The sequence below is a fragment of the Pteronotus mesoamericanus genome, unplaced genomic scaffold, assembly GCF_021234165.1.
Source record: "Pteronotus mesoamericanus isolate MK-2021 breed Mesoamerican mustached bat unplaced genomic scaffold, CSHL_Meso_final scaffold_507, whole genome shotgun sequence".
In the NCBI taxonomy this organism is placed as follows: Eukaryota; Metazoa; Chordata; class Mammalia; order Chiroptera; family Mormoopidae; genus Pteronotus; species Pteronotus mesoamericanus.
Genome location: NW_026555319.1, coordinates 9,423,400 through 9,495,488, shown reverse-complemented (window position 1 = coordinate 9,495,488; position 72,089 = coordinate 9,423,400). Strand labels below are relative to the sequence as shown.

The 72,089-nt window shown below is 42.4% G+C and overlaps 1 protein-coding gene across 2 annotated transcripts; it reads right to left on the bottom strand.

Moving 5' to 3' along the window:
- Positions 1–36,780: 36,780 nt before the first annotated feature.
- SUDS3 (SDS3 homolog, SIN3A corepressor complex component) lies at positions 36,781–71,521 on the bottom strand. 2 transcript variants are annotated; one of them, XM_054594420.1, is made up of 12 exons: positions 71,236–71,521; positions 69,305–69,374; positions 65,907–65,962; positions 64,099–64,170; positions 61,062–61,081; positions 59,724–59,880; positions 51,825–51,920; positions 50,785–50,846; positions 50,607–50,628; positions 49,315–49,420; positions 43,231–43,315; positions 36,781–40,226 (listed from the first exon to the last, which is right to left on the bottom strand). In XM_054594420.1, exons 1-12 carry the CDS (start codon positions 71,375–71,377, stop codon positions 40,128–40,130), a joined length of 987 nt encoding a protein of 328 aa, XP_054450395.1. In that variant the 5' UTR covers positions 71,378–71,521; the 3' UTR covers positions 36,781–40,127. The 2 variants fall into 2 exon arrangements, with proteins under 2 accessions (XP_054450395.1, XP_054450396.1); XM_054594421.1 differs by lacking the exons at positions 36,781–40,226; positions 43,231–43,315 and adding an exon at positions 46,141–46,226.
- Positions 71,522–72,089: the final 568 nt, after the last annotated feature.

The following is a 72,089-nucleotide window of genomic DNA, read 5'->3' as shown; positions in this document are numbered from 1 at the left end:
CTCTCTCTGTGGCCATGTGGCCCTAGCAGCCGTATGGCCCATGACCATGTGGGCTCCACACGCAGGCCCCAGGAGGGAGTGTGAATAGCACAGCGCAGCAAGGAACTGCAGCTGGAAACACACTCTAAGCTAGCTGGATGGTAGACTGGACTGGAGCTTAACATGGAGCAGAAACTCTGGCTTTTGCTTTGGCCTTGCTGAGGACAAGGCTGGGCTTTTTCCATCGTGGCGTGAACAGAGATGGGAAATTGAAAACACGGGGGCAGCTTCTGTTTCCACCCAAATGCCACACCACAGTCTCCCGTGCACGGGTCCTTGGAATGCTTTCCTCATGATCCTGTGGAAGAGTCTAATTTCTGCTGGCAACACTACTACCACCCAAAAAAAAAAAAAAAAAATCAAAATTTTCCCCATTCAATTCCTACCACAGAGACAGAAATAATCATCACAGAGCTGTGAGTTCTAAGTCCACAAAAAACTCAAGAGTCGGCCCTGATGCAGGCTCTGTAGCAGGCCAAAGGCACTGAAATCAAGAAAGAGAAAAACACAGGAATATTTTAGAATACTCCTAGCACAGGAAGTTATGCTGCAGAGAGAATCATGGGACAGCTCAGAGAAGCATCTCCAGAAAAAAATGGGCATTTTTTGAACAACAATCCCTTATGCTCTGCAGTCCTATGAGATTTCATAAGGGTCAGTTCAATAAATTCTTTTCCCACAACAAGTCTAAGTGGGTTTCTGGCCCTCAGAACCGAAAGATTCTGAGGAAGATGAGCCGCTCTGCTCCAGTCACTGGACACCTTTCCGGGCCCCTCCCCTCGCTGCCTCTAGGGCAGAGTAAATGTTTGCCCAGGGGGTTGATTCCCTCCTCTTCTCCTTCAGTCCCAGGCGCCCAGAGATGCCTGGCCCGCTTACCAGGAAGCTGACAGAACATTGAAGACTTAAAAACTAGGAAACCCAGGAGGGAAAATGGTGCCTAACATATTCTAGTTATTTAAAAATTTCTTTTATTAGCAACTATAAATGGTTACAGGACTTATCAAACATAAGTCAGTCAGTATCAACTCTTAAAATGAACTAAGAAGTGAAAAAACTTTTTTAAGTGGGAAAAAAAATCCATGGCCATTTCTTTCCCGTGTGTGATAATAATGCTGCTTTGATCTTGCTGCTCACTCAGTCTAGTCTTCACCAGAAGCCCACCGCTAAGCGCCCTATTCCTATTGCTTCCCTGTTTGATACTTTAATTGAACGAGAGCCGTCATATCCTGGCCAACATTCATTCCCCATCTGCTGCTTCTCTGGTTTTTTGGGGAAGCGTCTGGGGCAACACTCCTCTAAGGAACAAAATCCACTCTCTCTGACTTCTTCTGGAATAGATTCTCTTTCCTGAAGCCAGAGCCATTTGCCTCCAGGAGGCGAATCTGTCCTGGAGGTGTCCCTCTGGGGGTCACCATCTGGGTTTCCGAGCAGCCCTTGTGGAGTGGGGGACAGTGGAGCTAAGTTTTTTGTCTCCCTATTCCCAACCCACTCCCTTCAGACTAAGGTTTTAGAAAAGGAGCCCCTCCGTTTGAAACACCACCAAGGCAAGTGCAATCGATTGCCGATTCTGAGTTAAGCCCATTGTTGCCCAGCAAGATCCCCGAGACAGCAAGCACTTCCTGTGAACATAGGCAGTGCAGGCATCCTGCCTGCTGTATCCTACAGATGGAGACCAGGAAGAACACAGACCACACCCTCCAAGAAGCCAGGCTTGGACAACCCTGTCCAGCACCACAACCCACATTCGTGATGTAAAAGTTTCTAGTGGCCACCTTAAAATAAGAACATGGAAGCAGGTACTGCTGGGCACTTCACATACATTACTTCCTAATTTAATCCTTGCAACAAGCATATGAACCAAGAACTTTTATTTCCTCATTTTACAGATGGTAACACTGAGGACCAGAGAGTTTAAAACTGTGCTGCAGGTCTCACTCTGCTGAGTGGCATAAGGAAATTCAAACCAGAAGAATAATTCCAAAGTCTATGCTCTTGGCATGCGTGATTGGTGTAAAGAAGTTGTTCTTTAGAAAGGTCAGGTAGATGGGTCCCTTTCAAAACAAGCCACCTTTATTTCTTTGAATCTTTCTTCTATTTCTGGCTTCTAATTTCAGATTCTGAAAAGTTTGTGGGGTTTTTGTGTGTGTTTTCTTTCCCCCCTGTGGCAAACATGTCACATCCAGACATTAAATTCAGACCTAACCAAATATGCTTTTATCAGTGTTACAAACCGGCTCTCTGTTAGCCCTTGTTGGTCTGCAAAATACTTTCCTACCAACCTCGTACCTGGCCTATCTAGCAGAGGCACAGGGAGGAAATAGCTAAGGATCACACAGCCCATGTCAGGTCACAGTTAGAACCCCTTTCTGGGATTCTTAATCTGCACTGGGTCCCAAAGAGAGTCCTCTCTGACCTACACAACCTCCCAGAGAAGAAGCCTTTGCCCTAGAGAGAAACAAAGGATCAAAATAGAACATCTTCAGACATTCATTTATTGAGCACCTGTTATCTGTCCAGCACCGGACTGGATGCTGAGGTTTAAGAGAAAAAAGCTAAGATCCCCACATTCGGAGAACTCACGTTCTCTCAGAGGCAGCAGACACAGAGTGGACAATAACCGCACCAACATGATGAAAACCATGACAGGGGAACGGGTGGGGGCCCAGGGGCAACGTGACATCTGACCTGAGTCTTGATGAATGAGAGTAAACGGCAGGAGACTGAAGGCCAGCAGAGCACGATGCTGGAGATGCAGGCAGGGTCGGGTTACAAAAGGCCTTGAGCACCTGAGCAAGGAGTCTGGACGTTTCCTTGAAGACAACGACAGACGGTGCCTCAGTTTCCACCTCTAGAATGGGAAACAATCATACCTACCTCATAGGGTTGTTTTAAGATTAAAGTGCTTAGCACAATTGCTGGTGCATCTTAGTGCTCAATAATTATAATTATTGAAAAGTTTTAGAGAAACTGAAATTATAATCCTAATTATTGTTCACATGACAGCTACCATTAATTTAACATCTCATGCACTTCAAGTACATCACTACTTTACTTCTTGGCATTTGTCACTCCCTGAAATTGGTGCCATGTGTTTCTTGAATGATGCATTCAATAAATGAATAAATAAATGCATTTTTGTTTACTGCCTGTCTCTCTCTCCAGCATGAGGGCTCTGTAAGGGCAGGGTCCTCCTACTTGCCTTGTTAGCTGCTGTACCCCTAGTGCCTACAAGGGAGACTGAGACATAAAGCAGGAGTCCCACAAACTGTCGTTGAATGAATGATGATCCCATTCACAACAGTCCAGAAAAATAACTATTACCTTGATTCTGCAAATGAGGAAACTAAAGTGTAGAAAGATCAGTCAGGCTTCCTTATGGACAAAAGATGCAAAGTGGCAATGGCTGGAGGCAGGGAATACGGTTAAGAGTTATTACAGACACAAAGGGAAAAAAGCTGGGTTGGGTTGGACAGAAATTACTCAATGAGAAAGATGTTAAAAGGTGGGTGGATAAGTGGGTATGTGGGTGAATGGATGGGTGGGTAAATTGATAGATGAGTGGATGGATACATGGGTGGGTTGGTTATGGATGCGTAAATAAATAGATCTTCAGAGGCCCCTAATGCCCTTACATGAGGAATTTTATACACAGAATAAAAAATTTTTACTAACAGTAGCCAGAATGGATATCAAAACATTATCCAGATGATGAGGGAAGAGTACGTATGAGATTCAGGAAATAAAACAATCCTCTCCAATACACCTTCATACCAATTTTATCCAAGACTCATGTGGCTCAATTATTCTTCCCTTTACCCCTCCAAGACAAATAAGGCATAAGTCAGCCCTTAACTGTCATTTCTTTAGCTGATTTCCAAACCCAGAGTGCCAAGGCTTTAAATTATTCTATACCTAACTTGGTTAAGCAGTACCTGGGTCCTGATAGGAGGATCTTATTGTCAAGGGAAAAAGAGTTGGTCTGACCTACAAAACTCCTACTGATGATGTTGCTATTCCAGGGAGAGTGTTAAAGGCAACTCAGAATGTCTTTGAAGGATGATTCCTGTCCAGTCAAGTTCAAACAGACATCCAGTCATGAGAAGTCTCAGTTGGGTCACTCTTCCTTATTAAAGGCAACATATATGGACAGAAGGGAGTCTGATCTGTTCTCCCCCCCACCCAGTCCCCTCCATCCCACCCTTTCCCTGTGTCTTGAAAACACACACAGTCAATCACTGTCACGTTCAGGACTAGTGTACGTGAAATATATTAATACAACTTAAGGGAAAGCCCCACCCCAAAGCAGCACCTTTCCCGTGAGCAATACATTCTTTTGTGATAAACATTACTCTCTTCTGACCTGATTATCTCTTTTTAAATAACACTCAATAATTCCACAGCCTGGACCAGCCGGAGTCAACATATCCCCATGGGAACTTTCCCTGGTCTGCAGTTGTTCAAATTACCCAGTGTATTAGTTTGCTAAAGTTGCTGTAACAAAGTACCACAGACCAGGAGGCTTAAACAACTGAAATGTATTTTTTCATAGAACAATGGGAAGCCTTTGGCAGGTATTAATGAGGAGAGCTCTTCGATTTGTTCTGGAGAAAAAAAAAATTCCACTCTGGTTGTTGTCTAGAGAATTGGTTGGAGGAAGGCAAGAGTGAAATCAGAGGGATCTGGTAGGAGGGGGCTCTAGAAACCCAGGCTGGTGGCTTAAACCAGGTCAACGTCTACCCAATGCCAACAACCGAATGTCAGTTCCAAAATGGCAATCGCCAAATTTATCAAAATTCCCATTCCATCTCTGACTCTCTGCCATGTTTTTCACATAAATGAATTTTGTATTTAAATAAATTCTGCCTCATCCTAAGCAATAACATCCATGAAATCTCAAGGTTGATTTGATAGACAGTAGATATATCATAGATATTCCATGTCATACATATATAACATGTCATAGGTTTTAATCCACATTATAATAAGTGCATAACTATTAATTTTTAAATGTTTATGTACAAATTACTGAAACTCAACTCAAATGCTACCAGTAGGAACAATAAGCCAGGACTGTGGGTGGCACAGGGACAGAAAGAAGTATTTCTTCGTGTTATTCAGAGTAAAAGTGTTCATTGTCATCAGGTAAGGCAGTTTAAGAAGGCTAGCAGGCAAATTCTTACTTGTAGATGGGCCTTACTTTAAGAAAGAATCCAATTAAAGAAAAAAAAAACCCTCAGTCAGCAGAGAAAATTAGAGGGTATTTGAATGACATTCTTCCCTTTTACAAAACGGCTCACCACAGAGACCCTTTAGATTGAGCGCTCCCCTATTGAATAAGTGCCCAGTGCAGTCATTAACTGTTTGACAGAGAACCCAGGGGCAGCTGGGAGTAAGTACCCGACATAACACCTGGGGGCCGCCAGGAGGGGAAGGAGGAGAAGGAGGGGAGGAATCTTAAAGCCAAGCCCTGGCCCATTTAAGACCAATTTGAAATCAAGATTTCAGAAAGTCCGAAAGTATAATTTAAGTGAATGGGCTAAGTAGGCTTCTGTGAATAACTCTCCCACTTAGACAATGCTCCTCAAGAACACCCTACTCTGCAGCCATTAAAATGTGTGTTTCGGAAGAATATTTAATGACATTGGAAACATCTCAAAAGCAGTTGGCAAATCAGCATGTGCAGCATGATTCCAATTTCCGATTTTAAAAAAGAAATTCTATACATGGGTAAAAAAGAAAAAATAGGACTGGGAGTCTACATTAAAATCTTAACAGTGCTGGGTTAGACAGATGATTTTTATTTTCTTCCTTATTCTTGCCTGTATTTACCCAAGTTTCTGAGGATTTTTAAGCAATGAAGGACAACTAAAGTGTGTTTTTATAGTAAGAATTCATTGAGATTCCACTGCAAATTGTACCAATTACTTATTGACTAAAAACATAAAGTAGGAAATCTCTTACTAGAGGGGCCAAATCTCTTATTTGGAAAATGATGATATAATGATAGTTAACATCTGTAACCACTTACTGTGTGTCAGGCACTGAGCTCAGCACTTCATAAAGCCATGTCATTGACACTGACTCCTCATAACCACTCTGTGAGATGGATATTTTTATGCCCCTACTCAATTATCCAAATGAAGAAACTGGGGTGCAGAGCAATGACATAGCCTCTTCAAGGTCACTAGCCGGCAGGCAGCCGAGAATCCAGGTCTCCTGATTTCTAACTCAGGGATCTTTCTTCTCCATAGCATTGGGCTTCCATGGATGCCCTAGTTTACGGGCTAAAAACATCCCATAATTACCCCATAAATAAGCCATCGAACTTATGTATTCCTTGCATTTAACTTATTATTTAGCATTTAAAGGACACATTACATTGAGCAAGCGCCATCAATCTTTCACAGAGCACTCCAGTTATTAACTTGGTAATTATAATCCACAGTCGCAAAGCTGATCATGCTTGTCATTTCCATGGTGCCAGATCCCCTTTTAGAGAAGAAAACTCATCAATTATCTCTGACCTGCTCACTCTGTAAATTCACACCCAAAGTACCAGCACTTACCCTGGTGGTCAGGAGGTTTAATAGTAATTGCAGAGCTCCTAAACCTAAGGAACAGAAAGGTGTCTGTCTATAATTCCCTTTAACATGGTATCAGACTATCATTTAGCCATTCATTAATGCTAATAGAACTCCTACTTAAAAAGCATTGACTCTGTGTCTGCCAAAACCTGAGCTAACAGGAGGAATGAATGGAAGAACACAGAGGTTATCAATCTTATCAAATCCAACGCCTCCTTCTATCAGTCAGTTGCTGGTACATAACAATCTCAAAAACCTCAATGATTTACAAGGAAAAAATACTTATTTTTTAACTCATGAGTCCACATATGGCTGTGGTTCTGTGGACCTAACCTGGGACTCCGTTAGCGTGGCTCCAGGCTTCAGGCTGGGCTCAGCTCTGTTTCAAGGGTCTCCCCCTTCTCCTCAGACCAACGGCCACCTGAGGCATGTTTTCTCATAGCGAAAGGAAGAAGCACCAGACGACTAGTCAGAACACATGTCTTTTGAGAGCCAAGTTCGGAACTGGCATATTTCCACTTTCGTTGACATTTCATTGGCCAAAGCAAGTCTCATGGCCACGCCCCACTCCAGTGAGAGGTACTGCAAAGTCACCTGGCAAACGTGTTGATGTGTAATTCCATTAAGGGAGAGAATGAAAAATTGAGAGCAATGATCCAGTCTACCCATACTTTTATAACAAATATACTATAATGTGCTCTTTGCTCTCATGAAATGAAATTCAGAGATAGTATAACCTATATACATATATACTTTCCAAAAATCAATTTCATGGAGATTGGGGAGAAGTAGAAGAAGGTAAAGTGGGGATAAATAGTGATGGAAGGAGACTTGACTTGGGGTAGTAAACAAACAATATACAGATGATGTATTCTAGAATGTATACCTGGAACCCATATGATTGGATTAACCAATGTCACCCCAATAAATTCAACTTTTAAAAATATCAATCTCATACGTAAATGCTAGAAGACATAGTGAGGTAGTTGGATACTGGCACACAAAGAACCACTGTGTGTATAACCTCTACAAGTGAAGCTGATTCGGGGGTGAGGTGTTGGCCCCTCAAATACCCTGAACAGCACTGCCACTGGTGATGTGATTTTCTGAAACGGTATGCAAGTATGAATAAAAGTTTTGAGCAAAATAGGCTACAACCAACCCTTCAGGAATACTGCAACTTGCATTCCTAGAAAAATCAGATCATGCTAAAACCATGCAAAATATACTCTGTTTACATGTAAACCTGTCTCTGATTATTTAAAAAATGGGTTTTTCACCTACATGAAGGTCTGGCAAGGCACAGGACAGGTCTTCCCCACACATTGCTGAGTGTCTACTCTGCCTAGTCCCCTAAAGAAAATCATGCCAATGTCATAATTTTTTTAACTCCCCACTGTCCCCATAAATTTCTGGAAGGAATCCTTCAGGGCAGTATTGCCCCCATGAGAACCACTGGTATTGTATTAGAGTGAAATATCTGATGTTCTACAGCCTGACTTTGAATCCATGCTCTGCCTCCTACTCACTAGTTGTGTGACTTCAGACAAGTTACTGAACTGCTCTGAGCCTGCCTCACTCATGATGCTGCCGTATGAGTCAAACGAGAGCACGCAGAGGGCAAAGCACTGATTGAACACAATGACTGTGCTCAATGAAAGGCAGCACCTAAGTTTACACTGTATATTTAACTTATTCCCATTTTGCAGATGAGGAAACAGGCTTGATGTCTTTCCTCCTCCTCTCCCTGCTTTTCTAGTCTGAAAATGGGCAATAACTGATGTTCTGCTCAGGGTTGGCATCAAAAGAAAGAGGAGACTAGAAAGGTTTGGGGTTTAGAGGTGAGTCCATGAGTGGGGGCAGAAGTGGATTCAAATTCTAGGCTGGGATATGTAGTGGTTTTACCCTGAAGAAATCACTACCTTTCACATCTGCATCAGCGTGGCCACTCGGCACACTCCCGCGTGGTAGCAGTGCAGACGCACCAACGGCGGTCCCAGGCAGGATACGTCCTTCCACGGGGATGTCAGGGGAGGTCTGAGGGTCAGAATGGAAGACGGATTCTGGATCCAGATGCCAGAGTTCAAATCTCAGCTCCTGCACCATTCATGTATCCATGTGACCTTGGGAAAATTATTTAACTCCCCTGTGCCTCAGTTTCCTCATCTGTAAAAGGGGGTAAGACTAGTACCTACTGCACAGAGTTGTTGTGAAGACTAAATGAGTGACTATATATGTAAAGCACTTAGGGCAGTGTTGACATATAATAAGCTCTAAATAATTGTGTACTATTGTCATTATTATTAGGACAGAATAGTTGGTGTCCACCCACAGGTTCAGTGAAGCCACACAGAGCCTGGCCCACAGTGGATGATAAAAAGCGACCAAAGGAACAGATGAATGGATGGACAAGAGTTGGAAATAACTATGAATTTTGGAAGCACAGAGTTTTCAGCTTCCAATTTGGGCACCTGGAAAGCTGCTATGGAGTTTTTAGGCTTATCAGCATGCGCTCATCCACTATACTGGATGGCCTTTCAAAAATGCACAACAAAACAAAACTGAGACGTGTGAGGGTGTGCTCACAGCAGTTAACATTCTAAATGAACTGCGGCCATCAGCATCAATCTTACAGGGGCCTTCCCTGACAGGCAGAGTTTTTGTTCCTACCTATTCTTGTCAACATTTACAGAGCAAAATGAAAGAGACGTCATTGATGAGAAAAAGAATGGAATAACAGGAGAAAGAAAGCAGACAGAAGCAGAATGCCCAATACAGTGCCTGATGCATAGTGGAGCAATCATTTATTCAATACGCGGGTAACTGAATTAATGTGTGAATGTATGAGTGAATGAATGAGTGCCTAATCTCCCTTTCTGCAGCCATTTCAAACTTCAAATCAAGTCAGATTATTTCCAGAGATGAAGTGATCATCTCTGTTCATGTTTAAAGTCAATAGCTTCCTGAGGAAGAGTTTTGAAAATACCATGTTTCCCCATGTAAGAAAAATCATAAATATCTCAAATCTGGGGAACACTCTGCCACTTACTAGCTGTGTGACCCAGAGTGAGTTAGGTTGATTCTCTGAACCTCATTTTTCTAATCAGTGGTCCCTAAGGATCCACACAGAGTAGGTATCATATATAATACTATGAGTGGTTTATGTGCATGAATGTAGGCTCGTATTTATAGAATATAGCCAGTGCCCAATCTGTTAGTTTTGTTCATTCCAACCTTCTTATTATTATTACATAGCATGTTACTGTATATTGGCTACTATTTCTAAACAGTACTCACTATTTCTAAACATTGTAATACCAGGACTACAATTCACTGAACACTTAATGCCCTCTCATAGGTCCTCACACCCTATGTTACTAACCTGTATCAGTCATATATTCCCCCCTATAGAGCTGTGTAACAAACCACCACAAAAACCCAGGGCACAGAGCAATAAACAAATACATGGGGTTCAGCTCACTTGGATTTAGCTCATCTCATTTTTGCCACCGTGCTCACATGTCTGTGGTTAACTGCAGGCCATCTAGGCAGTCCTACTGACCGCGGCCAGGCTCACTCACATGCCCGGGGTTTGGCTGCCTGCTGGCTGACCTAGGGTGGCCTTAGCTGGGACTCCTGGGTGACCTGGCTCCACAAACGGGCTTCTCATCCTCCAGTAGGCAGCTGGGAATTTTCCCATGGCAACTGCCAAGAGAAACTAGAGTGAAAGTGGAAATGCACACTTTTGCACACTTCTGCTTGCATCACCTCTGCTAATATCACATTGGCCAAAGTGAGTCACAAGGCCAGCACAGATTCAAAGGATGGGTAAAAATACCCCATCTCTTTCATGAGAGGAACTGCAAAGTCTGTGGGTACAGGAGGGGTGTTATGAGTTGAACTGTGTCTCTCCAAAATCTGGATGCTGAAGTTTTAACCCTCAGTATCTCAGAATGTGACATTATTTTGAGATAGAACTTCATAGAGGTAACAGTTAAAATAAGGTCATTAGAGTGGGCCCTAATCCTGTATGACTAGTGTCCTTATAAGAAGAGAAAATTTGGACACAGACTTGCACAGAAGAAAGATTATGTGAAGACACAGGGAGGAGAAGGCCATCTACAAGCCAAGGAGAGGGGCGCATAGAACAGATTCTCCCTTACAAGCCTCAGAAGGAACTCACTTTACAAACACCTTGATACAGAAATTTTAGCCCCCAGAACTGTAAGACAGTAAGTTTTTGTTGTTTAAGATACCCATTTTGTGACACTGTTAAGGCAGCCATTGCAAACTAATACAAGGGGTAAAGAATTAAGCATTAATGCAATCAATCCTCAATACCTTGACTGACAGTAGGGAAACTGCGGCTCCAAGAGTCCAGTCAATGTCTTGCTCAAGAGACATCAGAGTTGTGAGTAGAATGCAGATCTTTTTAATCAGATTTCCTCATACCTGCCCCTAAGGCATTTCAGTTCACAGTCCCTTGTCTTTTCCTAGGTGGCTTCCAACAGGGAGGCATTGGTACGTGCAAGACGCTGTTCATGCCCAACTAGGCAACTGTGCATGTTGCTTCAAAGCCTCTGTTTTACAGTCCTTAATGATCTAGTAATTGTGTTTATGGCTTTCCAATGAAGTGTGCAGAGCTCTGATAGCCGTCACTGGTTTCTTGAGGGCCTTTATTTGATCTGAGACTGTGCAGAGCTTCAGATAGTTTTCAAAAAAAAAAAAAAATGGTGTGTGAGGCAAGGAGGAGAAAATTCAGGTCAAATACTTGGAAAATAGTTTTCAGTTAACCACTCTACACACTTGAGCCACCAATTATATTTGCATTGAACATAATTATTTGGTATAACTTTGAAGCCACTGAAATGACTTCTTGGACAGAATAAAATGAGTGGAAAAGAATTAGGTCACTGACTCATGTATTACTGAAAGTTCTCCAGACAAATATAACCAATAGGAGATAGATGGATAGATGGATAAATAGATAGACAGACAGACAGATAAAGAGATTTATTATAGGTACTGGCTCACATGATTATGGAGGCTGAGAAGTCCCACGATTGGTCATTTAGAAGCTGGACACCCAGGAAAGCCAATGGTGTAGTCAAAGGCCCCAGGGCCACACAGCTGATGGAACAGATTCCAGTCCAGGTCCAAAGGCCTCATAACGCGAAGTGAAATCAATGTCCCAGCTCAAATGATCAGAGTTAATTCAATCATTCTCTACCTTTCTATCCTATATAGGCCCTCAACAGATTGGGTAATGCCCACTCACATTGGCAAGGGCCAGCTGCTTTATTCAGTTCACTCATTCAAATGCTAATCTCTTCCAGAAACATCCCCCCCAAATAGTACTTAACCAGCTACTTGAGCATCCCATGGCCCAGTCAAGCTGACACATAAAATTAATCATTACAACCTATTACACAAATATTTATTGAGAACATACTATGTGCCAAGCACTGTTATAGGCCCTGGAATACAGATATGAGTGAGGCACTACCCACATACACAAGAATCTCACTGTCTCATGTTCATTCAGTGCTTGTCAAATTCTAATTTTGAGCACTTACTAAGTGTTCATTGCTGTGTGAGTCACTGAGGATACCGCAATGAACAAGACAAACATTGTCCCTGACCTCATAGAGTTTACAGGTGAGCCAGTGACACAGGTATTGGATAATTCATGGTGCAATGAAGCAATCACAATTGCAAAGGAAAAGGAGAAATTGTTAAGGACTATGTAACAGAAAGACCTGACCTATTTATTTTGGGGGAGTGAATTAGGAAAGACCATCTTTAGGAAACGAGGTTTAAGGTGAGAACTGAAGGATCAGTAGGGATTTGCCAGGAAAAGGTGGTGGAAACTTCCTTCTGAGAAAGAGAAAAGAAGCCATCCTGACATTTACGAGCTGGCCTAGTACCTACTCTCAGGTTGGCACTGATGTGGCAGTGAGCTGATTTGCTGGTACTCACAGGTAGGGCTTGACACTCTCCTACGAGGGGGAAAAGACTGCATCATCAGACAAGGCCACTCTGAGAACACAGTGGAGCAAGGCAAAAGCAAGCATGTCTGAACACAGGCAAACTATGAACACTGTCCAAACCACACAAATGACCCAAATTCCTCCATCCTGTCTGATACGAGGGGCTGCTGCTACTTTATCAATTACAACTTGAGCCTCACTCTAGTCTTTTCTCCTCCCACAGGAGATTTATCAAGATGCCCAATCACAGAAGTATTCCCACGTCCTGCCAGAATCCAACCCAGAGCAAAGACCCAGTTCCTTAAACCCTTCCCCAAGTCACCAAAGCTAAGCCCAAATCCTATATTAAGTCCTTTCTAACACCCTCTTACTAAGATGCCCCATAATTCCTTTCTGTATTTCCCCCCTCACTGCAATGAATAATAACCCCAACTTGTTCCACTGCAAGTGTGTTCCTAATGGTCTTTAGCTGAAGGGCACTGACCTTAGTAAATGCTATTAAGAGATCGAAGCAATCTAAATCATCCTCCAAAAGCACTTCTAAATTGAAAGAGGCAAGAAATATTATTTGGATATTTAATTAATATTATAGCTAATGTGTTAGTTTTATGGTGAATTTAAGACAGAATCGCGTTTTTATGAGCTTTCGTAATACAGGGAGAACTTTTTATAATTAATGTATGTTGTATATCTTTATTTTGATTGGAGGCATAGTTGATCATCCTAGATCATTATGAAGGCTTAGAATTCTCACAGTTCTGCTTTTGGCACATCTCTAGTTGCAGCTTTTCTTCACAGTTCTAACCTGTGCTACTAATTGATTTTTTTTTGGTAGGGGGGGCATTCGGAGTGACCTTTGGCTTTTGGCACCTTGACTTTAACTTGACCAGAGGAGAAGTCAATAACCTCTCCTAAAACCCTAGTTATCTGGCAATTTGAACCGATTAAAATTTTAAATGTGCTTAAACTTTGACCCAGCAATTCTACCCTGAAAATTTTACCCTATAAACTCACTAGCACAAAAATCCAAAGATATACAAAAATTTCTTTGTTGATAATAACAAAGAAAAAACCCCCCACAAAAACTAGAAACAACCTAAATTCCCATCAACAGTGAGCTGGCTAAATGAATCTTAATATATCTATATAGTAGAATACTATGCAGCCATTAAGAATGATGTTGTAAATATAAATGAATTGATTTGGAGAAATGCACATCATATATTCTAGAGAAAATTTGCAGAATAAACTCCATATATTACACAAACTTTTTTTTAAAAAATATTTTTATACCATAAATAAAAGTGGGCTCCTTCTGGTGATAGGGATTAGAAAATTTTACTCCATCTGCCGTGCTCAAAAATCATGTTGTATTGCTCTGGCTTTTAAAAAATATTTTAAAAATTTGTCCCATTTTCCGTACCTCTTTCCAACATTCGCCTACTACCAAATCCACTCCCTGGATCTTACCTGCATTTTCCCCTCCTCTCTCTCCCATGTCCCTAAATCCAGCCATATGCTGAGCCAAACCTTAGTGTCTCTAAAACAGTTGGCACTTCAGTTCTGAGTGAAACTGGGAGCCATTGGAGGGTTTGAAGCAGGAGGGTGATATGATCCGATTTACATTTGTTCCATGGGGACATTCACAACACTTAGCAGGCTGGAAGCCTTGGCGCTGACCCATCAGAATGGATTCACAGAGCCCTGGCGCCACCTGCTCTGCTAGGCAGTTGGTCGCGTATTGGCTGTTGGAGGTCTGCAGCGTCCTGGGGAAGAGGCTGGTGCTGTCTGGGCACAGGAGGCTCGAGACGGTGGCTTTTTATCACTGTATAGTATTAATTTGCCACTGCATTAATTATATTCATAAATATCTAAAGACATATAGATATATATATCTATATAGACATATAGATATGAAAGATGAAGAAAACATACACCAGCAAAAGTTGTCTTTTCAGATGACAGGATTAATTGTCTAGTTCAGAAGAACTTTAAGGTTTTAACAGTCAGTATGGCCATCCTGGGGACTAACAGCTAAATATATGTGCTAATGTCTGCACACAACAAGGAAGCCAGGATAATATTAGCGGAGATTAACTGATGTCCTTTTCTCCCACCACCAGTATGTCCTGTTCTCCCAAGACTATTCTCTATTTAAGGGGTCAGGCCATGGTCAGACCATGAAAGCAGAAAAAAAGGCTTTTAAGTTTCAAAAGCCCGAATGTTGAAGGGACTTGAGCCAGAGGAAAATAATCACAAAGAGGCAGATCAGGGCTTTCTGCTTTCAAGATGAGATAAAATAAGAGGGGAAGAGGACACAGGTTGGTCACTGGGGAGTATCTGCCCCACCCCACAAGGGGGCGCTTTTAACGGAACCCTCAGTTGGAAACCCAAGTGCCAGGGGTCTGCTCAGTGCTTCACCCGAGAAGGCTGCCGTCAGCCCCATCAAGGCCCCTGGAAACCCAGAGGGGCGCCTGCCACGTCCAGAATACCATTTCCAGGTCTCACACATGTGCATCTGACTGGCCAAGCCTAGGTCACACGCTCACACCTGGACTGAAAAGGATTCAGAAAAGATAACCACCTCATCTTTGGAGCTCCCATCATAGGAGGGGAGACCCTCCCCACCTCAAGACGCAAATAATAGGAAACTTCCCAAAGACTGAATGGGGATTGTAATACTGGGCATCACAAAATGACAAATGTCACTCCACAGTTGCTCTTGCCACAACAATTGGGCCAAGCACAGTACAGAGAACAGGACCAAGACCTGGCCTTTGCCCTCGAGGAGTGACTTTGAGAGAGGACACTGTATCTTACTCTTCTTTGTTACCTCAGGGTGCTTGTCAGAGAGTCAACACTCAATAAATATTTGCTAAATAAATAAACATAAATGAATGGTCTGCCCTGGACAAATCCAATGACCCTTTTGCAGATAGGGGACTGGGTAAAATATCTGTCCAGAACCTTCTGGCAAGAGGATCCTTGGAATTTATGATCTTGCCTGAGAATAGCTGAGCAGAGATCTTCCAGAGACTGCCTATGAGCCAGACACTAGAGGAAAGCTTTGTACCAGTGCATTAGTGTTAAACCTTCCCAAAACCCAAAATCTAATTTTGAAAATGGATCCACCTGGAAAACCAATTCAAATCAAGCCTAAATTCAAACATCTAAAACAATTGGACAAGAATGAAATTTGTTCTGAGTCCCCGCTTAACGTTGACAATGTCCTTATCTTTTAAGCAAAAAGCCCTATGTCATTAGTTTTGGTCATACACTGGCCCATGGTGCCATGCTGGGCTGTGTCACAGTACACATCAGCAATAATTTTATAAATGGGTTCTCCCCAGCTGCGTACCTTTGAGCTCAAATTGATTTCCAGTCACAGTTTGCACATTTCATGCCAAAAGGCTGCAGAGGGGATACTAAGGGTTAGTGTGAAATCACTTGTTCTGAAGATTTTTAAACAAAGGTAAGAATCATCTCCCCTTTCAGTGGTTCTGATCTCAATTTAACTAGATGCAAAGTTGCTACATTCTGTGCAGTTTTTGGACTTTTGATTCATTCATGCATTCAACAAATTTGCACTAGCTGCTTACTCTGGGCCAGGAACTGTACGAGATGCTGGGGATATAGCAGTGACCAGAAAATATACGGTCCTTGAATTTATGGCACTTAAATTCTAGGTAGAGACCCATAATTGCATAAGCAATTACCAAGATTGCTAGAGGGAAGGGCCGAACCAGGTACAGTGGGCAAAGGAGGAAAAACTGGGACAACTGCAATGGCATAATCAATAAAATACACTTAAAAAAAAAAGAAATGCCTGACACTTGAAAATGGTAGCTTTTCCTAATAAGACTTGCAATCTTCTTCTCTCTAAGGTAGAATTATAATAGATAATTCACAGGACTTGAGTGAAGAGCAAATGAGATCATATACGAGTAAGTCCTTTATAAACTTAACGTTTGTGCCCCTGGCCACTCAAAATGTCCACACATCAGCAGCAGCATCGGCTAGAAGCTGGTTGGAAATGTGCATTTCAGGCTCTGCTTCAGACTCTACCCACAGGATGAGTCAGAATCTTCATTTTAGTAAGAGTCCTAGGTGATTTGTTTATGCGGTAAAACGTCAGAAGGGCTGCTCAATCCCAAGTGAATTACAGACACGCCCATCCACATGTTACCGGTCCCATTTGTTAACATTCGGTCCTTGGTCCTTCTCTCACAAGAAGTCTTTCCTGATCAAAAGATAACACACAAGATCCCCGTGAAAGACACAGCATCATGGAACAGCGGGCTTTCCAATCCTGACTCTTGATGCCTGCTGTCTATCTGACCTTGGGCCAATTGCTTCATCTCTGTAAACCTCAGTTTCTTTTTCTCTAACATGGGTTTGAAAATACCAACCTCTCCAATTGCTGTGATGACTGATGGAGATAACACTCAGGAAAGTGTTTGTTTTTTAAGTTAAGAAGCTCACAGGCAGATGGCTTCCCATTTGCCATGAATGTGTAATCTCAGAGCCCCTCTCTGGGTCCTGCCAGGTGATAGGAGAAGAATGGGAATCGCTCCTTAGTCTGTGTCTAGAACAAATTCCCATTTTCACAGAGAGCTGGATGGGTGTGCTGTTCTTAACCTACCATTTATTGATTCCTACCATGTGCCAGGAGCAAGTTAAATAAAGTGGAAGTATCTGGTCTTTACAGTCCCTGTGTTGGTCCCAGGCCTTGGGCACATAAGGTGGGAAGGGGGTAGAACAGAACTGGAGGAAGAGAAGGGGCCGGAAGGAGAGGGGGCAGCTGAAGGAGCAGACTGGCATGCTCAGACTCATTTTGCCAAAGTTTACTTCCATCTGGATGGGTTTCTTCAAGCTTCAAACTGAACAAGCTCAAAATAATAACAATTCCCATGGCTGCTCTCTGTGCTCAGCCCCTTTACCTAAATGAAGGTGTTTCTAAAACTTCAAGCACTTCTCATCCCTAAGATGATTGTGACTCTTCAGAGATAGACGTGCCAGGGAACAGGCATCCCGCAATTACAGACTGACATTCTCCAAAATCCCTTTGAAATTCTGGTGAACATTAGGTTGTGTTCCCTCCAAAAATAAAAAATAATTAACGATAATCATGCCACAGACACAAAGCCTTGCATACAATTTCAGTCAGGTGGGGACTGCATTCCCTTAAAGGAGACTCAAGAAACTTCCATTGAAAATCCCTAGATTTAAGGCCCGTTGGCTTGCTTCCACACGGATCCTTGGGTACCAGCACACACACCACACCCCCACCCTACAGCATCATCAGTCATTCATTCTCTCTAGATCCAGAAGCAGAATAAATTAACATTTTCCTGGCAGCGAAGTTGAGACATGTTTTGTCTAGAGATTACACAGATTAAATCATCAAGTGCCATAATCCACCTCCCCATAAGGCAGACAGACGAGAAAATCTGATCATAGCTGTTGAAGCCCAGCAGGAAACTACAAACTCACATCTCAGAAGCACTCTCACCCACTGCAAAGCCCATGTGCTCCAGCCTTCCTCCTGGGAAAAGCGCTCCTCTGACCTAATTGGCATTGTCCAGAGGAAAACATATCTTCTGTAGACTGTGATGTCTTTTTTTTCTTTTTTTAAACTGTGCAGTCAGAAAAACCAGAGTTATTTGGGAGCCATGGACAACTTTATATCTCCTTCATTACTGTTTAAGGGAATGCTCAAAATGGGACTTTTTAATCCTAAATTAAGCGTTTTGGCTTCAAACCTCAGCAAAAAACAGAGTCCAATGGTTAGAAGCATGGGATCCATATGGAATTTGAGTGCCTGGGTTTGGTTGAATAACTGGTTCTACCTCTTTCTCTGAGCCTCAGTTTATTCACATATATGAACCAAACCCAGTAGGGCAATATGAGCACCTACTTCGCAGGGTGGTTGTGAGGGTTGAATGAGATGATTTCTGTAAAGACCTTAGCACAGAACCTGGTACATGGCAAGCACCTGATGGAACCTATACCTCTAACATGCATGCCTTAGGACTCCGCAGACTCTAACCTCAATGACCAGGACCCAGAGTGCCAGCGTCCCATCTACTCCTCCCCGCCGATGCCTGTCATATGCCGCAGCATCTGGGAAATGCATATATGCACTGCACCAAATGCTACCGGGCTTGGCAAAAGTTTATAGCTTTAACTCCTGTGGTAAAAAATAATAAAATGTGTTATTTTAGCCAGATTTAAGCATACAATTTGATGGCATTAATGACACTCAAAATGTTGTAAAACCATCACCTTTATTTCCAAAATCTGTCATCACCCCAAATTGAAACCCCTATACCCATTAAACAGTAACTTTACCTTCTCCCTTCTCCTGGGCCCTGGTAACTTCTACTCTCTGTCTCTATGAATTTTCCTAATCTAGATATTTTCTGTAAGTGGAATCGTATAATACTTGGCCTTTTGTGTCTGGTTTATTTCACTTAGCATAATGTTTTCAAGGTTACTCTGTATTGCAGCATGTATTGGAACTTCATTTCTTTTTAAAGCTGAACAATATTCCATAGTATGTGGGGACCACATTTTACTTATCCCTTCGTCTGCCAGTGGACACAGGGGTTGCCTCCACCTTTTGGTTACTGTAAATAATGCTGCTATGAACATTAATGTACAAATATCTGTTTGAGTCCTGCTTTCAATTCTTTGGTGTATAGACCCAGGAATGGAGTTACTGGATCATATGGTGATTCTATGTTTGACTTTTTAAAGAAATACCAAACTGCTTTCCACAGAGTCTGTACCATTTTACATTCCAAGCAGCAGGGTACAGAGTTCCAATTTCTCCACATCCTCTCCGTCTCTCATATCCTGTAACTCATTTGTTTTACCAATCTTTTAACACTGTCCCAACAATGTAGCAAACTTATTGTTCTCAAATAGTTGAGAAGTGAGTAATTCTGATTTAGTGGTTCTCAACTAGAGATTATTTTGCACCCCTAAAGAACATTTAATGTCTGGAAACACTTTTAGTTGTCATGGTTGGGGACAGGGTGCTGCTGGCATCGAGTGGGTAGAGTCCAAGGATGCTGCTCAGCATCTTACACTGCACAGGATGACCCCCGCATCAAGAATTATGTCCCAAAATATCAATAATGCAAAGGCGGAGAACCTTTGTTCTAGTTCAAAAGTTAGCCCTGAGGCCAGTCTTCAAACAAGGGTGTGCGGAGCCACAGGATTCCAGAGGAAGCGTGGGGCTGTCGTAAGGGAAAACACTGAGGTCCAAGTGGGCAAGATTCCAGCGTCCCATCTCCGCTTCTACTTAGGCAATTGCTCATTCAATTATTTTACCAATTGAGCTTCCCGGCAATATTTCATTCCAAGTTCTTTTCATTTTTTACTTAGAAATACATTTCAAAGCAGTTGTTCTAATCAAGATGCTTTTGGTTACAAATAACAGAATGCCTGGAAAGGGAATGCCTTCCCTGAGCCCATGGGAGGGTGACCATCCAAACAATAGATGTTGAAGGTACTAACTAATCCAGTGGTTGTTCCATTGGTGCTGATGTCATTTAGTTTAGAATGCAAGTGATAAAAACCTAACTGGTTGTTTAAAAAGAAGAGCTCATCAGCTTACATAATAGAAAAATCCAGGGATAGACACTAGCTTCAGATACATGCGGATACTGGCGGTCAAAGGCCATCAAGGAAACTTGACCTTGCTGTCTCCAGCCCAGTTCACCTTTCCTCTGTACTGGCTTCATTCTCAGGCTGGCCCTCTCCTGTTGGTGAGAGCATGACTGAAAAGAAGTCTCAAAGCTGAGTTCTCATCATTGGTCTGGCGAGGGTTGATGTGTCTATTGTTGAACAAATAAATCACTGGGGCTAGGGGAACGAAATGCTCAGATGGGCCACACTTGGATCACATGACCTCACCTCACCCCCATAGAGGGGAAGGATCAATATAGGCTGGAAGGGTAATGGATGCTGGATTTGAAAAATCAACAAATGCACACCACATAGATACATGGAAAAAAAGTATGTATTTTTGGCCTCTCAGTTAACTGGATATTATAAAAGTGCATCAATCCATTCCACCAACATGTTTTTAATACAAACACTGTATCAGGCACAATGCACTGGGGAGGTAAATAAGACTTGTCTCTTCTACAAAAGCAGCTGATCCTCTGCCACTAACCTGCTGCGTGACCCTGAACAAGCACCTCAGCTCCCCAGATTCTCCTGCTCATCATCTATAACAGGAAATGGATGGAGTGCTTGATTTTTGAGTTGCTTTCCAATTCAATCCATGACTTCCTTTCTGCAAACTGCTTTGAATATTTTTTTCTAGATGCTACCAATCAGACCAACTTGATTCTACTTGTGTGGTTTGTTGCCCACCAGAGGAACAAATGAAGAAGAAACAAAATTAACTCCGAGCCCCTCTGTGACTGAGCAACAGAGCTTATGCATCCAGAGTTCACTGACTCTTACAGCCAGACACCTTGTGGGTGACTGAGGTGAGGAAGACTAGCAGAGAGGGAAGGGGGAGCGAGGCAGCCGACCACCGTAGGGGAAGCCCTGGGCCACAGACATTGCTCTTTCCCAGCTCCCAGCTCCAGCCCGGGCGAGCCACTTCCACGTCGGCAAGGGTGCTCAGCAAAAACTCCTTGGTACCCTCCGCAGACTGCGAGCTAAAATTATCAGTGGGTGTGAAGCCAGCTCCTTCAGAGTGATTGCAGGGCCCTGGAGGTGCTGGCTTCGGCTGTTACGACGCTGGCTTGCTAGTGAATGGTGTCAGGCACTCAAAATGTTCAGTAACCCTTAAAGGACAGAACATTGTAGACAAGCCCAAGCAAATATGTCTGCTCTAATAATCCTTTATTCTTTCCCCAAAGTGATGAACATAGTAATAATCAAGAGGTAAGAGGCCGACAGCCATCGCACGAGGAGCTGTGCAGGCCCAGCACTGCGCAGCTTCAGGGCACCATGCTTATTGCAGCGCGTGGAAGCCCAGGTAAGCAGTGCCCTCTGCAGCATGCGGTGCTCAGCCTGTGCAAGCGAACCTCGGGGGAAAGGCCGCGGTGACGGCAGTGCAGAGATTTTCAGTCAACTAACACATGCTCTTTGTGCTGATTACACACTGACATGGTATTTTGGATAGAGAGTTAAATGAAATATGCTTTTCATGTCATCTGTTTCTCTTTCCTTTTTTTAATGTGACTACTAGAAAATTTAAAATTACACATGTGGCTTGCATTATATTTCTACTGGGCCATACTATCTTAAAAGGTCCCCAGCAAGATTGTTCCCAGTTACTCACAGCTGTAACCCATTCTCTATCACATCATCCTTTTCTGTCTTTCTTCCCTGTCCAGCTTTCCTACTCCCTCACTGAGTTACATGGGATCAACCTTCCAAATAAATCAACTGCACCCAAATCTTACCTGAAAGCATGCTTTGGGGATAAGCTGAAAAACAGACTTACTTATACAGGGAACCATGCTAATAACTACCTTTCCTTATTGCTTATATGCTCAACTTGCCTATGACCCAGTGGAAAAATAAAGAAACCAACACATGAAAGGTTAAATACCAGATTTAAGTAACAAAACAAGAGATGTACATGACTACCTGCCAAGTCATTAGTACAGAGAGTTAAGTGCTAAGAGCCTCACGGAGAAATGATACTAACATGGAGTGGCATGGCTGGGGGAGATTTCTGTTTATGAGATCCAATGGCTCTGTTTGCTGCCAAGGAAGGGGCTGTGAAATGCGAAGTGTGAGCAAGGACCTAGACTCAAGGAATGACTTTGGTGCTGATGACATGTGCTGTATATTTTGTGGGAGTACATTTTTAAAAATTTATTGATCTAAGGGGGCGGATGGAGAGAGAGAGAAAGAGAGAGACATCGATCTGTTGTTCCATTTATTTGTGTATTCACTGGCTGATTTCCAAATGTGCCCTGACCAGGGATCGAACCCACAACCTTGGGGTATCGAGAAAATGCTCTAACCAACTGAGCTACCCGACCAGGGCCAACACTTTGAATTGCATTGTGTGTATATATATATTGGGAGTGGGGAGGTGGTGGTGGGCGGGGTGGGGTAGGGTGCTGGATCTGAGCCTCTTCTTTCACTCATTTCCCCCTGTGAACAAAGCTGGTGGGGGAGGTAATGCAGCCTATTTCAGAAAGCCCAAACAAAGCACACTTTCCAGAAAGGGATCAAATGCTCTCCTTTCCCATTAGCATCATGCTTTTTGTTGACTGAGATGAGCAATTGTACTGTCGCCATAGGAGGGGCAAGCATTCATTCTGCGAGCATTCCTGACCACTCACTAGGTACCAGGCCCCACTGAAACGGCAGTGCAGAAGGTAAAGAGCAAATGCTTTCTTTGTAGCTTTCAAGAAGAAGAAATACCCCCTGCCACCATTCAGTCCTTCAAAATGAGCAGCAAACAAGCCCAAAAACTACATAAAGGAAATAATTAAATGTCCTGAAGAAGAGACATTTTGGTAGAGTTAACTCTTCCCTTTATATTATGGAAAGAAATGACATCTATTTAAAAATAAGAGCCCAAAGTTAGTTTAAATTTAGCAGGGTGTACTAAATACAGCATTTCCCCTGCAGTAAAACAAACCCACGCTAAAGAATGGGGGTGGGACGGTGGTGCCCCAGACACCGCCAGTCGGCTTCTCAGTGAGCCTGAGCTGGGCTCTGGACGTAAATAGAGGCCCCCTCTAGCTTTACAGAGGTTAACACTTCGCCCTCAACATGTGGGTGGGAGTTACAGTCTATACTTACATGAGTGTGTATTAAAAATAGCTTTTCTTCCATTTATTCTTATTTCAAATGACCTGTTCTGATTGAAAGGTAAGTTCCTTGACAATACATAGAATCAGAGAGCTAAGGTTTTCCATCCGCTCAGTTCAAATCGTTGTTAAAGCACATTTCATCTCATAGTGATGTTCTTTCTTATGCCCTGCTTGAATGTGGAAGGCACAAATTCAATCATCTACAAAGATCAGAGAGCAAAGTAAATGACTAAAATGGGATGTTTTAAATAGCAAGCTATATGGCTTCAGTGCTGGGGAAAGGACAGACACCCTAGGGACTCTGTCTACAGGGAGAAACTTGTACTCAGCTCCAGCCATATGTCCATGTAGGACAACAAAGTCAGCCTTACAAAGTTATCTGATTACTTAGGAGAAGCTCAAAAATCTCTCAGTTTAAAATTTTTTAATTAATTCAATTTCTTACAATTCACTGTTTAAGCCAAAGAGAACATCTGTGGATTCAATCCTACCACACAAACTTCTTGTTTGTAATCTCATAAGCTTAGAAAATTGAAAGATGTAAAAACAGGTATTTTCTTTAACATTTCACAGATGGGGAAATTGAGGTAGAAAATACCACCTTAAATTTCAATTTAGGGGGAAGAGAATGCAATCCTAAACATGTTACCAAGTATACTAAATTAAAAACAAACATTAGATATTTGTCAGTTTGTGAGCACTTAGAAAAGGAATTCACTATATAAAAAATATATCACAGATTGAGCACAGTACCTGATATGGGGGGGGCGGTGCTTTGTAAATGTGTACTGTAGCAACTGCTCAATGTGTAGCACAGCAGTGCAGAATAGTTTTTTTTAATCATGCCAACTTAGAATTGTGCCAACAAACAGCTTACTGTCTACTGTCTGGATAACATTCTCTTGGCCTCAGTTCCTTCATCTGTAAAATGGGAACAGTATTTAACCTGCATGTTAGAAGGATCTGAGACAACACATTATACCATACACAAATACACCTTAAAAATATATATTATGTATCATATATAATGCCCATTATCCTAATTACATACAGATGACTAGCCTGGTAAATCAGTTAAATGTGGCAGAAACAGAAATGGTTTAATGGAAAGGCCACAAGTTTTAGAAGTAGCCCAAACTGAGTTAGAATCCAGCTCTGCCACTTACCAGCTTGGCTACCCTGAGTAAGTTACTTACACTCTTTCATGACACCTTCTCCTTCATAGGGTTGCTGTAAAAATTAAAAATAATGGAGCACCTACTCTCTGCCAGGCACTAAGCCAAGACATTTGCTTACTTTTGTTCACTTACTCTATGTAGAGTGACTATAGTAAGTGCTCAACAAATAGTAGGGAGTGTTACTATCAGCGTATCTGAATGGCAATGGGACGCTTACCATTGCTCAGGAGAGCATTGTGAGTGTAACAGAGAAATGTGGGTTGGATACAAATATAATTAAATGGGTTAGTAAAAGAGTTGAATATACATACCATTGAGAAAATGTTGGATAACGGCTGAGAGCTAAAGAGGCTTGAATGATCATTTAGAACTGGGTCAGGAAACTTTTTTTGTAAAGAGCAAATAGTGAATATTTTTGTCTTTGGGGACCAGTCTCTGCCACAACCACTCAACTCTGCCCTTTTAGTATGAAAGCAGTTATAGACAATACATAAACCCATGGGTGTGGCTGTGTTCCAATAAAACTTTATTTACACAAAGAGGCAGCAGGGTGGATTTGGCCTGTGAGCCATGGTTTGCTGAGTCCTGGTTTAGAATAAAAAGATGATGACATGAAATAAGACACAGTGTGCTGTAAGTTCAAGAAACCAACTGCACAAGCATTGAAACCCTGGGAATTTATACCAAAACTCAGGAAAATCTTGGCAGGTAAGTTAAAAACAAAATTGCTATGTGATTTTAGGCCACAGAAGCCAAAATTCTACCCTAGTTGATTCTGGATGGACCATGCCTATGTCAGTTCTGGGTAAAGAAAAGTGAACTGAAGCATGTTCAGCTGCGAATGGCGATAAAACATACAAGCAAAGGTGGCTTCTATGTCTCAGGTGGTGCATCTGCCAACCCTCCACACCCTACCCCCAATCAATTGCTAGTGGCTGCAAGCAGCACTGTGGGGAAAAGGATTTTGAGGCCTCCCATCAGGGTCTAGAGAGTGAGGGCCATGACTGATTAGTAATGTCTGCCATAGGCAAAAGTGGGGACAGAACTTATGAGTATGCCACATAATCGCCACCTCTAAAACCGTTACCACATAAATAAGGATGGGTAGTAAATAAATTAAATGTATTATCCCCCCAAAAGCAATATAACCCCAAATATCATTATCTTCAAGCTGGTAAGATAGTACTAAACTTTCTAAATATTAAATCTCATCTTGCTAATAATGGACATGACATATCCAAAACAGTTTTTATTATAGTGGGCAGCAGGGAGCTGAACACCTCTGAATATTCTTCCCAGCCCTGCATGAGTCTCTGATTTTTAAGATGCCTCATTGTACTATCACAGCTGTGTTCCAGGTGGTTTCAACTTCCCAACAGCTTTGCTTTGAAGACATCATGAATATTTAAACATACTTTAGGCTAAACATTTTTCATGCTTCTCAATTCAACCGTGGTCCAAAGGTGGGTTTTGTTTCGCAAGAAGGCTCATTTTTGAGATGTGAGTATGTGCCCATATGCATATAAACCCACAGGCATTATGTTTCATACACACATTCAGACCTTCAAGGTGCATGTATGTAAATTCCTCCTCTTAAATACTGACACTCAGCTCTGAAGCCCAAGTGTGCAGTTAAAGGCCACTGACATGTCTTCGGGCACAAACCAGCAGCTTTGCAGTAAGTAAGGACGTATTGACTTTGGAACTGACCTGCTAATGTTCCCACTGCAGTTATTTGTAGACTATGACCTCAGCACCACAGTGACTATGAGTCAGCCAATGTCCCCTTCATTGTCTTGATGAGGAAGAGGCTGAATAGAGTCACAGAAAGTCCAAGAGAGAGGTGGGGGCAGGCAAAGCACAAAGGATTGAAGTAAAAAGGGCTGGTAAAATATACATATCCATTTTTCTCTTTTCCATGAAATCCCAGTAAAACAACTATGAAGTTATTTGTTTTGTTTTTTGTTTTAGAATGTAAGCCCACCAGAATGGACAAAATAGGTACGGAAAATCTAAATTGTGGAAGCTGAATGCACAGGGAAAAAATACAACAAAATCTTCAGCCAAGCTAAGAATTATGGGTTAGCAGCACATAGTTAGAAGTGAAGGTACCTCTAAAATGAAGGCGAAGGCAGTGCAACTGGTGGAAACCCAGTTTAAGAAGCCGTCACTTCCCCAGACCTGCTTCCCTACTTCATGCCACATGACCACCCGGATCTCAACCTGTCAAAAGAGTGGAGAGTTCTTCTCCAGAGAAGTTAAAGCAAAGGATCTCTGAATTAAAGGACCACAGAACCAGATATCACTTTTTTTTTTTAAAGAAAGAGGAAATGAAAAATAAAAAAATACCTCTTTAAAAAATTCCTTTTTAATGAAAGAGCAAAAGTGAAACTCAATAGAAAGATTAGAAAATAAAGTTAAGAAAATCTCCCAGAACAGAAAGGAAAAGGAGATAGGAAATACAAGAAATTTCAGACTTACAGAAAGTTGTCTATTTAAGTTAACAGGAATCCCTGACTGAAGGATCAGAGAAAATGGAGCAGACGGCATCATCCATTGTATTAGTTACCTCCTGCTACGTAACAAATTGTCCCAGCAGCTCAACCAACATTTATTCTCTTGCCCAGTTTCTGAGGGTCAGGCATCCATAAGCAGCTTAGCTACCTAGTTCTGGCTCAGTGTCTCCCATGACGCAGTCAAGCCATCAGCAGGGGCTGCAGTTTCATCTGAAGGCTCAATTGGGGCTGAAGAATTTGCTTCCAAGGTGACAAAGTCTCATGTTTATTGGCAGTAGCTTCAGTGGCTATCTGGCTGTTGGCAGGAAGTCTGTTTCTTGCTATACGGGCTTCCTCAGAGGATGCTTTCACATGGTAGCTAGCTTACCCCCAAAGGAAGTGATGCAAGAGGGGGAGCAAGACCAAGACAGAAGTCACAATGTCTTTAACCCCCCAATCTCAGAAGTGAATTTACCATTAGCTTTGCTGTATGCTATTGGTCAGAGACCAACTCTGGTCCCATAGCAACAGCAGAATGCATAAGGATATGACTGTAAGGAGGCACGGATCATTAGGGCCATCTTGGAGGCTAGTTATTGCATCCATGAAACATGTATACGCACTGATGTATATTTTAATTCTCAGAATGTAAGGGCCTAAGTTTCCAGAACTGAAGAAGTCCACTAACTGCTTAGCACAGTGGGTCCACACCAAGGTCTATCATCATAAACCTACAAAACACCAAGGGTCCTACAAGCTCCCAGAGATGTTAAAGTCAGATTGCCAAAGAAGATACACAAGTGACCAATAAATACATGAAAAGGTGCTCAACATCACTAATTATCACGGAAATGCAAATCAAACCACAATGAGAGAGAACCTCACACCTGTTAGAATGGCCATTATCAAAAATACAAGAGATAAATGTTCGTGAGGATGTGGAGAAAAAGGAACCCTTGGGCACTGTTGGTGGGAATGTAAGTTGGAACAGCCACTATAAATAACAGTATGGAAAGGCCTCAAAATACTAAAAATAGAACTACCATAGGATCTAGCAATCTGGGTATATATCCAAAGGAGATGAAATCACCATCTCAAAGAGATAGCTGTACCCCCTTGTTCCTAGCAGCATTATTTACAATAGCTGAGACATGGGAACAACCTAAGCATCCACTGATGGATGAATGGATTTTAAAAAGTGCAGTGTACACACACACACACACACACACACACACACACACACACACACACACAGAGCGGAATATTATTCAGCCACAAAAAAGAACAAAATCCTACTATTTGCAACAATATAAATCAACCAATAGGGCATTAAGCTAAGTGGAATAAGAGAGAAACAAATACTATATGATCTCACCTATATATGGAATCTTAAAAAAAAATCTCATAGAAAGAGTAGATTAGTGGTTGCCAAGGGCAGACGAATGGGGGTAATGAGTAAAGGTCAGAGTGTTCAAACTTCCGGTTATAAGATAAATAAATGCTGGGGATGTAATGGGCACTGAGGTGACTATAGTTAACAATACTATAGCATATACTAAAAAGTTACTAAGCAAGATCTTAAATACTCTCACCACACACATAAAACATTAATTGTTGAGGTGATGGATATGGTTACTAACCTTATTGTGGTAATCACTTAGCCATACATACATATATCAAATCATGTTGTGCACCTTAAACTTATACAATATTATATGTCAATTATATCTCAATAAAGCCAGGGAAAAACTTTTTAATTCAAATCAAAGAAGCAATCATCAGAATGGCTTCAGACTTCTCAAGGGCAACACTAGAAGCTACAAAGCAATAAACAATGTCTTCAGAATTTTGAAGGAAAATTATTTCCAAGTTAGAATTAAACCCACCATAATGGAGAGCACTGCAGAGGAAACAATCAACTTTTAGAAGCTAGACAGTAAAGTTTAAAAAAAAAAATCCCAAATCTTAAAATTGGCAGTGGAGAGAGCTGAGGATAATAAATTAGCAACACAAGGAACCTCTAGATGTGGAGGTGAAGGAAGGGCTCGTTGAACTATACTTTAGGTGCTAAATACTTAGTAATAAGCCTTTTCAATTCTGGAAATGAATGAACCTAAATTCTGGGGATTAAAGATATAGTTATATTAGCCAAACTAGCAATGAAATAAGTGAACAGAATAAAAGTATTTTCAGTCCCACTGGGTAAGTTACTGTAAGTGTTTTACCAAAATGGGGGAGTAGAGAAACAGAAAGAGAAAGATGAAATGACCCAAACCCAAGGAGGGGTAAACGGGAACACCAGAATGGTGGTAAAGGGAGGTGCAGGAGGCGCAGCTTTGTGCCAGGCTCGGGGGCAGGGAGGTGGGTGGGCAGCAGCCAAGGCCCAGGGGAAGAGGTAAGAGGTCCACAGGGAGGAGGCTTTCTTGGAGGGCTGAAATCAATAGAATGCCTGTGCACTTGAATGTCTTAGGGAGGATTTAGACATTTGGTGCAGAGTTTGAGGTCAAATTCATAAGTACACAGAAAACCAAACAAACAAAAATGAGAAAAAATACAAGATAATTATTAATTCCTGGGGAACGCTGTCAAGGAAAGAAAAAGCAATCATAGTTTACATCATGGTTCAGTTGAGATGAGTATTTACATAGTCATAATAATGTAAACACTCAATACTAACCTACTCAAAATTATGAAATAAGAATATTGAGGGAGTGGGCAATGACTTCCACAGTGGGATTTAATAGAGATGCCTAGAACTGGGCTGCCTAGCACTAGTAATGTGTAGCTACAGATAGAGTTAAATACCAAAATAATCAGCTTAAAGGGTGAAATGGTTACTTCTGGGAGAAGAAATGAAAAAGAAAGGAACTCCTATAATTTGCAGCCACTTTGTAGAATCTTTTGACTTTCCGAATTACACATGTATGACTTTGATCTTAGAAAGAGACTGATGCGCTGCAATGAGAAATGATGAGGCAATAGCCATTCCCTCAGTAGATAAGCATTTAATGTTATAGAATACCACTCCCTGAGGGTTTGGGGGAGGGGCAGATCCACTCCCTTTCCTCCCTGGCGAGTTTCAGTGGGTTTCTTAAGACAGTTGGGGAGGGAAAAGGGGGGGGCGGGACGTAGCAATTCAAATTCTTCCCTAGCAAGGTATTAATAACGACAGATGCCTGGACATCTACCTGTTGTGAATTTCAAGTGGCTCCTGTTGGCTTGCCCTGGGCAGAGGTAGCCTTGGAACATTGCTATGGGCTTAGCCTCAAGGCATGATGGGAACTGAGCAGGTGGGGCAGACAACACCTGAAATAACAATGGGCAACCCTTTGGTTTTTCTAAAGCACCTCAGTGACTTAAGGCTTGTTTCAAGCAGGAGGGTCACTGTTCTGACTGCTTTGTTTGCATGACCTTATTTAATCCTCACAATAAACCTCTGAGGTGGCTACTATTATTATCCCCACTTTCTAGATGAGGGAACTGGAGCCCAGAGAGGTTATTGACTTGCTTAAGGTCACACAGCTTAGAAGCTGCAGAATTTAAATTCAAACCCCATGCCCTTCAGCTTCAAAACTGGAATTCTCAATCATTGGATTAATAGTTGCAAGACCTGGATACTAGCTCTTGTTCCACCATTAATCAGCTGTGCTTAATGGCAAGTCCCTTCCCTTCTCGGTGTCTGTTTCATATGTGAAAAATGGAGGGGGCTGGCTTGGCTGACAACTAAGCATCCTTTATACTTCAACAGTCTATGTTAGGATGGGGGAAGCCAACGGGAAAAGGAAATATATGAATGTGGTACAGAGATGAACACGCTTCCCTCCTGAGAGGCTCAGTGTACTCATCTGTGAAATGTAAATCATTAAAACACACATCACAAAGTTGTTAAGCATATCAAGTAAGGCAAGGTATGTAAAGTACTTAGCACTCACCCAGGCACATGGTACACACTCAATAACATCAGCCCTTATTTATTCCTATTATCAATACGCTTAGAGAGCCCCCCCCCCCCCCCCCAGCCCCCGTGCACGGATTCCTGAAAGCTTGCACTTCTGGTAAGGTCAGAGCACCGTGTTTGCAGGAAGAAGAACGATCAAAGCAGAAGGGAGTCAAACAAAATTACTAACAGGAATGTGTGCTGTTGCCCTTTATTGGTTTTACATACGAGTTAGTTTACGAATACTTTCAGGAGCATGTAAGTGTGAAATTGGAAAGCGTCACTGCGCGACTGCCACGAGCTACCACACTGGCGAAGTAAAAGCGAGAGGCGCAGGGAACGGGGTGGGCCAGGAAAAGGGAGAGAAAGGAGAAAGGAAAGGAAGGTGAGCCCGACGTGTGCAAGGACAAAAGACACCAGGCTGGGGAACAAACTGATTTTAAAGTTCAAAGCTCACTCGTCCAGACTGATTGTTGAGCACACTCTTGTTTGACTTTGTAAACATGCCCTCCATTCCCCCCGCCTCTGTGCTTTTGCTCAAGCCATTTCTTCTGTGTGAAATTCCCAATCCTAGTAGGGACACTACTCAAGGCCCGCCTAGCTTTCAGGCCAAGCTTGAATTTTATTTCCTTTCAGAAGAAATTGTAAAGCATGCATAGTTAATAAGAATACAGACTTTGGGTCAGCAAGACCTGCCTGGGCGAACTTGAGGCAAGTTTCTTAACATCTCTAAACCTCAGTTTCCCAGTCTGTAAAATGCAGATATGTAATCACAACCTCCAAGGTTACAATAATAAATAAGATTATGCACATGCAGTGTTTAACCATCTGCTCCATAAATGTCAGTTGCTATTACTTTCTCAATCACCCCCATTATGGTCCCATTTCCTCCGCGCCTCGAGCGTAGATTCTGTGACACTGAACAACAATTATTACTGATAACCATGACTGCCCATTCCCATAGCCCCAGAGGGAAGGAAACATGCTTTTATTTATCTCTGAATCCCCGAAAAGATCCCAGAACACTACCTAACACGCAATAGGTGCTCAATAAATGTTATCTGAATAGAATGCAATGACGACAGCATCTCATCTCATCATTATCTCTAGTAGAAGAAAAAACATCCCCACCCCAGGCTACAGGTGATCAGAAGATCGTGGCAGGGTCCCCTGTCCTGCTTGGGATGAGAGTGAGGCTCTCCATGGTGGGGAGGGGGCCCTTTTACTCCAATAATAACGAAAACAAAAACAAAAAATGACTAACATGTACTGAGGACGTGCTACGTTCCAAACACTTCTTCTACGTGTTTTATCCGTAATAAATCAGTTAAATCTTCAAAGCAATTCTATGGAAAAGGGGCAACTCTCAACCCCATTTTATAGAGGAAGAAGCTGAGTAGGGTAACCAACTGTCCCAGTTTGCCTGGCTCTGGGGGGATCCCAGGAGGCAAGACTTTCGGTGCTAAAACCAGGCACACCGGGCTGACTGTTACCTTACCACTGAAGCACACAGATGTTAAGTAACTGTCCCAAGGTTAACCGGTGGCAGAACCAGGATTATGAACTCATGACCCCGATCACCTGCACTGCAGGCACAGACAGAGGCAAAGACGAACCAAGAACAGAGGACAAGTTATAAAGCAGTTACAAAGTGAGCTGTCCACTACACTTTTCAGCACAGGGTCTAATTCAAGTCGGGACTCAAACAATGGCCCCAACCGTGTTCTAGCCATGCACTGCCTGTACCTGACAACATGACCTTGAGCAAGTCATTTCGTATCTCTGGGCCTCAGTTGTTTTCATTTTCAAAATAAAGGCTCAAATTAAAGCAAGGATGGCAAATAAATGGGTTCCCTTGCCCATGGAAGACAAAGGTAATTAAGCCACTCCTTCCAACTCTATCTGAACTTGGGCCTCAGAATCTTTCTCAACCTACCACACTGGGCACTCCCAATGCATTTGTAGGAGTTGATGCTTAAGCATGATCTCCTAAGCCAGAACCTTCACCTTCATTGTCCATTTGCACTAAACTAGCTTCACAACACTGTCCTGTTCTCCAGATTTAACACTCAGACTAATGTCCAAGGACAGGAAGCAGACAGATGGCAGCAGCAATGTCAATAGAAGGGCCAGTCTCTAAAGACTGGGCACTCCCTGAGAGCAGTCCTGAGCTACGTATATCTCACAGTGTGGCATGGTGAGCGAGCGAGCGAGTGAGCAAGCAAGCGAGCAAGGACTCTGGAGGCCACCTAGACTCAGACTCCTGGCTCATCATTTACTACCTGTGTGACCTTGGACAAGTTACTTAACTTCTGTTTCCCAATTTCCTTAACTACAAAATGAGGGTGATAATAGTACCTACCTCATTGGGTTATTAAAAGGCTAAGTGTATAGTACGTGTAAGTACTTATGTATAGAACCCTTAGCACTTTGTGCTGTGTGTGTTAATTGCATTAGAATTCTCAAAACCATTCTGAGGTAGATACTATTAATTAACAGATGAAGACACTGAGGATCAGAGATTAGTTGCCCAAGGTAACACAACCAGTTAAACAGCAAAGCCAGATTCCAAAGCCTTTGCTTTGCCACACTGCATCTCAGCCAACACTCAAATACTTATAGAAGAATCGATAGTGAAATAAAAGTGATTCTTGACTATATGCAGGGGTCTGCCAACCCAAGGCCAGTGTGCTCAGTCCCTGCTTATTCCCTGCTGGCACTGCTTCCCTAGCTGAATCTGAAACATCACCTACTTTAACCTCTTGTCCATCCAGGCCATCAGCACACAGAGATTATGGCAACAATCTGAGCATCGGCCTACAGAAAACTAGAACACACTGCTGAGTCTCCACTTTTGAGAAATGGGAGAACCTTTAAGATTCTGATTATTGGTCTCCCCTCATCAGTAAAGTGAATTTTGTTATTTTCTAGATCTGTATCTTTCAGCTAATTGAGCAAACACAGATTAGAGAAAATCAGCAAAGGAATTAACTACCTAGGTATCTATGCTCTATCTTATCTACCTTATTCCCCTAGGAATCCTCCTAAACATACTGTATATATCTTTTTGTCTTAATAACCATAGGTATGCACAAAAATATCTATTTGTGTTAAGGCTACAGTTCCTAAAGCTAATATATTTCGTAGCATGCTATTATGTCCAAAGAGAGTGAGCTGGTGCCCATGTTTCTAGTTCATTTCCTCTAGTGCCTTGTTTTTAAAAACAGGAAAGGTGCTTACAGCTTTACTAAAGATGGGGCTTGGGGCTGGTTCCATTCCTGTCTCTGCCAAAGACTGTAGATGCAGGCTGCTGGCTGGAGCTGAGCAGGCAGTTTGAAGCAGGTGACACAGAATGAATGGTGTGTTCTATTTGGTGACTCCAGTGTAGGACACAACATGAAAAGGTCCACTGACATCCAAAGAGCTCCAACATGTACGATGTCCGCTCTCCACCTGTTTTTAGAAACAAGTTCAATGGCTCCCACTCCTCCTCATTGCATGGATGGTAAGTGATCTAGAAATCCTCAGATATGTTTTCTCCAGAGGCTCTCTTGTTGCTTATTAGATCAAGTAGGCTTCATCAAAACCAATTACTCTTCACCGTCTAAACAGTTCCCTCCTTTTTAGAACTGCTATCTTCATGCCTTTTCAGAGAGAAGCAACCTCTTGGGCAATAACTGTGACTTTCAACTCTACTGCTAAGGAAAAAATCCTGTTATCCTGCAGGAGAAAGGGTCCTAGCTAATAATAATGTTTTAGATTTTCTAGAATTTGCTCTGTGAGTATGTGTGTATAAGAAGTGAGAACAGATAAAAACAAGCTCCCAGGGAAGCACTGAAAAAAAGTAGTGGAAATGCTTAACGTTAAATTTTAACATAAAGGGTTTGGGGAAGGGACTAGAGAGCATGGTGGTTAGGAAACCTGGCTCAGACTGAAAGCTCTGGCCTCAGGCACTTAGTGGGTTTAAGTTACTGAACCACCTTCTTTGACTAAGAGAGCCTGTTCCCTTCGCTGGACACTGGTGGTAACAAGTGTACCAGCTTCAGGGTTGTTATGAGATCTAAATGAGATAATATAAGGGAAGGGTACCACACCTGGAACCACTGCTATTATTAACCAGCTGCCTTTGTTTGCATGTCACCTTGCACTAACACTACTCAACAGCTAACATTTGCAGAGCACTTTCCATGGCTAGGCACAGTGCTGAGCTCTGGGTTTCATAGAATTAAACCTTGGGTTGATTATTAGGAAGTCAGCCTTAAGTTTGGGATTATTAGTACTCTCTTCAGTTTATTGTGAAAATTGGGAAAATACCTCCTAGGAAGGGTTTAGTAGTGTCCAACACAAAAAAAGTACTCAGCAAAAGGCACACACTAACATTAAGGGCAAGCCCGTTTGCCTTGATAACCAAGAAGGAGGGTGAGAGGATTGACCTGAATCTGCTTTTCCTTTCCATTTGGCCACATCCTTTGCTGCCAGCTCTCATATCCCCTAGCCTAAGGCCAGGGAATTGGCTCTTCTAGAACTGCGGAAGGACCCAGCAGCTCAAGAGCTTGAAGGTTAAGGTCATTAAAACAGAGAAAACTAGTCAGACTAGCAGCTACCCAACAGGGAGAAGTAACCCGAAGGAAGCTGATAATGCTATTTCTTGGATATATGGATGTAATCACTTTGAGAAAACTCAACTTCTACAATTCAGAATTGTGCACTTTTCTGTATGTTCTGTTACAATGAAAAAATTTAAATAGTAACCACCCCTTTCCCTTATTCAAAGCATAAAAGCAGCCCTAAACAACAAGTGTGCCATAGCTGGTTTGCAAACACAACAGGTCAGTCACCTGGGGCAGCAAGTAACCTCCTCAGTTTCCCCCACAGGAGCTGCAGAAATACTTTTATACTATTGCAGAAAAGTTTCTTGGTAAGATTGGGAGATACTGCTCTTAGAGTACCATGTGAACAACACTCTCCTTAATGACACAAGTGTACCTCAACATTCCTCCTGGGTTACATGCCACTGAGTCAGCCACAATCCTGGTGACCCTATGAATGAGTGATGTCCACAATGTCATGTCTTCCTCAGCCCTGCTCAGCTTCTGCAGACTCGTATTTATGGCTTCTGTTACGGAATTAGTCCATCTCATAGTTGGTCTTCCTCTTTTCCTGCTGGCTTCTATTTTCCCCAGCATTACCATCTTTTCCAAAGAACTCTGCCTTCTCACAATGTGCCTGAAGTAGGACAAGCTTCAATTTTGTCTTTTTTGCCTCCAGTGATGTTTCAGGCTTAATTGGCTCTAGGATTCACTCATTCGTCTTTCTTGCTGTCCAGGTATCTGCAGCTTTCCTCCAATATCATCTTGCAAATGAATCCATTTTTTTTCCTATCAGCCATCTTCACTGTCCAATTTTTGCATCCATACATAGCAATTGGGAATACATGTTTCCTCCTAAGGTTAATTTTATTTATTCAATTTTTAATCAGATTATTTAAGCCTCTCCAGCAAGGAGGGGACACTTTATTTAAGGGTCAACACCGCTAGACTGTCCTTCACAAAACTGAAAGTTAGTCTTTGACATCATTCCTTATCTGACTCTTTAAAAAAAAAAAATGAGCATATATCTAGTACATCCCTCCCTCCTCCCCAAATTCCTTCCCCACTGTCACTGGAGGAAAAATGTAAAATAAATTTCAATCATTTATCAAGTCAATGGACATAACACAGACTACACGCTGGTTTTCTCTTTGAAAGTTTATTTTTTTTTAAAAAAAGCTGTACTTTTTACATTTTACATTCACCTCTCAGAACATTTAATGGTACCAGTTAATGATGTTATTGTATAAAAAGCCCACCAACTGCTTGAAATGGCTGCAATTTTTTTTCTTTTTTTTTACCGTGTTCTGATATTAAAGTGGTTTGCACTCCGGAAAAATTGGTGTAACAGTAAGTACCAAGATTTCAAATTCCCAGATTAGAAACAAGATTTTTAAATCAGGGGGAAATTTAGTAAAAATTCAAGGGTAAAGGAAATGATAATAGAAAAACAAAACCAACAATATTGTAAAAAATAGGCTTTTCCCCCCAAGTTAGATTAAAAAATGCAACCAACCCTCCCCCATGTTTCTCTTAGAAAAGTCACCCAATCCGGAACACAGGGTCTCCCACACAAATGTAAGTAGCTTGATTTGCAGGTCAGCCTCTGGGATCTCACAGCGGCCCCAGTCAGAAGTTTGTTGTTGTTGTTGTTGTTGTTTTTTAACTAAGCTACATTAGGTAGTTAAACATCCATAAATACTAGTATCCAGACAAATAAAAATATCCTGGCTTTGGCTTGGCTACAGAAAAATGGAAACTGTTCAAGAGGACACTGGCTGAGGAAGAGAGGGAGTTAGGGAAATACACAAAACCTCCAAGAAGAGGTAAAATAAATACTGGGACACATCAATAGCAAACACTGTGTACTTGAGGCAGATGCCTTGAGCCAAACACGCATGCAGCTTCTTGATCAGAGTTAACACACATACAAGGTTCTTGATCAGAGTAACACACATATAAGTTCTTGATCAGAATCACACACATACAGGTTCATGATGAGAACTGTCTGGACCAATTTTTATCAAAGTACCACTTACAGGAAATAGTTTGAATTTGGGAATTCATCTAGTGAGAGACAGACCTTTTGGAATAAGAACAGCCACCTGGGCTAACAGCCGGCCCCCTTATTCTAGGAATCAGAAAGTCTGTTTCCCTCTCTAGTTCACTTTGCCCATCACAAAAGTTCCCCCACCTCCTAACGAGGGGGCTCTTCCACCCCTGGTCACTACAGGGGCCTGGGTGGTTGAAATGCTGAGTTTTTCTTCTCTGGAGTAATTAAGTTAAAAAAATTAACAAATACCTGGGGTCAGGAATATAATTTACTGTGCTGTGCCTTGCATCTACATCACATTTTCCTCCATTTTCACCAGATCTCATGATTTTAAGAGCTGCGACGACACTGAAGCACAGAAGGCAGTGATGGGACGGAGAGCATGCCTAACCGTGGCCTCAAACACCCTCAAATTTACAGAGGAGAAGAGGCCGAAATGCCAGACCCTGGTCTTCAAATAAAGTTACTTCATGAAAGCACAGAGGCGCCATCAGACAAGGCAAGGAAAAAACGCAACTTGCTGCCTCAATGCTAAACCCTCAAGTATTATCAAAATAATCCTTTCACCAAAACAAAACAAAACAAAACTTTGGTGTACTTTAGGAAGACAAAAAAAAAAAAGAAAGAAAGAAAGAAAGAAAGAAAAAATAATCTTCAGTGGCAACATACACTAAATATATCTAAATAACTTCCATCACAGGGCACTAGATGAGAACCAATAGCTACTTGATATTATGTGATGCTACACATACCACAATGGCAATTCAAGCAAGAGAGATCACCCAAACAGCGAAGGCCACCAAGAAGAAACAAGAGGTGAAGTCCCTGTTTACTGTGGACTTGGTTCACTGTAGTGAACATCCTAATAAAGGGGGGCTGGGGGCAGAGGAAACACACAAAGGCCCAGGCAATTTTTGATGAACAGCATCATTTATCCTGTTTTCAAATGAGACTCCAACACCAAGAGAGAGAGAAAGAGGGGAAGAAAAAGATTTTAAATTAAAACAAAAATATATCTGTACAAGTCTTTACTCTGAGTCTGTAAGGTTTGGTCTCTGTGGAAGCCAGGACTTTGGAGGTGACTGACTTGTCATCACAGCCCCATGACTTGCTTTGGGGTGTGCACATCAAGAGACAGCACGAAGGGAATCACGTGAGACCAAGGGAGTTATTTACAAAGATTTCCTAGGATGTATGAAGTCTTGCCCACAGAGATGCTAACATTTACTCTAACTCCCAAAACTTAATAAACATCATAAGGTGGCAACTAGCATATAAAAAAACCCATCACCCAATGATCATTTTTCTAGTTGTAGGAACGAGGGAAAGGAAGTAGGGAGTACAGGGGAGGCTGTTTCATCAGAATTTGTCAGTAAGAGTGCAGGTCTGGTGGCAGCCACGGCAGAGCCTCCCGTCTCCGCCCTGGGCCAGGCCCCCTGGGAGATCTGGAGGCTGCGAGTGCCGACGAGCTTCCATTGGTTTGACATGGCCAATGTGCAATAACGGCATCAGTGACGAAAGCGCAATTTGAATGATGAGTCAGAGACTGTAGATGACTGGTTATTGCACTGTCAACCTCGCCTCCCCACCTTCGATAGGTAACCCAGATAACCAGCCTGTGGCAGGTACCACTTCACCTACTTGGGAGCAGAGGAAATGAATTACAAAGGAAACCGTCTGACATGACCACTTCTTGTTCCAGCTTGAGCTCGAACAACTGTGTGAATAAACCACTTGCACTAAATAACATTTAAAATATAGTATCTTCAGCACATTATGAATATGAAACACCCCCTTCCCCCAGCCCCAATTACTTCAGTGCACGCAGTCCCCCAGGCAAATGTTTCCGTCGTTCAGTCAGTGGAGAGGATGGCATGCGCCAGATGTTACACAAGGTGTTTATTTCTCTCTGAGAAGGCTGAGAGCCAGGAGAATTAATCTCCTTCTGCTAGGACCTCTCCCCTAAGCTTCTGGGGAAACAGTGAATTGGGCTCAACAAGGGAAGTAGCTATGTGATCCACTAATCAGATTCAAAACATGAAAATGCATTGTAGAGTGTTTCCCTTCCTGCTCCTCTTCTTGGTAGAAAGACTTAAAGATAATTAATGAAAAGAAATGTCCCTTCAAACTCAAAGGACGTTTTGGGGGAAAAAAACCCCCACATACACAAAGCAAAAAAATTAAACAAGTAAGTCAAACTCCCAATACTCCAGAAAGTAAAATCATCTCGTGGTGACTCCTGGCTGGAAGAAGTCGAGGCAGTTAAAGGATGAAACAAAGATGGAAGTGACTGGCCACGAAAGTGCCTTGCAGAATCCACAACAGTGTTCTCCATTTTCCAAGGCCAAGGAGCAACTCCCAAGTTAAAAACTTTCTATTAAGAAGAAAACAAAACAAAACCAAAAACCAAAAACCACTCCAGAAAAAAGGTCAAGGGAAGGAGAGCACTGTAGAAAGTCAGGCCGCTGACCTCCGGCGGATCACAAAGAGCCCACGCTGAAGCTGGCCCAAGTAAATCCTCATCTTCGTGCTGTCACTTGTCTTTCTCACCCAGATCTGCAGGGGAGAAGGAAAGGGAACAAGATGAAAGAGGCTAAGACTGAGGAGAAAATCTTCCAAAGCATGAAAATATTTACATAAATTAGGTGTAGGCAGAAAACTGGCAACCTCTTGCTGTCAACCTGCAAGGCCTTCAAAAGTACCTCCTTGACCTTTGGCCCTCCTAAAGGAATGCCTCTAATGTAGAGGGTAGGCATCAGCTCTTGAACTCATTTCTCCCAGCCATCCTTCTTACACTTTTGATTAAGAAAATGGAAAGAGCCCTGGTTGGTATGACTTAGTGGATTGGGCATGGACCTATGAACTGAAAGGTCATTGGTTAGAATCCACTCAGGGCACATGCCTGGGTTGCAGGCCAGGTCCCCAGTAGGGGGCGTGTGAGCAGCAACCCAATGGATATTTCCCTGACACATCAATGTTCCTCTACTTCTCTTTCTCCCTCCCTCCCCCTCTCTCTGGAAATAAATGAAATTTTTTTTAAAAAAGAAAGAAAATGGAAAGCACAATGATACTGGGTTCCAGTTCGGCCTTGATCTGAGGGACTCTTTTAGATGTGGTTAGACTACCGCATAACCAATATTCAAGATACATACATTCTTGAATATAAACTTTCAATCAAATTATGAAATATTGTTGTTACCCCGAGGGACTTCAGTACTATAGCTTTTCAATACCGATATCCTAACAATTAAGGTTAATGGTTGTGACAGGAAAATAAGGAAAAAAATAGTAACGAAAAAAGATGCCCCTGAGTGAGCTAAGGCCCAATTAGGATCACGCGAAGGTTACACTCGCTTCAGGGAGTCCTTCCCTCCTGACCACACGGCTCTCCCACAGAGGGCAGCACGTCTCGCATGTGACAGGCAGACACATTCCTCCGCAGAACCGAGAATGAACTCTTGCAGCAGGGGGACTGCCAGATTTGCCAAGTGCACTCCGTAAGGGGCATCCCTGCAGCCAGGAGGGGGGCGGAGCTGACACCCTGAGCGAAGGGCTCCTCTGTGCCAGACACTGTGCTGATGAAGCTGCGCCTCCTCATCCTCACGGCCCGCCTTTTACAGAAGAGCAAGGCTGAGTCATATGTCCTATCTAAGCCCTGGCGCCTGACATCGAAGCCCTTGCTCTCCTCCACTAAACCAGGCCCTGACTCTTCTCATCAGTTCCCTCATGTGTTTAATACACATAATTTTTTTTTAAAAATCTGTATCATATACATGCAAGTTTACATGTATCTTCTCCCTCCCCCAACCATAAGATTTTTTGAAAAGCTTATTCTCAGTTTCATCTCAATTTCTTTACTATGATTTATTTAGCAACAGACTTTAAAGTCAAACACACTGGTTTACAAATAAAGTTGAAGACCTCACATGAAGCTGAACCTCTAAAGGAGCTTGTAGAACCATTTTCAAGTAAAAACTGGCCCCAAGGAGGGCTGAACTGGGAAGTCATCAATACACTCAGATCTACCCACCAATTCTGCCCAGTCAAGTTATGCAAAGGCCAAGTAGCTCCAGTGTCACTTAGGATGTGACCTGAAAAATGAGCTGGAATGCCTCCAAGAAGTAAGAAATGTTTTCCTGTTACCAGAGGTGCATGCCTCTGATGCAATGAGCTGTCTCCCCTCCAGGGGACATGTCTCAGTGTCACCGTTTCCTTGTCAGACCTCGTTGACACTCTATTATGTCGAAGGGCAACAACCTTCAACAGAGAGACAGAAAAACCTAGCTTGCATTTCTATTTTCCTGAAAAGCCTTGCAGTGTCAGGAAGAAGAGAGCACTGGACCTGAGGTTAGGTTTCGGTGCTAGGGGGCCACACACATGCTTTGTGCAGCAGCCCACACAGCCCGGCACCAAATCTCTTTTGTGAAATCATGACACCTCTTGCTGAGGAGCAGCAAGCGTCTCCATCAGATCTCCTGTTCTGGTTTTGACTTGGCTTACGGTGACACATAGATCCTGAGTGCAGAGAAGAATGACATTCATTTATCTAGAAGGCTCTCCCTAACTTCTTAGTAAACAATCATTTTGCAAACTAGTCACATTTAAGGGCATTTTCAATTCAGGAAGCTGGGAGAATAGAAGAGGCTTAAGTTATTTCATAATCCAGTTTCATTAGATTTACTGTGCACTGGCACAAATAAGTTAGAGGGCAGACACATAATAATCAATTTCACTGCAGACATTTGTGGACTGATAAAAAAAAAATCAAGCCAATCCAGATATTAAAGTTCTAAACTTTTTTTTTTTAAATACTACTTACAGTATAGGTTACACTCTGCTGGTAGCTGCCTAACTAAGCGCCAGTGAGAGAACTCACAGGCGGGCCAGGTCTTCCTCCCTGAGCATAACCGTGTGGGCTGACTTTACAACCCAGCCCCCATCCCTGAGCAGTGACTGGAGGCCAACCGCTAATGGCACGCGCCCGCTAGCTCAGTGTTCAGAGGCACAACAGGGCATGTCAAATTGAAATGGCAGCAGGCAAGCAGCACTGTGTGGGTCAGACCTGACCAGCATCCATTTGTTGAGCACTCACTATGTGCCAGACACTGTGCCAGGTGCCTCAATACAAACCTCAATGCCATGAAACAAATCTATTAGTACACATGAAAGTTCTAGAGAAATAACAAAGATGGAGTATACTCCACAGGCAAGTTCCATTCTCAGTAGATGGTTACCTTAAAAAAGCAGCAGGATTTGGAAGCACAGATACCACGCAGATTTGCCTTTTGTTCTTTCCTGTTGTCTAGCTAGTGGTTCCCAACTCAATTACTGTACAGGGAGTTCACAGATACAAGATAAACACAAATCTGCATATATTGCAGTCAGGCAAAGTAAAGGATTTTCAAGGGTGATTTCGCCTATATGCAATTTCTGCCTGAAAGCGCTGACTTTGGACTAACCCACATATAACACAGGATTCCACTGCACTTTCTCAGTGGCCCTCGCACTGCAGGTGTGTCACCTTCTGCTTTCCCCCAGGGCGAGAGAGTTCAGTCCCTACCTCATTGGCTCCAACAGAGCTGATCACACAGCTCAGTTTCTGGTTGTCCTTTGACTCCAGGTAGATGGCCTGGCTCTTGTGGTACCTGCCAAAAATGGAACACAAGTTCATTTTTTTAACAGCTTTATTGAAGTATGATTGAAATGTAAAAAGCAGTACATACTTACTGTATACACCACTATGAGTCTGGGGATTAAGTATACACCTGTGAAACCAAACCACCATCAAGGCCATAGACATTCATGGGGGGCAAAAGTAGGTCTACAGCTGTGAGTACATGAAACAGTTTATTCTTGCATTGTTAATAATTTATTAATTATTGTATCTTTATTATTAACCTGCTTTTGCCCACCCCTGAATATCTATGGCCATATATATATATATATATCTATAGATATATCTATATATCTATAGATATATCTATATCTCACCTCCCTAAGTTTCTGTCTGTCCTCTTTATTATGATTATTGGTTTTTGTTGGTGTTTTTTTGAGTTAGGAACACTCAAGATCTACCTTCTTAAAAAATTTTAGGTATACAATACAGTACTGTTAAAGGCACAGATTTTTTTTAGGAAGGAAGGAAAGAGAAGGGGAAAAAAGATCACCACAGAAAAAAATGTAATTAAAAGAGTCTTAATTGATGTTTGAGGAAGATTCTGAATTTCAGGTTTAATTTAAAGGCTTCCAGCCTTAGATTGTATTAGATGATGACCTCCTTATCTTCTTCTAAATCTAAAACTTATGTTCCTTGGTCCCTCTCCAGAGGCGGAAAGGGGAGGGCCCAGAAAAGGGATAGGAAATTAACTCTATATTTATTTTTTTATTTGGACTATATGACTCAATTCAAAAAGTAAATTATAATTTTTCAACTAAAACCTGTTTTCACCCCAAAACACTGAAGAAGGCTGGGTAGACAAAACGAATAGATGGGCTTAAACAACGGTTTGTTCTGTTATTTATTTTCTATTTATCCAATAAGTCACCAACAAGAATGTAGGCCAAATCCAGCCCTTACTTTGGTCACTCATTCGACAAACACTCATTAATCACTCACTGTGTACCACTGACTATGCTGAAGGTTGGAGGCAGACAACGAACAAGTCCACATGGTCCCTGCTGTCATGGAACTTCAAATACAGCGGCAGTGAAGGAGATGAAATAATCACACCTGGCAAGAGTAGCTGGGTGAAGTTCTGAGTGTTGTGACATGAACCAGAGTATCTACCGTGGCCTAGTCAGTCAGGAGAGCTGCTTTAAATGGAGCAGACGTGACAGACACTGCCCTTTTGCCCCTTATCTATTCACTTGGCCTATAGTGCAAGACCACCTTCAACTTCTACAAGTTCAGGGACAAGGCTGAGGATGAAAGTGAGGAAGCCAGAGAAAAGCCAAATGGGACAATAACAGCTGCCACAGAATGAAGGAGCAGCTGCTGGATTACAAGAGCTGGCAGCCCCAGCCTGGGCCAGCACCTGTTCAGTCAAGAACATAACCTTTGGTTCATTCTGGCTGCACGGATCTGATTTAATAGACTCACTAACTCACGAAAATTCCAACAAAACCAAAATGCATCCCCCAGCAATGCACTGCATTTATATCATTATTTCCGTGGGAGAAGAGAGCGGACTGTTTTGCTGGTATAATGAAATAATCTATTGCCAAGACATTACAGTAAAGGATGTACTTCACTCCCACAATAAGCTTTTTCCAATCTAGGTTCTAAGCACTCTTTAATCTGATACTTTAGGAACTGAAAACTAAGGTTTCCAAGTCAATTTACTTCTTGAAAACAGTTTAAAAAAACTGAATTATAAACACAATTAGAACAGCAAGATTGGTTTAGATCCAGCTTCAAATTGGCTTCTTGCCAGAGATTAGTTGGTGAAATGGGTTAAGGGACCTTTAATAATGCTAAATATGTATTACTGCAAGCTCTGAATTGTACAATGCATGAGGAAAGGCTGAATTAGTTCACAACAAAACTCAAACTTGATTCCCTCCCACATCTAATCCAACTGCCCTATCGACATGGTTAGAATACAAATAGAGAGAGCATTCAGTTATTCTATAGGGATTGTAATTTATTAAAGAGATAAAAAACACAAAACAACAGACAACTAGCCTAAAGTCAATCTGATGCTACTCTCTAAATACTTTAATAAAGGAAAATCATGGATATGGTACAGAAGTGTATTACTAGTGTGGTAACCTGCTCAATATACTGCTAAATAACTATGTCCATTATGTTCTTGTGCCTGTAACAAAACATGCCTATTATATGAGTATCATACACAGAAAAAGACTGGGTAAATTTATATATTAAAATGTGTATTAAAATTTTATAAAAATATGAAATGTAAGTTAAAAATGGTATTCCTTTTATTGCATAGCTTTCTTTTTTTCAGAACAGGTAGCACTTATATTAAAAAGTACGTAATATCTTCTTAAATCATGATACTCGCTAATACCTAAATAAGATTAGGTAAAAAGAAAACTTAATGTCACAAATTTTATCTTAATGTCTGTTAAAAGACAATAGTTAACTCTGGGAGACTATTCAAACAATTCTCTTTAAGATGTGTTGTTTTTATTCAGATGTGCTCAAAGTCCAAACCCCAACACACTTGACTGGCCTAACAGTGAACATCAGGAATAAACAATGCAACCCATCTCTTACCCCTGAAAAGCGGTCTGGGAATTAAGCATCTGGCCACCTCCCCAAGGTGCCTGCTCTGGGATCCCCAAATGGTGGTGGCCTGAATATCCACCATCGGTCACCTTTTCTTCCATGGGAGAGATGGTCAGTGTGTTTCCCAAATTGGCCCACTTCGAACCCAACAGATTCCCATCACCTCCTGAAGCACCGTCTCAGAAGCTCCAGGACATGCATGCGCCACACAACGGCCTTGGGGAACCATCATTCTCTGGATATCAAATCTACTAAAATATCTGAATTCTCGCTGACAGGTGTGGCTCAGTGGGTTGGCTGTCATTCTGCAAAGCGAAAGCACATTGTTCAATCCCCAGTCAGAGCAAGTGCTTGGGTTGCAGGTTCAGTCCCCAATCAGGATACATACAAGCAGCCGCCAACATTTCTTTCCCTTTCTTTCTCTCTCGCTTCCCCTCTCTCTGATAAAAAAATAATAAAATAAAACAATAAAAAATAAAAAATAAATGAATTATCTGAATTCTCTGGAAAAAAATACCATATTTTACCATGCACAATGTGCTCCCATGCATAACGTGCACCCATGTTTGTGCGCATTATACATGGGATTATACCCATTATCGTACCCATTATCATACCCATGGCGTGTAATTATTATGCCCATGTATAATGCACATCCTTATTTTTCCCTCAACATCTGGGCAAAAAAGTGTGCATTATACATGGCAAAATACAGTTAAGTCCTAATGCTCATATAGGGGGTGTTTTTAAAATGAAGCCAAAAATTACATTATAACCTTAAAATACAAATTTACTTCCCAATTTCTAGGGGAAATTTCAAAATATACTTCACACATAAAAAATGTTAAAAAGCAACATCAACTGAGCTAAATTAGGAAAAATGTACACTATCACTTTTTTGCCAATTAACCCATTTTACAAGCTATAACTCATCTCTGCTGAAAAAATACTTTATTAAATAGCTTCAGAGGACAAGCCCCAAATGTGAAGCTAACTTTATTCCTTTATTACTAATAGAAATTCTGACCTGGGAATCCCTACAATTAAGCTCTTAAAGCTTTGCCTCTACTATTAAACCCAATGAACTAGAATCACCACTACCATTATGGAATAAAGTAGTTTCTTTAGAAGGTGAGTCAAAAAGTGGGGTAGGGGGGTAGAATTAATTTAATTTTGTATCCTACTGGGAATTCTGATATTAATGTTTCACTCCAAAAGAAAAGACCATGTCACAGCTATAGCCTCAAGGAATCCCAATCCTAGTTGTAAATATTCACTGTTTTGAGTGGACAATCTTTTGTCAGTGGAAGGCTAGAGAGTGAAATCCACTCAAGCAAGTGGGTGACTTCTTTTCTGATCCATATTAGCAGCCCCAGATTTAATGTGAGGAGGAATGAACAGCCTGCCGGCACCACCAGTCAGTTATTTTAAATATCAGCTACTTTCACAGTACTTTCTAAGAAGGGTCATTAGTCCAAATCAAAATGTGAGGAAAACGTACAGCAGGATATAAAATGCCTTAAAAGCAGTAGGGAGACCAAAGCAAAGGGAAGATGCTTATCTTTCAAAATGAAATGTAGCTTGATAAGTGTTCCTGCCAAGATGGGAAGCCAGAACCACACTCATTTTGCTGAAGTCATTTAAAACTCAATGAAACATGCTTTGCCAGAAACACTGTTTAGCCAAAATACTCCACACTACTGGAAAGAACATAAAGCGATTCAGTTGACCTCTCAGCCACAGGCTATGAATGCTGAAAAGAAGGAAAAATGACAGCCTCCAACTGACAAGGACACGAAAGGCAAACACCATGGCTGGTGAGACATGAGGGGCCAGTCTGTGCTGGTAAAGATGTCGACCAGGATTCCCTTAAACACCTTCCAAATACGGAAGGGAGGAATCTGAGCTGCCTTTCAACAGATGTGCCATGGACTTTGACTGCCAAGGCCAAAGAAGAGAGACACGCAGAATACACAAGAAAACAGTCTTGATATTTAACAATAAAACAAAATCAGCTTTAAATTCACTGAAAAGTAAAATGCTCCCAAAGACCTTATTTTTAGAATTTTTTAAATTGTGAGAAAGACAGTGAAATTCCTTCAAAATGCTTCAGAGGTCTAGGACAGCAAACCTGACCACTGTTTACATCATGAAACACTAGTCACTGTGGATCCTGTCTTTAGAAAAACAAGAATTTTATTTTACAGCATTTCACCCTAAAGACATGTCTCATAAAGTCGAAGGATTAAGCCTTAGAAAGATCTGAAGCAACACAATTACAAAATGAACATTATTTCAAATATCATATGGCTTTAGGACTCGAGATCCATAACAATGTTCGTGATAAATCTCATCATTTTTGAAGATGTTTCTGATGCGTGGACTTGATCTTTAAAGGTTATTTGGTTTTCATTATTTGAAATATTTTTCACCATATTTTGCCCCCCATGTTTTGAGCTGTTAGGGCCTGCCACCTAGTGGTAATACGTTCTAAGAAGCAACATTAAAGTACAAGACTGCCAAAGTGCCCAACGAGCAGGGAAGAAGGGAAGGAGAAAGGCAGAAGAATACAAATATATGTCCAGCATGACTTAAGCCGAGGAAGAGTAGGCCACATATGGACAATGAATGAAGGAATGTATCAGAATTAAAAGAGCTGTGAAAGGGTGGCAGGATCCGGGTAACTTAATACCTCCCAGAATGCCTAGTTACAGAGCAGACAGTAAGTGTTTGCTGAATCAACACATTTATGAATTTTTAAGGTTTTTTCATATTGTTTTGCCATTTCCTTCCCAACGGAAATAGAGGTGGTCTGAAGGTTTCAACTCTTCTTCAGTCTAAACTACAATTCCCCCAAGTATGCTTTCTGGATGAGCAGGTGAAAGGGTCCCTCACCAAATCAACAACACCTGACAGCACCCTAGAATTTCACAGGGTACATGAGCACAGCGGAGGACCCAAGGAGTGCTACAGTGGAGAAACCCATTTATCTGCACCAAGGGTTTTATCCCCCAAGCTCACTGGACCACAGAAGACCTATTAATTTTAGCCCACGGGGCGGAGTTATGAGAAGACAGAGGAAGACATAAACCCTGACCCAGGCTCCAGGAGCTCCACACAAGATGTAAGCTGCAAGTGCTGGCGCAGCGCGGAGGGAGAAAGGGCGACCACGAGCAGCGAACACCGTTTGAAAAAAACACTGCCTTCAGAGATCTAACAAGTAGCAGCAACCGCATCACTCCCAATACCCGTTTAAATGTTACCCCACTTTTCACACCATGTAAGTCAAGCAGCAGCCATGCTCTGAAACAACTGTAGACTGGCCCAGCCCTCTTTCCAGGTGGTTCTTTTGAGACTCTTATGAGCAATCTAGTTTTTTTCCCTACAACATACCATCTTTTATCATAGTATAATTTGCCATCTTCTATCCGGGCTTCAAACCTCTGGGCTGGAGACTCAGCAGGTGTGGCAGGCAAGTGTTCAGGAGAGGACGGGGAGGCTGCAGAAACCAAAGAAATATTTCAATGACTAATCATGTAACAAACATGCGAATCCACCAGTAATATGTTTTAGCTGAAATGTTACTAAAAGGTGCTCATAATCATAATCAAGTCCTCACAGTTGTAATAAAAGGGAATTCAATAAAATTCTTGTATAACACATCTAACAATCCTCAAAGCAAACTTGTGAGGTAAGCGAGAAGATTAACCTCACTGAACAGAGGTGAAACCTGAGGCTCAGGCCGGCTGAGGGATTTGCCCAACATTGCCTGGAGTAGAACTAAAATCCCAGTGACCATCAGAAGCCCAAAAGAAAAAGAATTCAGTAAATGTCTTTAAATTTATAAAAAATAATTTCTAGAATATTTATTCTAGGTAGAGCAGGCTATTGCTCTACCTATTTATTACTAGGTAGATGCAGAGTCAAGCTAATACAGTGCTAGTAACCACGGTGGTTTATGTAATTTAAATTCACACTCTTACTCAAATAACCCCTTTCCTCATCATGTCTTCAGAAACTCAGGCCCTGTCTGTAGACAACAGCAGCCCTCAGGAGGAAATTATTTAAAGAAAGAAGAATCTTATTTTCTTCCCCAAGTTTCAGTGAATAGAGGGATGTGTGAGTAATCACACTGCTTAAAACCAAAAACAAACAAACAAACAAAAAACATGCCCTGCCTGTTCAGGATTCCATTGCTAGGCAGCCTAGCAATGACTCTCGAGTGAGGCTCTAGAAGGAACCGTGGTGAACACTGGGATGGCCTCTTCCATGAGCCTATAAGTTCCTGACCAGGCCATGAAAAGCCACTACAACAGCAGTGCCTAGTACTTAACTCCACAAAGAAAGCAATACTGAAAAATCCTTCTGGTTTCATTTTTAGAAATGGAAGTGTACTTAAATCTTATGGCTGATGCCCATACAGAAAGGACATCCAATCAATCAAATGTCTCTTTTACAATAAATCCTAAGGAAAAGACAAAAATAGCTTTAACATAACAGGGTTAAAAAAAAAATCAGAGGAGGGTGCACCTACGGTTCTCTTCAGCTCTCACGACGATTACCCCATGGTAAATGATGGACACTTTATTTTTGAGAATGGCAACAGTTCCCCACCAGGTATTCGCATGCTTCTCCAAATACGTGATAAAAAGATTGCACAATTGCCAATAATGCCATGCACTTACCTGGTCTCTTGGGTGACTTAAGCTGTAGAAAGAACAACAAAAAATCTTAGAGAAAATCATTTCAGATGTAATGATGTCAAAGGTATCAAATTGATTTAACAAATAACATGTGAACAAAGTAAAGCAGAAAATCATATTAAACCTAAGCTTTCAAATAAATCAAAACATCAAACCGTACCTTATTTAACGTTCTCAGATCCTCCATGATCTGTTCGTCTGTTAACAAATAGTTGAGCTGGGGTATTAAGAGTTAAAGAAAGGCGTCTGAAAAGTGCAGTTTCCAAGCAAACAGAATTCGACAAAATGGTACCAGTATTTTAGAATTTACAAAGTGTAATCATGCTTCATGACATTTTTACAATAATAGCCTGTCTCCTGGAACTTTTTGATTCTCCTACTAAACACTGTGGTGCCAGGTATATAAAAGAATTCATACCCGCCCCTCCCTCCATCTTACAAGCTTCAATGATGCAAAGGTGGAATGAGCTTCAATAGGTAACTAAAATAACAGTGAGCACAGCACACGATAAAAGAACTTCATCCTGAATTTATGAAGTGCTTCTGTTCCAAAGATCTGAAGACTTCCTCATACATACTGGGGTTAATCTTCCCTAGCAACTTACACTCTCAGTTGTGAAGATAAAGCAACCGGAAGTTATGCCCTTTCCTGGTGGCAGACAAATGACTACACAACTTTGTAAACGGTTATTTGTGTAAATGGCTATTTATTAGTTCCTCAAGAATGACAGAAACAGAATTTCTCCATACGTCCTCTACCCATTCCCATTTTTATGACTAAAGGGGCTTCTTTATGTCTGATGAAATCTCATTTGCTTTAATTTAACAACAGTTTGCAATCCAGGAATAGAGATAACGGAGGTAGAAAAAGCAGATGATCGTTGTCCTCATGTTACAGGTGAAAAAAAATAAAGGCACATAAAATTTTCAGTTGCCCCTGAATCTCCAAGTGAGTTTTAAAACCCGGTTGAACTTCCAACACAAAGTACCCTTCCAAATATCTGCTCCGTATAAGTTCTTCCCACTAAAAGCAGTAGAATTGAGGACTTCAACAATAAAATGGTTGGCCCCTGTTTTCCAATCAAATATGACTCTTTTCTGTAGCACAATAATCACGTGTATTCTATCAAATGGGTAAACTAAGGATTCAATAGTCTCAAGAGGAAAAAAAAGTGACCAAAGCTTGATGCAAACGGATATCAGGAGCAGGTTTTCTCCTCTTGTCTGGAATGGGGACAGGATCATTTGGTCGCCTCCGCAACTTTCTGGTCATGATGGGTTTCACTTCCATGGAATCTGTGGCAAGAATGGAACATGTGAATCTGTCCAACCCTCACTGAAGTGAGAATTTCTGTAATGTAGGGATACCTGCCCCAAGGCCACCCCATCAGAACCACTTTCCTGGAGACAGCTGGTCCACACACAGCCCGAGCCAGAAACACACCTCACACTCTGGAGGGAGGGCCTGTGCTTGTTAATTTCCACCAGCTGACCTCAGTGCACGCACTTCCCTCCAGAAATGGGCCCAGCCCTGCAGTCTAACACCGTTACCACCCCAGGCATCTCTCCAGTACCCTGAAAACCAGGGATTTTCCTCCTCTTCCCTCAACTTTAAAGAGGCCACAGAGTCACAGGCTCTTGGGAATGGAAGGAACCTCTGGGTTCCCTCAGTCACCGGATTCCTGCTGCTCCCATGGAGGGCCGGAGAATGAAGCCCATCTGCACAAAAGGCTCTGCTAGAGGCCAGTGGCCGCAGTGCCAACAGTTTTGTGTGAGATCTTCATTTACAAACACAAACTCCTTATTTTATTTAATAACCTTTTGTAGCTACTTGACTATCAAGAATGGTACAATGATGGCTCATAATAAAGACCTCTTTTCATTCTTCTGGGCTTCTCTCTGCAGTCCCACACTGGTTGCTGACTCCCCTTGCCTTAAAATCTCTCCTCCCCCTGCCACTGCCACTCACATCTTTCCTCCTCTCCTAATTTGCCTCCTCGGGGTCCTTCTTGCTGGTCTGCCCCTTAAAAACAGGTGACCTCGGAAAGCCAGCCAGTCTCAGCCCACATCGCAGCGCATCTCCTCCCAAGGCCGCCTCCTCTCCCGTGTCTCGGGGATGTCACATCTATCCATCCCTCCATGTCAGAACAAAATCTGCCATCTGGGACTTGTCTTCCTTCGTCCAGGCATCAAATCCACCAGATAATGGCAGTTCTGCCTTTTAACTGCCTCTCAACTCCAAGCCCTCATCATATCCTCGCCTCCTTCAAAGTTATCTTCCTAAGACACAAATCAGATCATTTTGCACCTCACTCAGATATTTCAACGGCTCACCACTCGACAGAATAAAGGCCAAGCCCCTCTCCTGGCCTTCCTCCCTTTTCCTTCATTCACACGTACCCTATGTGCGAGCTTTTAGCTATTCTGTTACCCAAAGACACTGCGCTTCCTATACCTACAGACTGTGCATGCTGTCCTTTCTGCCTAGGCGCCTCTCTTCTGCCCGGTACGCTGCACAGCATCCCTGGAGAGCCAGTTCAACAATCCCCCTCTGTGACAGTAACCAGAGCATTACTGCCAAGAGTCACAAAGTATGGGACACTGCCCCAAACAGATGCTTGAATTCCACCCCAGCATGGAATCTGCCCCCACCCCAGCCTGATGATGAGATAAAGTGAACTTGAGATTATGCACACTATTAACAAAGCAGACAGGACAGCCTTGCAGAATTCAAATGTAGCACTTCCACTATGGTAAACTGCAGGATGTAAGAGTATACCCAAATGTGCATACAAAGTCAAATAAAGTTTCTGCATGCTACTCTTAAGAGCGGAAATGGGCAATACTGTTATTTTACCCCCAAGAAGGAATGAAGGTAAAGTGGTAAGAACCACAGACTTAACAAATACTCGTAAAAGCGTACCTGAAAGTGAGGGTAGAAGGAAGGACAAACATACATGCACCTTTAAGGGAAGGTGTTGGGGGGAGGGACATCCCCCTAACAGAAATCTCTTACCCGCTGCCAAGATGCCACCCTTCTCCAGTGACTTACTGGTCAGTGGGTCTGACTCCCTGCTGCAGCTGTGTGACCTAAAGCAGACTACATAAATACTCTATGTCTCAAGTTCCCTCAGGTATGAAATGAAAATATCAATAAAACTGCCCTCACAGGGTTTGTGAGGATTACATGAGATAGTATGTGTGAAGCCCTCCTTACAGTACCTGCCATAACGAGAGTTCAATCAATGCTAGTTTGTATTATTGTATTTTCAGTCACAAAAATAACTATACGAAAATCATTTTAAAAACTCAAGGTGCAGCCCTGACCAGTGAGGCTCAGTTGGGTGTCATCCTGCAAAGCAAAAGGTCACTGGTCCAATTCCCAGGGCAGGCACATGCCTGGGTTGCAGGTTCAGTCCCCCGTCGGGGTGCATATGAGAGGAAACCAATCAATGTTTCTCTCTCACGTTGATGTTTCCCTCACTCTTTTTCTCCATCTCTTCTCTAAATATAAATTAAAAAAACAAAACAAAACAAAAAAACCTTTTTAAAAATAAAAATAAAAGGTCAAAGCACAAAAATCTAAAATAGAAGTTACAAAGGCAATTGATGTCAACTGTGAGGCTTTGCAGCATTCAGGCCTATTTGGAAAGCAGTGTAAAGAGAGCTCACACAACTCTAAGAAACACTGGAGAAAAAGCATCTAGCTCATAAACATCATGGCATGTTCTGCCCACTACAGAGCGTGGCCAAGTGTGCCCTACCCTTTGGCTGCCCAATCATGGGGGTGGGGAAGCTGGGCAATACATGGCGGAAGTAAGCGAAGTAAAGGTGTAACTGAAGAACAGGTAATAACCCAGTCCAATCATGGCCAATAAACTCAGAAAATCATCACTGCATCACTCACAAATCTAAAAATATAATCAAATTCTTCCTATGAAAGGTGAAAATCAATTTTATTAGCCTACTCACAACTAAAACCTAATTGGTTCCAAATCCAAAAGACTACTTCAGTGGTAGAAAGGCGCTCTGGAGAAGCCTCTAAGATTTAGTAGCATGTCCCCATCACCATCCAGGAGAGATGACAAAAAGCAGGGAGCATGCCAGGCCATTGGTCCAGGTGGAAGATGTGAATCGAGGGTCATATCGACATCTAAGTATCACAGCCCCAAAACTACACAATAACATGATCTGTTTAACTCACTTTGTTCCAATCCCGGGTTTGCCTGACTGGCTTCTAAGGCAGACTTTACAGAGGGCTGGGGCATCCTGACCACCTGGGTCTGAGTCTGCTGCAAGGGCTGCTTATTCACTGGAAGCAAAAGGCTGGTATTCACAGCATCAGTCTCCAGTGAGTCTTGCCACTAAGGGTCCCAAAAGGGGCTCAATTTGGGCGCACCAACAAAAATCGAACTTTCGGAGCTGAAACTCAGACTTGGAGAGTCTGACCCTGGAGAAGGCCCTTGAGAAGGAGATCAGTTTTCCTCTCAGACACGGTACGTCAGCACAAAGCACCTCTAACCGGCTCAAATCAGAAAGCCTCCCAGACCCAGAGGATCCTTGTAGGTTTGCTTCAGTGGGGATACTATTTGCAGAATCTTACTAAACATCAAACAATTAAACCAGAGTGTGTAAGTGACAGAAAACACCGAACAAGGAACAAAATTAGGTACACAGCTCCTCTCCAAACCATCTTATAAATGATCCTTAATCGTGTAAATCTAACGCTTTGCTCACTAGGAAGGAGACTGGAATGGCCAAACCTGACAGACACAGGTATTCCCCAGGTAGCAATGGATATGCCAGCTAAGAAACAGGAGCGCAAGTTGAATTTCTGCTCCATGGTCATTACAGCATAGTCCCTATGGAGAGGTATTCCTAATAACATTAATTACCCACAATTAACATACAATTACCACTTGCTGGCTGGCCTTTTGTCCTGCACTTCCCTAGGCCTATTCATTCACTCCAACAGCTGCCTACAATGCACCACTACAGTAAAAGCTTCATTCTAACATACTTACACCATTAAAACACACTCATACCTGTTCAGTTGTTGAAAAAAAAAATCAGTTATAGGAAAAAGGATGAAAGTGGAAGAAAACCTATGACAGAATGAACTCTGGAGATTGGAAATCACCCCCGAAGCAGGCATGGTGTGACGTGGGATTAGACTAGAAGCCCAGGGCAAACCCCAGCACACCCATACCCCCTCTAGTGGGGCGGCAGGCCCACCAATGTCATATCTCAATGCCGCAGTAACGACCACAAATGGGTGCCTACAGGTGGTGGGTGGGGAGAGGGCTACACAAATCAAGGCCAGATCTTTAGAGGCCAACCAGGGTATGAATTAAGGAACCGATCTCCATTAGGTGAAAGCTGCCCAGAATTCAAAGATGGCACTGAAAGAGTGAACTAGTCAAGCTCTCCTCTGTACCCTCCACCATGTTAAGTGTCCTGGATTCCACAATGGCAGCATAGCAAAGAACATCCTGGGAACAAGTCCGTTTCCACCCTAAATCCAGGTAACCTCTTCCATTCTCCCTCCGCAGGTACCTGTGTGGGACCTCTTCTTCTGAACTTGACTTCCATGGTTCCCTGCTCATTGGCATATTACAGATTGGGTGAAACTTACCGCTCCTACATCAATACAACCACATATACCTTAAAGGTTTACAATGGTAAAAACAAGCCTGTCAAATATTTATCTTTATTTAGGAGCTCTCTCCCTCAAAAATGTCATGTGTTGGGGAAGACATGGACACTCTGTCAGTCTGCTAACTATCAGAACACAAGCTCGTCGAGGAAACAGACCTTAGCTATTAGCTTTATTTTATGAGTTACTTAGTACCACACGAATCCATGGTATATGTAGGGAGTTCACAGAATATAGTAGTTAACAAAACAGGCCTGGAGTTAGACAAATTCTGGTGTATCCACTCTCTCACTGGGGGCTCTGTGAGCAAACGGCTTTGTTTCTGAGCCAACTTTGCCAAGTCAAGGCACAAGGAGCTGCAGAAACAGAATGAGGTCACAAGTCCCCAGTCCCTATGTGCTCACTCTACAAACCAGCAGCTCCTCAAAGCACCTAAGAGACATTATCTCAGGTAACCTTTGCACCAACCCTCAAAGGTAGGTTGTCATCACCTTGTCAAATGAGAAAACTCCATCACAGAAGCTCCAACAGGGCTAGGGTTCACCCACATCTGTCAGCCTTTAGAGGCAGCTCTACTGTTTTTAAATAATACCTGGCAGCTCAATGTAAGTACTCAGGAAACAGAGCTCCTACTCTGATACTATAATTATTCATGGCTCCAGCTATGAATCCTGTATTTTCAGAAGGACACTTAACAGGCTTTTTACTGAGGCTGTGAATAGCTTCAACAGGGGCCTGAAGATAGGAGGATGCATCCAATGGGACAAGAACTTAAAATGAAGTGGCAGTTAGTGGGCTATTGGAAGAGAAAAGAAAAGAGAGCTGTCCTGAAGGAAGGAAGAGGAAAAATGAATTAAAAATGATAAAGCTCCCCACATTTTCAAGCTCATTAAATTCTCATTTCCTTGGATCACTTATCAGTAACCTTGCCCCAGCTGCAGAGGAAACTCACACTCGAGTCATTCCTACCTATAACCTCATTGCTCAAAGTGCAATCCAACCAGCAGCATCAGCAACACCCGGGAGGTGCTTAGAAACGCAGGATCTCAGGCACTACTCTAGATCCCCTGAACCAGAATCTGTATTTTATCAAAACCCTCAGGTGACTCGTACGCATTCAAGCTGGGGGAGCAATGACCTAGAACTTACTATCCTAGGTTCTTTACCGATGATACACCTTTCCACCGACAACACCCCGCTGTCATCGGAAGCTTTCCACAGAAGTTTGGGCAGTGAAAAGAACCTTCCTAACTCCCATGGAGGTCTATAAATGCTTTAAGTCCTGTTTAGACAAAGCAGGTCACCAGATCTACCCATTTCCAATGGGTTATTTGGACTAGGCTTCTCATGAGTCTATTTATCATTTTGTTTTGCAGGAGAACTTCATGTTGAACCAGAAAAGGAGATTTTAAGAAATCTCTCTTCTGGGCAGAGCTGGGCAACACTGACGCTGGGCATCAGTCCACAAAGGTGAAATAAGTCGCTCAATGAGAGGAATAAAATCAGGCTTTTAATCCAAAACCATAGCAGCACCATCTGTAGAAATGCTAATTATCCTTCTAGCTCCAGTGCCTTTTCTGCCGACACTCTATCATTACCTTGGCAGTGCTCTCCAAACCAAGGGTACCAAATGGCTTGAGGAAGGACATCAGTACCTCTGATGCCCATGGCTAGGTTTGAGCACTTCTGTCATCTACTTTACTGCATTACAAATGATTTCCCCGCGCCTGTCTTTTCTACTTCGGTAGTCTCGAGCTCACGTCACTGAGGATGCCTCCCATCCCAGTTAAGATTCTAGCTGTATAACTGCCTGGCCAAACAATGTCTATTGCTTGTCAATAGTTAGGATGCCAAATCTCAGGTAAAGTAATGATATCCTTCCCTGCAGATGGAAAAGGAGCAGCTATAAATGAACACTATTTCCCACTAGCCTAATAAAGGCTCCCAAACATCTGGTGGCTCTAGCAGAGAGTGATGAGGCGTCAATGCCAGCCACAGCCAACATCAGAGAAAATGGTGTGCGGGTCAGAAAACAGGAAGGTAGGCTGGTACCAAACTAGGTACTGCAGTGCTCACAGTCTAATTAAAAAAAGCAATGCGACAGGAACAAGATGGTACTCTCTGAAGATGCTGTCTCAGCACCCATTCTAATCCGAAAAACATTTCTGAGCTACCTTCAGAGGTCTTCAATTCACTCCTTTTGCTGCATCTCCCAATGGGGAAGCTATCACAGGAGACATTTTTCAAAAGTGAGGCTGCCACTTTGGACATAAGCACATTCTCACTGGTATATCATGGAGATTAGAACTAGAAGTTTATGTCAATTGGGAGGCCAATCTGTGTCGCTGGTTCACAGCACCATAAATACAGATGGGGAAACACAGCCCTTAACAGTTATTTAGTTTCAAAGTTAACCCCAAGGACTTACATAAACACAATGCATTTGCTATGGATCCCTACTAAATTCAGACATGCCAGAGCTCCAGTACCTTCAGAATATTATAAAAGTAAAATTGTGAGGTGTGCAGAGGCATGGCACTTACATATCCAAGTACCCCACTCACCCCTGACTTTCCTTGGGCTATCTGCTGATGGAAATTTTGCAAAGTTCCAAAATAGCTAATTCAAGCCAATTCCCACCCTGAATCCTTCTAGGATTCATCAGTCTACATATGGCAACAGAAGAGACGGCCCACATTGCTTCTCCCTTAAACCTGCTGAGTTTCCTTATGCAGATGACTAAATCCTAGAAGGCAAGGGAGGGGCTGGCTCTGAGTCAATGTAACTTTACTACCTTTTCAGGAAAGAAGTTCAATTTAGCTACCCTTGCTGAAATCCTATCAACTCTTTCTGAAATGTCCACAGTAAGGCCTGGGAGAAGGGCTCTAACAGCATAGATGATACAGCCAAAAGCCTTTGTTCTTACATCTAGGTCAAACAATGACAAGGTCTTTTCTGTAATTAAGGCAGACTGGGGGGGGGGGGGGGGGGCAGGGGGAGGCAGCAGAGGGACTCAGGCAAGTAATCTGTGAATATAAACAAGACACAAATGGCAGCTGACCCAAGAATTAAATTAAATAAAGCATAAGCCAGAGGCTGCGGTTACTATTAAAGGTCTACCAATTCACTGAACACCTGTTATGTTTAGGGCACTGTACTAGGCACTCATGTTTCTAACCAGAACCATGTAAGATAGGGTGTGATTGGTCCATTTTATAGAGGGGGAAACAGGCTCAGAGATGTTCAGTGGCATGACTAGAGTCACACAGCCAATACGAGACAAAATGAGAAATCTGACCTGTCATGTCAAAGCCCACTCCCCTTGTAGCTTGCTCTGCTCTGATGAGGAGCTGGGACAAACAGCAGGAGTTACCTGGGAACACAGACACCCCCAACCGAGATGCCGTCTCGGGGCTCCCAGGACCCTGCTGGTGCTTTCGTACCTCCAGTCAGTTCCATCGTTAGCTTTTCATTTTCAATCATTTTCTTCTTCTCTTCTAGCTCGGCAATCAGGTTCTCTTTCAGCTCAACTTTCTTGTCTTCAAATTCTTTTACTGCTGCCTTCTTTTCTTTAATGTAATTTCTTTCCACTTGTTCAGTCTAAGCAGAAGAGAAACACAGAACAGGGGTACATGGACCTGGCAGCCAGGGCTCCACCTTGAAGTTTGACCCCGCACCCAAGAGCAAAGAAAATACCTTAACTAGAACTAGGAGAAACAGCTGCCCTCACACGCACAGCTGCAGCTGCACGGTCTCTGAAAGCCAGTTTTCCAATGGATGCGTAAACTCAAACCACACCATTTCTGCTTGTTTTTATAAGTATACCTTGCTTGCTATTCAGGTATTTCCTCTGTTCCACATCTTATATTTTTATGGCCTGTGTGTCCCTTTAAGGACACAATATTGGAGGAAAATAGCACATTCCAGATGAAATATCTATATTCAAAATTAACTGAGTCAGGATGGCTCAGCAAGATAAGGACCAACTAAAGTAGATCATTTATTAGGTGTCTAAACCCAAAGCACTCAAACACTGAAATTATCCTAAATAAAGACTGCATAAACATACATTGTCTAAATCTCACCAGGGGGCTTATGGCGGGCACTGGCTATGGATCATGAGATCCTTCAGGCTGTGACTACATGGGATGCACTGACTTGGATACAAAAATGGTTCCCGATAATGTGGCTCTGATAAATCATGACCTTCTCACACTCATATGTGGCTCTGATAAACTTACGCCCCTCCTCCAACACACACAAGCCACCCCACAAGCAGTACATCATTTAAAATTCAGACCCTCATCTCTGTACCAAAGCACTGTGCCTCACACAGAACCAGCACTAGATGTCTGCTGCATAAAAGGAAATTTTTAATCCCTCTTTCCTGCTAATCCAAAGAGTCTCAGCTGTAAAACTGATCTACTGAGCCAATTCAGAAACCAGGCTCCTTCAAGGACCAATATAACAAATTATTAGGCCCTTTAGTTCAGACATACTCCCAAAGGGCTTTACTGTGAGATGAAAGTCAACAAGAAAGCTGTGAGAGGTGAGTGTCCCCTAGTCCCGTGACAAGCAGAGGCTGCCCAACAATCAAATGAGTAGATGGGATTTCTGAATTGAGACCAAGTGTCCTTTTGTCAAAGAAAGCAGTGACAAAGGCTTCCAGCTGGAGGCTTCCCAACTACCTATTTGGTGATAGAAGGCAAGGCCACCGATTGGGAGAACAAGATTCCAGACTGAGAAAGAGCCTGCAAACCCAGAAGATCCATGGTACTTACTTCCAGCTGGAGGAAGAGTTCTGAAAGAGATAAAACGTGCAATTAGATTCGCTAGGCTGTCACCTTTTTAGACAGTATGTTAGGATTCATTTAGAAGCAGTAATTGCTTTCTGAAGGCACGATTACCCAGAGCAAATGTTTTCATCAGTAAAGTGCTGATATACATGAAGGGGAAGGAAGCAAGAAGCACTTGTGTCTACTTAAAAGTTGGCCCTGAACAGCATCAGCTCTGGCAGATCTGCCCAAGGGCAAAAACAAGCAGCAGGAACCAAAGTACCTTGACAAAATAAAAATGAAGTTATCCCTTCTTCCACTCAGTACATACCACCCCTCCCCTACCCCCCGCAAACTGTCCTGCAGGGCAGGATGGGTCAGGAAGAGGCAATGCACTTACTCCAGAAGCAGTCAACACTGGTGTCTTTAAAGCACTGTGTGAAGGGCTCTATGTGGTAAAAGGAAGGACAGTCCCCGAGATTTCAGAGAGCACAGGTTCTGAGCCCTTCTGGGCTTTCCTCTCAGGCTGCCAAGCCTGTGTTCATGGCCGTGCCTCTACCAGCAACTTCAGGTCTAATGCAGCCTCCTCCACCAGGCCTTTCCTGAGGACCCTTCACCCACCTACCCCCTCTCAGGCACCTGAAAGTATCTACCCCACAGTATTCAACAGCTTATTTAGCACCCACTGTGTGCCAGGCAATTAGTAACTGTTAATCCAGCAGCTTCCCCCACTGGATTAGAAGGCCCTCTGCAAATCTAGGACTTGGAACAAAATAGATCCCTAGCTTCTAATCTTTCCTGGCTGACAAGCGAACTGCTTGCTACATAAGGTCCACAAAGACTATTGGCAGACCAGCAACTCCAGAGGGTACTGTTCACATTTCACCATGGTCTCCTTTGCAAATCTGACAAATCCTACCGATCCATTACCCCATTAAACATCACATATGCATGGCTGGTGTGGTTCAAAGGATTGAGTACCATCCTGCAAAACAAAGGGTCGCAGGCTCGATTTCCAGTCAAGGAACATGCCTAGATTGCAGGCCAGATCCCCAGTTAGGGGCATGCAAGAGGCAACCACACATTGATGTTTCTCTCCCTGTCTTTCTTCTTTCCTTCCCCTCTCCCTAAAAATAAATGAATAAAATCTTAAAAAAAAAAAAAAAGTCACATACGCACATTCACACACATTATAAGATTCTCTGAGTTTCAGAGACTTCAGATTAAGAATTCAGATGTCAAGTAACAGTTACTGAATAAGAAAATTAACTGAGCAAAGGGACAAAGCACTTACTAGTTTCTAACCCCTCTGAAAGCCCTGATCACTAAAAATCTCTGGGCACACGAGCACAGGCACACCCAGTCCAACATGCTCACTCCTATGATTACTTCATACTTGGACCACTCATGAACAAGCCAAACAGCTGAAGTCTGTGCCATTCTGAGAAATCACTCCTGCACCAACGCGTCAAGGTGACAATTAGCACTTAAGAGTTGGTGGTGGTGGTTTTAGTTAAAGCAGCCAAACAGACACAACTAAAGCACATGAATTATCTTTGCATGGAATGTGCTTTTTAAAACTAAGGCATGCCTAATTTAGGAGCTATTCTACATTTTTATAAGGGGTGGGGGGATGTTAGGAAAGATCACGCAAGGACAAGAAAAACAACTCAATACTCACCCTGCAGTTCTAACTTAAGAAAAATGGTTCACATCAATTTTTTTTCCTTACGTATATCTTAAACCAATTCCATGAGGTAAGCTCCCCTCTATGATGGGGAAACTGAGGCTCCAAGAGTAAACATCTGCTTAAAGGCAGAAGACCTAAAGCAATGGAAAACCCAGACCTAGGACATCTCTCTCCAGGGCACCACCTCCTTTCCCTGCCAACAGGGAACTCCAGGAAAAGAACTGTGGAGGTTAAAGATGTTCCAAAGAAATGCCTCAGGAACTCAGAGTGGGGCAGGGGGCGGGGGAGTGCAGAATCATAGGGGCAGGAGGGACGTAGGTGGGCGGAAGGCTAACAGCTAGATCTCCATCATTCCGGCACCCCTCACTCCCTTCGGCTCCTCTCCTATCTGTTGGTGTCCACGGAACATCTACTCACTGAGGGAGAGAAGGAATGGTTCCATCAACAGAAAGCTGGAAAATCACGGGATGGGAAAGTAAGAGGACAGCAGCCCGAGGAGGGGCAGCCAGCCCTCATTCTAAAACCCAGCATCACTTTCAGCACTGCAGGAGCAAACTCCATGCCAGCAATCAAAACGCTGGCTGACGGGGAGCTTCAAAATTTAACACTTACAAAAGATTTCCTGTAAACATAGGAATTTGTGTTTACACACTTTAAAACAGTCATCACATCTCACTTTGTGCATGACTCTCTATTGGCTTATAACATTCCTTCGCTTACACCTTTAGGTACCTTTTGTCAGCGAAACAGCAATTTCCATAAGTCAAGGGCAATGTCTTAACGCTCCTTTATATCGCTCACAGAGCTTCAATATAGCAGATGCTCAAGAAATTTTTGTTGAATGAATACATTTACTGTGTACAACAGACAAAATGCGTATTTTTCTCCAAATGCTTATAATACTTGAGGGGGAAAAAAACAAGAGGTCACTCTTCCCTCCTAGAGCACAGAACATCAAAGGCAGCAAACTCAAAAGAGCAGCAAAACAACCTACAATCCTTTTTCATGTCAGCTCCTCTGACAGTCCATCACACCAGCCATGCTGACCCAAGAAAGAACGTGCAGTTCTTTAGGCACAGGCTGTAGCTGGCGGGGTAGGGAAGGGAGGCGCAGGAGAGAGACCTCTAACAACCTCAACTATGGACCTTGATTGGTCACTGGAAAAAAGATGAACCAGCTAAACATGACTCCACCTTTGAAGTCTGTCTTCCATAAAACTCTTCCCACAAAGGGATATTTAAGACACATTTTCCCCCTCTTTGGAGAACAGCTCTTATGGCCACATTACACTGATGATCATCAAAATGAGGAAAATTTGAAGATGATTTGTTTCCATTTAAGATAGCATCTTACCTGCATTTCGTATCCTCTCTTTGTACTGCTGATCTAGTTTTTTCATCCTCTTCTGATATTCCTGTAATGTACCTGATTGAGATTTAGAAGATAAAAATTTACTTTGGAGATGTGCTCTCCATTCTGGTTCCTAAAATTATTTTCTAGCACCAACAGTGACTGTCTTAGTAACATCGGAATGAAACGCAAACTAAGGAAAGGCATGTGCAGAACACACTGGACACTGGCTCTCAGCCCACACACAGCCGAAATCACCCCAACCCAGTGGATTAAGACACCCTGGCAGGTGAGAAGTTACAGAAAGGTGCAAAAATCTCAGGAGATTCTGACCACTTGCTGCTACAGTTCAACAGGCTTTCCTTTCCTGGAAAAATGTCATTCTCGTTCAGTGAGGTAAGGTCTAGATCAATGCTGTTCAGTAGAATTTTCTCTGCAATGATGGAAATGTTCTATGTTGTACTGTCCAATATGGTTGCAACTGGTCACACGTGGTTACTAAGCACACGAAGTGTGGCTAATGCAACTGAGGAACTGAATTATTAATTTAATTAAATATAAACAGCCACATGTGGCTAATAATAACACTGGACAGCTCAGGTTTAGATTCTTACCGAATCTTTAGTCATTTCATTGCCCTTCCCAAAAGCTGCTCATTATGAGGGTCCCAGTTAGTGTGGGAAGTATTTCCTAATCATAAGGCTTTAATAAAATATACAGCTGTGAATACAGAAAACACAGTTTATTCTTGTATTATTATTTACTATCGTATTATTTTCCATAAGAGCCGTAAACCTACTTTTGCCCCACCCTATATTAAAGGCATCTTTTTCAAAATCCTTCACTCAACTGTGCCTTACAGACTTGCCAGAGTGGAATGTATTTCTTTGGCAATACTTCCATTATCATGAAAAAAAGTAAAATAAAAATGTGTAATTGCAACTCATAGGAACATGTTTCACTATTAAGCAGAAATCAGTACAGGATGGACTAGTCCAAGCAATAAAGCACCTGGCAGAGAAGCATTTCACTCAGGAGGGGACACCACCAAATGAAGTGTAAGAGCTCACAGCACAGCTGACTGTCCCTGAGTTCTCACAGTGCACCCGAGAGTGCCAGTCACTTTTTGTACATAATTATATGTACTTTCTTTTTCTTCATTTTTGCAGATCAGAAATTAAGTAAGAGAAAGTGATGTGCCTAAAGTCAAATCTCTAGAAAGCAGTGAAGCTGGGATTCAACCCCTTAAGAAGACTGCAGAGAAGAGTATTCAACAACTTTTTGAAAAATAATTTTTATTTATTGATTTGAGAGAGAGTGAAATATTGATTTGTTATTCCACTTATTTATACATTCATTGGTTGGTTTTCTCTTGTATGTACCCTAACTGGGGACCAAACTAATAATCCTGGTGTATTGGGATGACTTCCCAACCAAGTAAGCTAGCAGGTCATTTTTAATTTTACCACTCTAAAAAGAGAAAAAACAGGAGGATAAGTCAGAGTTCATTACCATTTAGTTTAGAAAAAACAGTATAATCTTATTTATTGTTCTGGAAACTTCTCTCCTAAAAAGTGCCTAGCAGTAGGCACTGTCTTCAGTTCATGCTCTACACAAGGCCCTGAGTAGAATTCCTCAAGTTTGAAAATTACACTTTACTGACAGAAGATAGAAAAATGTATACCAAGACAGCTAAAGTAAGCCTTACCAAATTTTAAATCACTCCAACAGAGAAGCAAAATACACAGACCACAAAGGTTTGTAATATTAAGAAGTATAATTAGAAATGAAGGATTAAATCACACACCAACCTTCCTGCAGCTGTTGCAACTGTCTCTTGAGAGAAGCCAGTTTATCCTGATACATCCTGTAAAGAAAGGAAAGCCATAGTGAAAGACAAAAACATTCAATACTCAATTCCAAAATAATCTACGCACAGAAATTACCTAGGTTGTTACAGGAGTGTCATCAGAGTCCTTTAGGAGAGACAGAAAACTAAAGTTTGCTGCTGGTTTAAAATGCAGCAGCAGCTAAAGGGATCAGAAAGGGGCACAGATTCTGTGTCCTTGATCCTGTCCTAATTTTGTAGATCCTCCTGTTATCCCACCTTTAGAAATCTGTCTAAAATCTACAAATATGAGGACACGCAGATTTTAATAAGTGACAATGGCAAACAGGCAAGAATATACAACAAATTGAGTGTGAGGCCATTTTCTTCTAGATTTACGAGCGTAACACACACACAGAAGAAAGGCATTAGACACAGCTCTTACATCAACTCTACAATTAGATTAGAAGTTCCAAAGGAGTAAGACTATGCCTTAACCACTTTTTTTTTCCTATATAGATAGCATAGCTGTGTAAGCACTAAGTTAATAAACCTTCATGTCATTTTTAAAAGCACCTTTTTTAGGATCAGAGAAGTAACAGTAATTCGGCAACAAAAGTTAAAATGCACAATTTTTGCAACCCCAGATGGATGAGAGCACATAGCACACACAAAGCAAAAGAACCCGCAAGTTCTTCCTTCCCCCCTCATATTGAATGAATTTACATGCAATTATACACTCTGGAAAATCTGTATGAATAGTAAATTCCACATGTAAATCACATTTCAGCAATATTTTTGTTTGTACCTGAAAAACACCAATTTCAAAACAAGGTTTGCAAACTGAGGGGGGGGGGAAACCCACTATCCAATAGGTAACAGGCACAACAGCCTTTTGATTGGTTAACTAAAGCCTGCAAATACACCTCAACAACTGAGGAAGAAGTAGGCAGAATATGAGAATTACTCAGGATGTCTGATTCTTTTAGGAAAATTCTGATGTACTCTCAGTGCTCACCTTGAATTACACAGGCATTCCATTTTGTTTTTACTTGCAATTTGTTTATTTACTTTTAATCGAATTTATTGGGGTGACATTGGTTAATAAAGTTATATAGGTTTCAAAGGAAGGCATTCAATTTTAACCAAAATTATTTTCTATATCATCAAATATTAAGGGGCACGTTCAATTAACAGATTGTCTCTAAAGAATGTTTAAAGCTATCAAGTACAGGACGGAACCTTGTGTACAGGTATGTAAACTAGTGTACTAAATTTTCCACCATGTTGAGTGTACCAGACAATGTCTTTGAATTCTGAGTCTATCTTTGAAAGGGAATATTAACACATTGAAGAAATAAATAACAACAAAAAATTCAGATTTGGGAAAAGGATAGGTACATTAGAATACATTTCAAATGGGTCAAGGGAAACTGGCAAAATTCCTAAAGAGAATAAAAATAAATTTTTTTTAAAAAAGCAAACACAATTTCAGGGATGAAGCTATGAGAAAAATTTTATGAAGTAATTCTCCTTTATTTAGCACTACTCAGCTTTTAGCTGAATTACTGCTTTGGGTACCAAAGGTTGAAAAGGATAACAGAACCCAAAGGATGGTCACAAAACATTTGCAAGTAAGACCTACAGCCCTGGCTGGTGTGACTCAGTGGATTGAGCATCAGCCCGAAAACCAAAAGGTTACCAGTTCAATTCCCAGTCAGGGCACAAACCTGGGCTGCGGGCCAGGTCCCCAGTTGGGGGGGCGTGCGAGAGGCGATGGATCAAAACATCTCTTGCACATTGATGTTTCTCTCCCTCTCTTTCTCCCTTCCTTCCCCCTCTCTAAAAGTAAATAAATAAAATCTTTTAAAAAAAAGGCCTATAAAGAAAGGAATGTAGACCATGTAGTTTATAGGTAAGTCAAATCAAGAGCCTCAAAATACACTCAACAAATACGTATCAGTATTTTTTTAATACTGTCTTGCATCTGTGTTTACAGTAAGAGCGAGCGGCTTCAGTTTCTCCGGGTATACTTAGCCGTGGCTCTGTTGAAGACAGCGAGAAGGCTTGGGTGAGAACGTGCGAAGAGGGGAAAGGACACCGAAGCAGGAGTCCCGCTCTTCAATCCTGGTCTCCCTGAGCTCTCTGGAATCTAGCATGTCATTTAGGATATAATTAATGCTTGCGGGGGGTTGGGGGGGGAGGGGGTCACACCTAACTGTGAGTCACGCACCTGTGAAACATAATTTACCCTCTCTGATGGTTTTCACATCAAAAAAGAGGGAAAAAGTGAGTGTACACCTGAAACCTACATAATTTTACTAACCAATGTCACCTCAATATATTCGATAAAAGAAAAAACAAACTTAAAAAATAGCCATTTTAGGTATTTAATCAGTCAAGATATTTTTCATTCTTCTGTATAAAGAAGCAACCCACACATACATTTTAACCTGTTGCCCTGGCTGGTGTAGTTCAGTGGATGTGAGCACCAGCCTGCAAACCAAAGAGCTGCCAGTTCAATCCCCAGTCTAGGGCACATGCCCGCGTTGCAGGCCAGTTCCCCAGCAGGGGGCGCACAAGAGGCAGCCACACATTGATGTTTCCCTGTTTCTCCCTCCCTTCCCCTCTAAAAATAAATAAAATCTTGAGAGGGAGGGAGGGAGGAAAGCCTATATGAGTAGACACTGGGGAAGGAAGTTCACAAAGATCTGATGCTGTTATCACTGCAGTGGGCAGCTGAACCCTCCAATGAATTTTTACCTACAACTGTTAACGTTAGACATCATGGTCTCTTACGTAAGATTAGGCTCCAGGTGAGAACCCATTATAACAAAGAAAATAATAGTATACACAAGTAAGACACTAGAGAAGGAAGCTCATAAGGATTTGATGCTGTTATTGCCTGCAGTGGACAGATTTGTTACTGAAGAAAGCAGTAATGAATACTGACCAAGGCATTTTCTTTTGTAAACAGGAGGCCAACCTGATAATGTACATGAAAAACGCTAAGGTTCCGCACTGGGCTACAAACCCTCAACCTTCTGAAACTGTATGATCCTATTTACCATGTGTTGTTAAACAAACAAAATTAATAAAATATAATTTATTAGCTAAGAAGGGGGGAAGATGGTTCTCTCCTGTTATATGGCCTTATGCCCCTTGGATCCTTCCCTCAGGTTCTTCCTAGCCTAGCCTCAAAAAGATTATTGTAACAGGAAGACTGATTAAATGTGACAAATTTAAAGGTAGGAAATTGTATACATATAGATGGTCTCTGAAGGCACGACAGTCAAGTCATACACACAAGGTCATTATAGAGGTTTTCTTGTCAATTGTATATTCCAAAAAAAAAAAAAAAACCCTAAAACTCGTACTCACTGTTCCTTCATTTCTACGTAATCTTCTTCATCATGCTTTGCCAGGTCAGTTTCGCTAGCATCCTCAGTGTCTAAGTAAAATCAGAGAAGAAGGGCCTGTTAAAATTGCTATCACCTGACACATTTAATAATTTTTTTTAAGTCAATTCTAGTCAATGCATGCTCGAGTGAAGCCATCAATGAAAAATATTACCGTTATTTAGGAAAGAAAATGCTATTTCCAGCTTCTAAACAGTAAGATTTACTCAAAAAGCCTGACTTGATCTGAAGTGCAGCTACAGAGTAGAGAGCATCAGACACAAGCAGTCACGGTCAAGGCTGCTTCTTCTGAAGAGCCGTGGCAGTTCAGGAGATTGTGTGTAAGACTGGAAAACTACACGCAGGCAAGCCCTGATCACTACTCTGAGACAATCTGATATCTACCTTCTCTTTTGGAATATGTCCTGTTTGAACCCTAACAAATTTTACGTCACATACATACAAAGAATTCAAGTCAATGAGCTGAATTCTAGTAACTGAAAGATTTTCAAAGTAACAGATAAAAGGGACAAGACGATCACACGGAAACTTTCACAACATTTTTAACATTGTTCTTAGAATAAGCAAACCGCTGGAATGCCTACATATTTCAACAACCCTGCTTAACGGGAGAAAATTCAATTTTGGCTCCACCGCTCCCCCTTGTGGGCATTGAAAGCAGTACAAGTAACAAGTGATGGACATTCAAAACCTCTAGTTAAGCCTTGTCTTCAAATATGGTTTAACCAAATCAATTAGTTGCTTCTACTTAATATCCGCATATGCTGCTGCCTTTTTAAAGGCTGTCACAGGTCCAATTCTCCACAAACCCTTCTGCCCTGAATTCCTGTCATGTGCCAGCCATAGCACTTGGCACTTAGGGAACTGAGATGAATAAAACATAATCCTCATTTCAGACAGCTGGTCTAGCCTTTTACTCCACAGTCCTATTTTGTGCCAGAATATTCTACCCACATACTGATCTCTACCGCCTCTCTTCTTCTTTGTCTTTCGCTTCTTCACCTTTCTCCTCCTCCAGCCAGCTCCTCCCACCCCTTCGAAATAGTGTTCCTCACACTTGCCAAAGCATAAAACCCAAGTCGAAAAGCAAGACTCTGAGAGGCAGTAATGATAATACAGAGAGAAGGGAACTTAAAAACACTACGCCTGGGCATTACTAAACAAACCCAAATCCCTACCTTTCCCCGTGTGTTTCCCCAAAGGTTAAAAAAAAAAGTCCTGGGTATTTCCTGAGTACCAAGCTTTAAAGTACCAGTACAATACTTTATGTACATATCTCATTCAGTCTTAATACCTACACTAGGAAGCCCCATTTGCTGGAAAAACGGAGGCTCCTAAACTTAGGTTGGGCAGGGTCAAAAGCTGGGTTAAGTGAGCCATATTTAGACCTACATCTGATTCCAGGTCCCATTCCTTTAACCGACCTCTACTGCACTGCCCAAAGTTAACTGTGACCGAAGCATAGCCCCGGGATAAAGGGTGGGAGCGCGGGAGCAACCTGGGAACCAAGAAGCCAAAAGGCTTTGCTTTAATCCTCTCGGGAACTAAAAGGGGAGGGGCACCCAATGGAAGGCTTTCTCATTCCAAACACTGAAGACCTGAGGTTCAACCAGAGACGGTTGGGAAGTGAGAAGCAGAAAACTTAAAGGGACCTCCTCCATCTATGACAACAGCTCCCTAAGTCCCTTCCTGCCACTGCAGGGTACAACGTACCCAGAGCTTCCCCTTCTCCTGAACAGGTGGGGTTAACTTCCCGGAGCCGCGCTCCCTCCAGCTGCCCCTCCAGCCTGCTCCAAACCTTGGAGGTCGGGCCGCCCCTCTCCCAACAGCCCCGTCTCTTCCTGCAAGGGTCCCACCCCTGCCCCGGGCTGCCCAGCGAGCTAAAGGACGCGCCTTCATCCGACTCGCGGCCCCGGCAGCTGCGCTCGTCGTCCTCTGCGCTCTCCAGCTCTTCGTCTTCTTCGGGGTAATACTCCGGAGCCGGCGGCGCTCCAGCCGGGGCCGGAGCCGGAGCCAACAGCCCCGCGGCACTCATGTCGCCTGTGACGGCAGCTGAGAGCGCCACCCGAGGACCGTGGCTAAGTGCCCTGCGGACTCGACGCCCGCGAAGATACACCCGAGGGAGCCGCCAACTTGAAAAGCGGGCGCCGCGGCGACCTCCTGCCAGTCTCGATAAGCTCCGCCCCTTTCGCCCGCGCTCGGCAACGGGGGCTTTGCGCCGGTGGCAACTTCCGGGTCGTGAGCTGTCCTAGGGCCGCCTGTCTCCGCTATCTTTCAGGGAGTAGAGAGGCCGCCGGACGCCTCCTTCGCTTTAACCCCAGATGTTTGATCGCCGCCTTAAAATCCTCAACTGATAGTGCGTACGGAAGGAGACAGGGTCTCTAGAGTTAGGCAACTCCATAGGCAGGCCTGGCCCCGGCCAGGACCCCGAAGCTCCGAGGTGACTTCCGGAAATATCCGCCAGGCGGCGCCTGGGGCGATAGCCGAAGCGAGCTCCATTAGAGACTTGAGGGGCAGAGGGGGTTCGAAAGGCTTTGGGCAGGTGGAGGTGGTCGCTTTAAACAGGTGACGACATTAAACCTAGGCATATAGAGTTTGCGTGATCATCCCGAAGAAAAGAAGCCTGGCTCCTCGTCTAATGTAGTTTTAGCTTTATTGAAAACTAAAGACAAGAATGCTGATTTTCCATCCTGGAGTCAGCAAGACAATATTTTCCCACTCTCTGTGAGTCCTTCCTGTTTGTATAG

Bases quoted from the DNA above. Each gene is read 5' to 3' on its own strand.
- SUDS3 (XM_054594420.1), bottom strand. From the start codon at position 71,377: ATGAGTGCCGCGGGGCTGTTGGCTCCGGCTCCGGCCCCGGCTGGAGCG. The intron at 64,171-65,906 runs GTTGGTGTGTGA...AATCTCAATCAG, and splicing joins GTTGCAACAGCTGCAGGAAG to GTACATTACAGGAATATCAG. The intron at 50,629-50,784 runs GTACGGTTTGAT...TTCTTTCTACAG, and splicing joins ATCTGAGAACGTTAAATAAG to CTTAAGTCACCCAAGAGACC.